Source organism: Magnolia sinica, chromosome 12 (genome assembly GCF_029962835.1).
Source record: "Magnolia sinica isolate HGM2019 chromosome 12, MsV1, whole genome shotgun sequence".
Lineage (NCBI taxonomy): Eukaryota > Viridiplantae > Streptophyta > Magnoliopsida > Magnoliales > Magnoliaceae > Magnolia > Magnolia sinica.
In genome coordinates, this window is record NC_080584.1 from 2,772,708 (window position 1) to 2,844,796 (window position 72,089).

The following is a 72,089-nucleotide window of genomic DNA, read 5'->3' on the forward strand; positions in this document are numbered from 1 at the left end:
GGTCCACTCGGCCTTGGGATTTGCTTCATTTTTAGATTTATACCTCAAAATTTGCCGTTAAAATGGTTGGATGGTGCGGATAAGTCACGTACATCACGATGAGACCCACAAGTTTAAATTGATAACAACTTTATTTTTGTAGACCCGGATATAATTCATAGCTGATTTGAAGCACTTGAAGTTAGTCATAATTACTTATTTATACTTATTTACTAGGAAATTGAAAAATCAAACGGCCATTTTAAGTCAAGTCCTCTTTTGATGCTAAAGTTGATGAGAAAAATAATAAAAACCTATTTATTTTACCACTTATGATGGTAAAATGATGATGAATAGGTAATAACTATTTATCATTGTAATTTCATGCAAGCGGCCTTAGCCTTATATCGTTGACAAGTGCACTAAATTTGGACAGAAGAAAAACGAGACCCGTGAAAATAAGTGGGGCCCACCTTAATGTATGTTTTTAATTCATAAATGTCTTTTTGACCACATGAACAGGTTGGAAGGTAGATATACATCATTGTGGGCCCCACATAATATTTTAGCTCTTAGAGGTGAAGGTCATTATCCCTGTGTTTCCTGTGACGTGATCGACCTGAGCATTCTATCTGCCTCATTTTTGAGTTCAAGCCTTAAAATGAGTTAGTGAAACGGATGAACCGTGTGGATCAGAAACATACATCACGTTGGAGCCCACATAAGTAATCCATCATTATTTTCCCTCCAATCAAAACACGTATGAAAGCACGTGTTTCATAAAATCCAAGCAAACTTCCCAATCTGCGAGGTTCCCCTTGTATTAGAACAAGGAATATCCACTCATTGGTTGGGGTGGGCCACACCAGTGCACCGAGCATTATCATCATCTGTCCATTGATTTCAACACCGTGTCCAGTTTGATTGATTGGACTGGTCTGATTTCCATAAACGGGCGATCACCATGGTGTGACTCACCTTTCCAACTCATCTGGTCGTTTCACTTCTTTTCTAACCGTTGTTTTTTTCCTGATTGGCACGTCTGTCCGATCATTGGAATAATGTACGCCCATGGCTGGATCCGCCCAATGAGCGGTCCGGATCTTGCACACGTATGCTAATGCTACACAAACGCGAATTGCCATCTCAAAATCTCCACGCTCGAATATCCATGGGAGTTTCTTGGCTGTGCGACATACCGGGTTGATTCGCGCGAGTGAGTTTGAGAGGAATGATAGGCGTTCTCCATCCCAGAGAGTGGGGTCCACTTTTTGGCAACAAAGACCATTACTGTGGAGGGATGCATCCAGAAACTATTCTGGATTGGTCGTTACCGACCCTTCGATCTGTGGCCCAGATATGGGCGGTTACTAATCAATGTATGACGTTTTTCGTTCTGGAAATTGGGGCTCACTTTCTGTAATCCACACCGTTGAAAAGATTTTCTGTGCCTGGATCCTTATCACCCAGAAATTGTTTTGGTAGCACGTTGCGAAATTTCGATCGGTATCCTAGAGTAGATATGGACAGTTAATAATAATAATACCACAACGGTCCACATTCAACTCCCAAAGGTCTCAAAAATGGTATGTAGAATCTTCTAATCTAAAATATTTTTTAGGGAATGGTAAATCCACAGCGGTAAACAACAGATCTACGGTCTAGATAACGTATCATGGTCCCCAGTCATGGAAGTTAATAACTCATGTACACTGGACAAATACGCGGGCAGATTTTTCTGCCCCTAATGGTGTGTGCTCAGTCACCATTTTTGCATATAGTGTGGTCCACCTGAGAACTGTATCTGCTTCTTTTTTTGGACTTACCTACTAAAATGAGTTGGTAAAATGGATGGACGGTTTGGATATAAAGCACATACATCACAGTGGGTCCCATAGTAACGGATCTACTGAACTGGGTGGTCCTGGATCCACCGAATCCAGGGGTTTGATGAAAGATACCAAATTACCATGTTGTCCCTACACATGGATGGTAGGCATCCCATCTCGATAATTCCATATTGTGTGGCCCATATGAGCAGCCAATCTAACTGATTTTCGACATGATGTCCTAAAATCTAAGATAGAACCTAATAGACGGATTTGATTTACATATACAATATTTTGGGCCCCACAGATGGGTGCTTTTTTGCTCTGTGTAAATCAAGCGTTGCAGAGGATTCCAATCTTCAGAAATTGTACACGTGGCATATATTAACTCAAGTAAGCCGACTATATTGTGCAGTGTGCTGTCTCCAAGTCGCAATACCAAGATCAGATTGTTTGAACGGTTCTAACCTCTGATTAGTGGACACTTGCCGTGGAAATTGGACCGTTGGATATTTTTCATTTTAACCGTCAAATGAATGCCCAGCGATCTGATAGAAAAATAATCAGAGGAGCTTAATTTTTGTTTCACCATACATCTATAAGGGTTACCGTAATCTGGACGGTTTAATTTAACTAATTACGTTTCTTATTAATTTCTAAAGTACCTGCGTATCATCCATCATATTCCGCCTGAGTATCAAAGTTTTTCTCAGAGAATCAGATCTCTTCATTCTCCTTCTAAAACCCTCATTTCTCCCATCCCTTTCCTCCTTCTCCCTCCCCCGCCTCTTTCTCTTTATTTCCCTCCAAATTTCAAAAATCCCCTCCGAATCTCACCATTACTTCCCGCCAAAAAAAAAAAAAATTTAAAAAAAAATCCCAAACAAACCAAGAAGGCAAAACCCGAACAGGAAGAAGAAATCAAGAAAGCAAAAGAAAATAACAGAGGAGAAGAAATAGAATTCCAATGGCGAAAGATGATGAGGAGTTCCGGGGCGAGATCGAGGAGCGGCTGATCAACGAGGAGTATAAGATCTGGAAGAAGAACACGCCGTTTCTCTATGATCTTGTCATTACCCACGCCCTCGAGTGGCCGTCACTGACTGTGCAGTGGCTGCCCGACCGCGATGAGCCTCCTGGGAAGGACTACTCAGTGCAGAAGATGATTTTGGGGACCCACACGTCGGAGAATGAGCCTAACTACCTGATGCTGGCCCAGGTGCAGCTGCCGCTGGAGGATGCGGAGAATGATGCCCGGCAGTACGATGAAGAGAGAGGAGAGATTGGTGGGTTTGGGTGTGCCAGTGGGAAGGTACGGCGCTAGATCTGTGAGATTTAGGGAGTTGGGTTTGGTAGGTGGGGCCTGTTTCTGGGCAATTGAAGCGTGTTTGTCTGGCAGGCCTCACTGTGGATGCGCGATGATTGAATGAACTATCCTTATCGGCAATCCTAGCAATCCGTTCTTTGGCATGTAATCGGACGGTCTTGGATAGAGATAGTCAATGGTCCACATGCAGAGGGAAATTTCTACTGATCGGATGGTTGGTATTGTTTGAAGGAGGATATTTCATCTATTGCAAATCCACCATGGTAAAAAAGACCAATTATCTGGATTACTGAAATATGGGCCTCACCTGTGTGGAGTTCTGGGTACAGCATAGGCACAGCTATGCATGGATGGGTATGCTAGCTTTTTTATATGGGTTTTCATTTTTTAACTGGATATTTAGATCTTAGCTTGAATGGACGAGTTTGGTTCTACAATCTACTGGGGATGGCACGTGTAGCTGATAGGCCCTAAAAGTTCTATTCTTATGATAATCTAAAGATGTTTGGTTGCCACTTAAAAAATGATTTTATCTCATTCTAGTTAATAGTCATTATGTGCTGGAGATCATAGTTTATATAAATAATGGGTTATCACGATTAATCTGCACCCAAATCTATAAGACATAATTACTGTTAGGGCCTGTTTGGTTTTCCGATTTCCTATGAAATGCAAAGTAAATGAGCCATCATTATCATTTCCAAGTGTTTGTTTAAACAGGAATTATGGCTCATAAATCGAGAGTCAAATACACTTGTAAAAGAAGTAGGTAAAGTGAATAGTAATCAACACATTTTCATGTTATAAAGCTACCAATTTTACGGTGATTTGTGGGTTAAACAAACAATGAAGCAAAATCATCATTCTAGGCAAATGTAAGTGATCTCACCACACAATTACAAGAGCAAATAATCATTACTCATTTACAACCATGTACCATTGTAATTGGAAAACCAAACAAGCCCTTAACAAAAATAAGATGGACACATTTCTAAGTGGCAACCAAACAGGGCTGAAGTATTCAATAAGCCCCTAAATATCTCACTTGAGATGGATCGTAATTGAATGAACCCGTTGCTAATGAGATAATGTATTTTGGAGAATTGTTTCACCATTGGATACTATTGCTAGTTCAAGACATTGGGGACTCCTCGATAAAAAGGAAATAGTAAAATCCGCAGCTTGCAAACTAATGAAGATTAAGATGGCTTAATCATACTAGTATCTTGTACATCATTGCATCCTTGCAGATTGTCAGCTCTTCTTCCTCTATACTCAATGATTTGCTTCCATATAGGATTGTTACTGGTGTAGCTAAAAGATATAATAGAACCCTTTTAGATATGACTAGGTTAATGAGCATGTTAACAGAATAGCAACCGTGGTTTGTAAGAGAATTGGTCACCTACATGCACGGTACTGTAACTTGTGGCAACCATCTTTTTTGCCAATATGCTACTTGTGTAGGACATCAGTACATTAAAACGGTAGGCCATAAAGATCTCTTGGCAAAAAAAATTAGACAGATATGCTCATCAGGTGGGCTACATCTTGTGATCAGTGGACAATCTATGATCTGACTCAATAATCTAACGGGCAGCTAGTGAGCGGGTCAACTTAACTTTCAATATGGGGATCTTCTCGGTAGGGTCTCTCATTTTCATGGTACGGATTTCCTACACAAGTGGAATGTTGGCAGGAAAGACGGTACGGTACCGCAAACTGTGGGACCATAGTTTGTAAACTAGGACTTGGCTTTTGACCTTGTCAATTGCCAGGTCTGGACGACATAGGATTTGGTAGGTTGACTAGGTGGGTCAAAGCTTCAGACCATAGGGATAGTTTGTTGTTTGATTTTTTACTACCTCACCACAAGTCCTTGAGAGCACCAACTAAAACTTTCCCTTCATCATTCCTTACCATCCCTCAATTTCCTAAACCCCAATTTAAACCTAAATTCAAAAAACCAACTGATGGTGGGTTCCTTCAAGCTTTCATTTGGGCTTCTTCGATTGACCGGATGATTCATGATTTGAAAGAATCTGATTATTCTGAATTTCTGTCTGCAGGTGCAAATAATTCAGCAGATAAATCATGATGGGGAGGTTAATCGTGCTCGCTATATGCCTCAAAATCCTTTTATTATTGCGACAAAGACAGTGAGCGCTGAGGTTTATGTTTTTGACTATAGCAAGCATCCCTCTAAGCCTCCTCTAGATGGTGCATGCAATCCTGATTTGAGGTTGAGGGGCCACAATACTGAAGGATACGGTTTATCTTGGAGTCTTTTCAAAAAGGGCCACCTACTGAGTGGCTCTGATGATGCTCAGATATGCTTGTGGGACATTAACGCAACTCCTAAGAACAAGGCTCTTGAGGCTCAACAGATTTTTAAAGTAAGCAATCCTATACTTCTCTTTAAATTAAAAAGATATCACTGTCTCCATCTTCCTCTCTACTTTGATGAATGGGCAAGCCCACTGTGATGGTTTGTCACATTTTTGAAATGGTGGCGACTCATCTGTTGTACGGGGTGCCATGAAAGGGGAAAATCCATACCTTCTGAATTGTGGGCTTGATTGCAGATGGTGCATAGCCCAAAAATCACACTAATAGGTCCAACATAACCATCTGCCTTCTTGGAATTGTCCAACTGAACATATTATGTTAATCATCCCTTTGATGGACATTCAACATCTCTTGAACGGTGTGGTTTCAGCACATTGCTCCATTCTGTCATAATTTGGAAGGCCTGGATTACCTTACAGTGGCTTTGTACGTACGCATGGATGATCATGCTCAGCCAGATTAGCAGTGACGTCTTCTTTTAGTTTTGAGAAATGCTGAAGGGATTTGCACCATGAGATATTGAAGAGTTGAATGGCATACACTTGCCAACTTGGCACACTTGTTCATGATTTGAGCCATGTATCAGGGCAAGCCCAACATTGACACACCTTCAGATAAAGCTAGGCTAGTTCACCTATCAGGTGAACAAAATGTGTATGTTGAATGTAGCTGTTTACAATTTGCTTTCCAACTATCCAGTTTCCTCACAGGACTGTGGCCCAGTTGACGAGTGGATGGACTGTGAGAGTGTTCACAGTCACCATCTAATGATGGACCACGATTCTGCACATACATACCATGCTAGCCTAATTTCTGTCAGGATTCCTCTCTTCAATCTTTCCTTGCATGAATCCGTCCAGCATTTCTGGCGAGTCTTTGCTTTTGTGTCTACCTGGTGCCTGGTTTTCGGAAAGACCAAGTAACTGAGCCAAGAACTGACTTTGAGCACTGGATTTTTACTGGACCGCTATGTGCGAGTATTCACTGTGATATGAAATTCCTGTAAAAATAGGCCCATGAAGGTGTTGTAGAAGACGTTGCATGGCATTTGAGGCATGAATATCTATTTGGTTCTGTTGGTGATGATCATGGATTGTTTATATGGGACCTGCGCACGCCATCAGCCAACAGACCAGTCCAAACAGTAGTTGCTCATCAACGTGAGGTAATTGTCAAGATTTCCTGTTCTATTTTTACAGAGTTTTTCCACTGCGTTGCATAATTTTCTGATGATGTCAAAGGCATGTGCTAGCTGCTAACCATATTTGCTCTAAAATTTCCCATTTCACATGGTTTTTGATCCACACCCATAAGGGCCCGTTTGGATGCACCCTCAAAAGGGATTTTGAGGTCTAAATCCCATTTTGAACCTGTTAAAGTCCCTTGATATGCATTGATACACCATCCTCTAATTAATGAGGGCATCACTTCACGTACGCCCTTGCATATGTATCAGAGGAGGAGGTGGGCCACACCGATTTCCCTATGGCTAGGCAAGTATCCGTGGTCGTGCTGAAGACTCCATGTGCATGTGTGAGCATCTGGAAGACCCTATATTGGGAAGATGCACATGGTTTGCTTTATGGAGTGATTCAGATCGTTGGATTGGATGGACGTGACGATCAGGCTGTTGGATCACATGATCGGGCCATTGATCGTGAATCGTCCGCATTAGTTTTTCTTAAATTTTATCAGCTTATAGGATTTATTTTTGTTTATATTATGTTTGGACACCATTATGAGTGTTTTTAGTTAGACTAGGGATATTTTCATCAAAATTCACAAAACAGGGTGTTTATTGTAATTTTTGAACTTTTTTGAAGCTATAAAAGAAGGTGGGCGTGTGAACCTCTCCCTCATTGGATTTTGTGATTAAAAAAGAAAAGAAAAAACTCTTGCTTTTTTCTTCTTCCATCTTCATGTGATTTGAAGATACTTTCGTGTGATTTGGAAGAGAGATTAGTGTGAGGCTAATTTTCATCAACGGAGGTGCGATGTCTCCATCTATCCCCACACCATCATCTCCTTTTCCATTCATCAAGGTATTTTCTTTAAGTTCTTCGATTCTCCCAGCCTAAGCCTTCATCTTCCCGTAAACCCATTTTTCCTTTACCTTTCTTCCATTCCCAAAACCCTAACCCTAATCCTAAAATCAATAACTTTCCTACTTTCCTAAATTGCCCAAACTCTAATTTTTACCCTAGGCTGTATTAGGCATTCTATTTTGAAATAGACTATACCCTACGCTAATTGGATGTCCCTACATCTATTAGATCTTTTTTTTTTTTTTTTAAATTTTTATTATTTAATGATCTTGTGTTATGATGTTGGTAACTTAGGCTAGGAGTATGTATGATGTTCTTTTGGTTTTCATGAGATTCATGATGATTATGACAATGTTTGTGTTTCTTTGTTAATTGTCTTAATTCTACTATTTGATCTCATATATTATTTGGTTCATGCATCGGTCCTACATCATTGACGGCTTGAGCTTTTAGAGCAATTGTTTATTAGACATGATATCAGAGCAGAATGTCAAATGTTTGAATTCCGGGTGCAACGAATATGGCTCTATAATATATTCTCTCACGGGGAGCCAGGAAACCAAGCCTGGCCCGGGGGTTGGGAAACCAAGCCTGGCTTGTTTATGGTGTGAGTGTCCGTCCACCCTTGCCCAGTATGTTCCCGTGTAGAGTTCCACCTTGCACGTGCGGGGGAGTGCTAAAGTCCCTTGATATACATCGATACACCATCCTCTTATGTCTTGAGCTTTTAGAGCAATTGGTTATCTGATAGAACCAAATAGCAGTTGCTGTGGTGAATGTGGATGCACTTTGCCGTATGATCCCCCACTCAACAAAATAGGCGTTAGAAAGCCTACTTGCCGTAAACCAACCATATTTGGTTTTTGGCAAGTTAACCAAAAAAGTGGGCTTGAAAACTCCCTTTGCGTACGTGCATCAAAATAGGCCATAAGGCCAGCTACACTTTTGTTGGAAAGCACCTCAACTTATTTTTCACTCAATTAGCAGCAGTTTTTACAGAACAAGCCGAAAAAAGTAGCAGCCTTTGTTTCCTGAAGGGCAGCTTTAGAGGAGGGCGTGGCAATCTTCAAGTTGCAAAGAAAGCTTTGGGACTTCTTATTGGGGCTCTCATCGGGCTGGGCCTTGCTTGAGGGCCTGTCATGGCTGGGCTTGAGCTGCAGCCAGACCCATTGGGCTTGGCCGGATTTCAGGGTCTGATAAATAAATGGGCTGGCTTGGCCTTTTGGGTTAAATGCTTTCCATTGAGGTCCAGCCCGGTCATGGTTTGGTCGGGCTTGGATCAAATATATAGATGAGCTGGCTTGTAATTGGTTTTGCCATTCATCAACAAGAATGATGATGATGCCCCCTTAAAAAAAGATTAAAAAGAAGAAGAATGATGATGATGATCTAATTGTCTCTTTGTTTGGGGTCTGGGGGATGTCTGTGTGTTCTCATCTTCTTTAGTTTGTTTGGGCGGTAGTTGTAGAATCCTTCTAACTAGGTGCTGCTCCAATCCCCGCTTCAGACTCTTGGTCTTGCTCCTGCTTCCTATCTATTTATACTTGTTTGCATTTTGAAAGAGATGCTTAACTACTGCCCAAATTTGTAGCCACTTTGCTTTATGCTTCGTGCAACTATAGTTTGGGTATCGTTGTAATTGTGATGTTCCTGTCTTTGTTCTCAGCTTCTTTCATTTGTTTGGGTTTTGTAATGCTCTTTCTCATGATAGCTTTGCAGGAATTTAGAGTGCTGGCTATGGAAGATTCATCAGGGAATTGGGAATCTCTGAAATTGTAATTTTGGTTGCAGTCTCGGGAATGTTGCTGCCTGTGTTCTCGCTTCTTTCATTTACTTGGGTTTTGTCCCATTCTTTGTTTTGGTTTAGTGACGAGAGGGCAGTTGGCCTGATATCTTGTAGTGTCTGGTTTCTTGCTTCATCAATAAAACTGCAAGCTTTCAAAGCAAAAAAGAAAAGTCAAACAATCCTTAGCATGTCTTAGGACACCTGAGTTGTAAGTCCATGTCCTTGGTTTGAAAACCTTGGGTTTTATTTGCCTATCAGTAGAAAATGTGTTGTATGTGATGTCTAGGGGAATGATGCTATGCAACTTGTTTGCACCATAGTATGGCGCTAATGTACAGTGATCAATTGAGACTGTCCATCTAAACGGCCCCATCTTTGAACACCCACAGCTTAAAAAAATCACTCTAATCAGACAATGCCGACCATTTCTCTAGAAATGAATTCTGCAGCAAAAATGGCATATTTCTGACTTTTGCCTTGTATTTCTGGACAGTTTAGGCGTGTGGGTTGTTTCGACAAGCATGATTTTTACATATGCTGTCACGCCCCAAACCTGGAAATCGGATTCACGGGAATCCCGATCACCGAATCCAGTACCGACAGCCTCCGTAGTACCCTGTTCTCGGCTCCTAGCATTCATATGTTAGATTCCGATCCTGGGATCCTACAAGGAAGATTTTTTTTTTTTTTTTTTTTAAATATACATTTAACTCGTAATAAGCATAACCACAAGATTACTCAATTCACAAAGGCAATATCATCAGTACATATCCATTAATATAATTATTTGAGTACAATACTGAAAGAGAAATACATAAATCGAAAATCATGCTCCAGAAGACCGCTGCATGCTCCAAGCTCAACACTGCTGCAACCTAACATCACCTGCACGCATCTATCGTGCATAAGCTTATAGAAAGCTTAGAGGATGGTGTAAGTGTGTGCACAAGGTAAGTGCGAAGTATTCAATACAATGTCGTCATCATACAATACTGGAAGTACTGGTAATCCATAAATCGTACAATATCAGAATAAGCAGAAATACTGACAAGATCATGAATTATTAGGGTAAACAGAAATACTAACAAGATCATAAATCATACGATAACAGAGTAAGTAGAAATACGGACAACTCCATCAATCAATCAATATTAGAATATGCAATATAGAACAACTATGCAAATGAGGAGTCATAAAGAGTCAGATATCAGGTACCGAGGATGCGATGCAATATGCAATTCCTAATGAGTCCACGAATAGCATCAACCGTATCTAAACCATATAATGCAGAAACACAATAACTCAAAATGTCATATGCCTCTGATGTAATGCAATATGCGGTGCGAATGGAGTAACCATGCTGGAGCGTGAAGTCGAGATGATAGTACGTAGTATCGCAGGCTATGGGGTCCACCACAAGGGACTTCTATCCAAACCAGTTCCATACCTAAATTTGGATAGTCAGACTCAATGTGGTAAACTCCTGATCTCAGGTTAGTCGCGCGCCCAACCGAAATCCTTGCCATTACGAAAGTACACAACAATCAGTTGCGCACCACCAACCCAAGTGGATAGTGAATGAATGAATGAATGGGTATGTAACACCTATTCGATAAGTCCACATATCAGTACAGTTCCTTTCTGGGATCATCACCGGGGTTTAATACACTCCAAATGGCATTGTCACTCTCCTAGCCGCACAATCTAAGTGAGCGTAAGAAGCCTCACTATCCGCCTGACCAATAGTCTGCCAATACCTATCTGGCACGTCGATAGCGGACCCATTCACGAGCTGGTCAAACTCAGCCTAGTATTGTCCCCTACCCTCGGGCGAGTAAGGCCACACTCCCTCCCAACCGACCACGACACAGTGGGAGACGGGGCCTCCTGGTATTCGGCACTCGGGCGCTCATGTATCCACTCGGTCTCGACGTTGGGGCGTCTCCTGGCCACGGAGGTTTAGGGATTTTCACCCAGGGACATTTATGGCGCCCGTATGCTAGAACCAAATATTTCTGGTGTCCCATTGGCCATCCACGATATACCTGTGGAGGCTACGAACCTGGTGTCGCTAGGGCGTACAATAATCATAATGCGAGATGCACGAGTCATACAATCCAGTCATGCATCAATCCTGCGCATACCGCATGCTCATGTGAGATAACCTCCGCCTATCAGGGAGTCTCATAACAACATGCTCAATGACATATGCAATGCTCAACCACATCTCATAACAAACATGCAGATGATGCGTATGAGCATGTATCATGATGCTAAATTGTCACATACTCATGATCGGTATCGACAACCGGCATCGACAATCGACCTGGGCAATGTGGACATTTAACCAACATTGCTCCCAAGGAATGACCCACATAGAACCAAACATATAATGGGCCCATGACCTCACATAAAAGCCTGATATACAACACATTGGGCCTTACTCAAGGGCCACATATACACAGCAGACGGGCCCTACTCATGGGCCTAACACACATCATAGTGGGCCTTTCTCATGGGCCTAACATACATCATAATGGACTCCATTGCCTGACCCTCCAATGCATCACAATGGGCCTTAACTATGGATCACATATCATTATATAGGTCTCGACAATCGGCCTCGGCAATCAAAATCGGCCTCGACAATCGGAATCGGTAATCGGCCTCGATTAATAATCAGCTTCGATCGATATTCGGCAATCGGCCAAGATAGATCAGAATCGGTAATCGGCCTCGATCGATAATCAGTCTCGATCAATATCAACAATTGATCAAGACAAATCAAAATCGGTAATCGACCTCGGTCGATAATCACCCTCGATCGATATTCGGTAATCGACCACGACAGTTGGAATCGGTCAATAATCGGAATCGGCAAATCGGTCACGACAATGGCACCGATAACCAGCAGATAAACAAAGCGGGGTCTATAAATGATCAGTCGATCAACCATAGTATAAAGATTGGTACTCGGCCGTGGTTATGTCAACTCCGAGAGCACGGAGTCATCTGTCTACGGCAAATGGGCCCCACTTATTTGGGTTAACCCATGAAGAGAATGAGCCTAACAAGGCCTAAGGGAAGGTCGCAATGTGGACATCTAACCGACATTGCCCAACAATGTGGACATCTAACCAACATTGCTCCGAACGAGTGACCCACATAAGGCCAAACATATAATGGGCCCATGGCCTCACACAATGATCTCATAAATCAAGCGGGTCGCATCACATGGGCCTAATGCACATCGCCATGGGTCGCCTCACATGGGTTGGAAATACATCTCAATGGTCCTCATCATATGAGCAGGAATATATCACAATGGCCTCACTAAATGGGTCGGAAACACATCACAATGGGCCACAATGTATGGGCCGAGTATACATCTCAATGGGCCATGACTCATGGGCCCCATTACATCATAATGGGTCGCAACCTGTTGGCCTCAAATACAGTAAGTGAACCCCATCAATGGGCCTCATACACATTAAGTGGGTTGCATCATATGTGCTGCACTAATGGGCCTCGCCCATTGGCCTCGGATATATCACACTGGGCACGTCTCATGGACCTAACAAGACAAACAGATGGCCCGCACATGAGCCAAACACATCATAATGGGCTACATACTTCACAATGGGCCGCACTAATACATCAAGGTGGGCCTCATTTATGGGCCGCACCAAAAATCATTTCAATAGTTATAGGTATAACATGTGTATTATTACACCCATGGCCCACGTATGATGATTAGCACTGTCCAACATATCCATGTAAATCGGCGCCAACCAAACATTATCCAGCATTATCCCAACATTATGGACGGTGTGGATACAAAATACGTACATCTAGGCGGGCCGCACAAGTGGACGGTATGGGTGAAGTACACACAACATGATGGGCCTGTACAGTGTAGGTAGGCTCAACACATGCAGCAAGCGGGCCCTGCGCCATGAAGACGGGTAGACAGTGCGGATATAAAATACATACATCGGGGGGGGGGAAGTCCCACCATCCAGCGGGCTAAATGGTGCGGATATACAATACATTTATCATGGCGGAATCACACATTGAAATGGGCCTTATATACATCATATTTGGCCTTGACCCATGGGCCCCAAATACATCTAATGGGCCACATCACAGGGACCTCATATATAACAGGGTGGGCCTTAATAATGGGCCATAAACATGGTAAGTGGGCCACACCACATGGGCCACATGTATATCAAATGAGTCACACTCAAATATAAGTGGTGATAATGATCTCCACTACTAAAATTCCCAAGGCCCGCCATAACATTTATTTTCCATCCAATCTAATCATAAGATCTCAAGGATTTCAAAGGTAGCCGTTCAATCCTCGCCGTGCACTATGGTCCACTTGATAAATACATTTGTCTTATTTTCGTCCCAAACCTTAAAATCATTTTCCAAAAATGGTTGGATGAAACACATGCATCATGGTGGGATTACACTACAATGGGCCTTATGTACGTCCCATCGGGCCTTAACCCATGGGCCTCCAGTACATCAAATAGGCCTCATACATGGGTCTCGTATATATATATCAAGGTGGGCCTCAACGACGGGCCACAAACGCATCAAGATGGGCCTAGTCACATGGGCCTTGCATACATCACAATGGGCCTCATAATATGGGCCCTATACAAATCAAAGTGGGCCTCAACAAGGACCACTAATACATCAAGGTGGGCCTCAACAATGGGCCTTAAATAATCTCCAAAATGGTTGGACGGTTTGGATGAAATACAAGCATCATGATGGAGCCCACACTAATGGAGAATGTGGATTACAATACATACATAAGTGGATCCCATGTGGGGCCTATCATAATGTTTATTTTCCATCCAACCCATTGATAAGGTCATTCAGACTGGGGCCCATAGTAATGTTTATTTGCCACACAACCTGGGCCCACTTTAATATTTATTTTCCACCCAACTGTTCATAAGGCCACGTGGACCAAAGTAGGGCCCACTGTGATGTTTGTTTTCCATCCAGACTGTTCACGGATCGGGTCACGTGGACCATGGGCCCACGGTGATGTTTATTGCCGTCCGACCTGTTGCAATAGGGTCTCACGGTCAGGGAGGGGGGCCCACTGTAATGTTTGTTTATTATTATTATTTATTATTATTATTATTATTATTAATATATATATATATATATATATATATATATATATTTTCACCCAACCTGTTGATTGGGTCATGTGGACAGGGAGCCCACTGGAATGTGGTCCCCAAATCCAGTCCACCCATTATGTGTGTCCCACTGGACTGACGGTCCAGACCAAGTTTCAGCAACATCCAAAACTCAGGTAGGCCCCACCGAGTGATTTCTATATGTTTTAGGCATGTCTTCATGATTTTAGATGGTATGGCCCACCTGAGTTCCGTATACGGCTGATTTTTGACAAGGGGGCTATTGCCCCAAGGGCCCACCCAATGCACGGCGTTGATGTTCGAAACGCGTCACGGTGGGGCCCACAGCTGGGCCGTGAGGACGCTGGTGCGTGCGTCCTTGGGCGGTGTCAGTGGCGGCAGCAGTAGCTGCTGCCTAATTTTTTTTTTTTTTTTTAAATAAAGAATTTTATAGATTTTCTGGGGTAGGGCCCACTTTAGATCGATCCAACGCATCCATTGTATTCTACGGCTCATGATCAACCAAATGACACCAATATGCAATGTGTTTTTGGCGAATAGGAGGGTCAAAGTGAGTTTCAATGGTAATACTGCCATTTCCTATGATATGGCCCGCTTGATTGTCAGATCAGCCTCATCTTTTGGCTCAACGCCTAAAATGGGCTGAGAAGTGAAATGAGCGGCGTGGATTTTATACATACATCAAGGTGGGGCCTGCATGAGCGGCCCACCTCAAATCACTATTCTTCTTCCTCTCTTTTGCTTGTTAGTACACCACCATGTCAGTACACGCACACCACGTTAGCCACTCCCTGTCCAGCGTCCCTTAGACGTTGGACATCATGGATATAACACAATCATCATGGTGGGTCCCACGCGTAGGTGGCCCACGTGTCACCAGGGTGGGTCCCACATGAACGTGGCCCACCATATTTAAATCAACTTGATATTTGTGTGTTTCCACCACTATAAGGTAGGGTCCACATGACTTGTACGGTTTGGATAAAACATACCTCAAGGTGGGGTTCATCCAAGTGGGCCACACATCATAAAAAAATGAGAAGGAGAAAGAAAGGAGCACCCACCTTGATCTTGATCTCCCCCTTCCGCCAACATGATCTAAAGCTCCAAGGAGATGATTTCAACGGTCGAGATGTTCTTAGGATGGTGGAGAAAGGGGGGGTGGGAAGTGGGCCACACATGGCTTCTCATGGGGAGGCTTGGACGATTCTTGCTTAGAGAATGAGAAAGAGAGAGAGAGGGAATGAGAGAGAAGTAATGGGAGGGGGATGGGTGAAAGGTGATGGGTGTACTTGTGGTAAGGGAAAGTTGACTTTTTTTTTGAGAGGTGGTTGTACTTGGGAATGGTTGCTTGTACTTGACTTAATTTGATTGATTGATGTGACGTTTCATAGAGATTCTCTCGAAATTGCAACGCGCGGTATTTTTCTCGAACTGAATGCAGGCCCACGTCTCCTGGCTCGGGATTCGCCTCGGCGCGCGAGACACGGCATCGGAATCGCGGCGACAGCGCGGTCGCACTGCTATAGGCCTTGGGTCGAGCCGACTCAGGAATACGGGATACGACTCAGAGTCGCGCGCAACTGCCGATTATAGGTCGTGAGCTGCCGGAATTCGACCGAGAGGACCGCGGAAGCCTACAGAACGGTACGAGTTAGGATACGGGTCTTACATGTGCCTTGTCAATAGTTGGGCCCAATGTGACAAATATTGCTGAGATTTTGAAGATCTCATGAAAATATCACAAAAGATGCACTAAATGATATTATCGTGATATTTTAAAAATATCAGCTGAATTTAAAATATCTCGTTTTTATTGTGACATTAACTCAAAAATAGTAAAAACCTTACAGAGCTTGTACTATAAATATATTTTTATATTTTAAAATTATTTATTAATTTGCAATAGATATTGTTAAATATTTTTATTTTTGATGAGGTTTTCCTCATAATAACCGGAGAAAACCCTTGAAAATTGAATGTCTCCTGGGAAATTGCTCAGAATGAGATTTGGCACTATGGTTGGGCCCAGCTAATGGATGCTCATACAATTGGACTGCGCATGTCCAGTATACGTCATTTGCCATTACCTAATATTCCATTGTACAGTTAGTGGATGGACGAAGCACATGTACATTTATAATCCCTTTTAGTGATTTTTCCTTTGACAGTCCTTGTTTCTCTTCAGTGGCTGTTAGCTTCATATGTTCTGTTTCTCTCTAGCGTCGATGTTCTATGGTTAATCTTTTGTATACTGTTCTAAATCTGTTCTGTTATCCAAATGATTTGATGTATACCCATCAATTGCAATTTGCTGACAACACCTTTCCTTTCGTTCTTTTATGACAGGTTAACTGCTTGGCATTCAATCCCTTCAATGAGTGGGTCGTCGCAACGGGTTCAACTGATAAAACTGTTAAGCTATTTGACCTACGCAAGATCGATACTGCTCTTCACACCTTTGATTCCCACAAGTATGAGCTCTAATCAATATACAATATTTGTTATTGTTTCCGTGCCTTTACTAGGTTTTTTTTTGTATGTTTATGATATGAGGAATGGTTTGTTGCTTTTAAGATCTGTCTCCTTAGTGGGGCACACATGTATGAGATTTGGACCAATGATTCGGCCTGCTTGTGGATTCGGTTTACCACAAAATCACTCTGGTCAGGTGATCCGAGCCATTGATTGAGGAATTTTGAGGATTGCAAATGGGTGGTTAGGGAAAAGTCCAACTCAAATGATATTCAGAAGAAAAAGTTGTCCAATCAGTGGCTAGGATCATCTTCTTGGTGTAATTTTTGGCATATGGTCCTTCTACAATTGTGCCCAAAAGATGAATGGTTTGGGTCCTGCACATGTGTGCCTTGCATCGTTTCGGTTATTGTTCGATACCAGGTCAACATGGTATTGGTTGCTTTGCCATGCAAGATATCTATGGCTCCATCATTATGATAGTACCATTTTGCAAATGCAGGGAGGAGGTTTTCCAAGTAGGATGGAGTCCAAAGAACGAGACAATATTAGCATCTTGCTGTCTTGGTAGGAGATTGATGGTGTGGGATCTTGGCAGGTATTTCCCTAAACAACTACATTTTTTATTACTTGTCAACTTCATCAAATTAATGTGAAAAAGTGTTTTTTCTTTGTGTGTGTGTGTGTGTGTGGAAGTGTTGTGTGCCTAGTCAATAGAATTATAGTAGAGGGAGGGAGTCCCCAATTAATAGAGATTGGAGTAGGAGCCCACGCTTCTCGCCAAACTCATCTCCTTCGTTTGCCAAGTTTGCCAATCTCCATGGATAGCCCACCGCAGAAGACTGTTTTGTCATGCTGGAAGAATATCCCTCAATTATTTTGTGTGGTGCATGCAACCATTTTAGTTCCTTCAGTCCGATCCAAGGGGCCCTCACCTCTGCCCATGGTTCAATATATCGTCCAACATGATTTAGATTTGCCCGACCCTTATTGGTTTTAGTCAGAACGGACAAGTCACTTGAAGGAAAAGATCAAAACCAGATTGAGAGAAGGCAAATCACATTGGTTTTGGTCTTCAGGGGAGTCACTCCAAAATCACCATTTAAAGTCATCCCTCTGCCTCATTAGAATCATCTTTCTCAATAGGGCCCACAAATTTTACAATTGCCAATCCCTGATGCACCATAGTTCTCCCTTCGATTGCTGTCAAACATCGAGCTTCCATATTCTAGGAGGTAGGGAAGTGAAAGCCGTTGGTATTAATGTAATACCTCTAAAATCTCAATTACTACCATCTAGCCTCTCTTCTCTTGATAAAGTCTCAAGATACCCTTGCAACCTCTTGTTGAACATTAAGGCCTATGAGATGATATTGCCTTGCACTCTGCCTTCCAACTGCTCGATGCGTCTTGACTTGTATCTAAAAGCCCGATTGTTAATTCCTTCCATATTGATTGCAATACAGCCAGGTGATACAATCTCCGAAGAATTCCTCCTATGGGTGACTTATATCTTAAGCAACTTGGTGCCTGAGGATTTTGGAAGGCATCATTGATTTTTTTTTTTTTGGGTTGGCCCCAATCCTAGTATCTAGATTAATGATATATTGTCAAAGTCCTTTGAACTAATGGAAAATGAATATGGAAGTAATTAGCAAATTTCACTTCTCTTAGGCATTAAAAAACACCCCTTGTCGATGATTTTTTGGTTTCTATGAAGGTGATCCATGGTTAAAGTTTTATCCATACCTGCAAGCTAGGATAAAGTGACTGACACCTTGGAAATTCAGATGGTTTTTGTAGGAGCTTTCATATTGCCATTGCATATGAGCTTCATGTAGAATTAATGAACAAAAAATACACCACTTGACCCACCACCACCACCACCACCACTACCACCACCACCACCACCATCATCTAAGCCTTATCCAACTAGTTATGGTTGGTTGCATGAATCCTTTTTCGCCATTCCACAATACCAAGAGCCATAACTTCAATTAGACCATAATTCATCAACTCTTTTCTTACTACCTCTAGAGGTGGGCATTGAGTCGAGTTGAGTCGGACTGGATTAGGTCCAACTTGACTCGATCCGGTTTTTGCAAGTACCTTACTTGAACTCGATCTGATTCGGGACCGAGTCCAGCAGGGTTGACTCGATCTGAATTGATTCCTTGCCGGCTTGACCCGAACCAAGTCTGACTTGGTCAGGAAAACCGAGTTGGATCAAGTTGAGTCTGTCCGGTCGATTCGGACTGGGCTGAGTCAAGCCGAGCCGGAGACTCTGGTGCTAGGAAGGAAACATTAGGGAAATCGGGAGAGAGAGGGAGAGAAAGGAGGAGAGAAAGAAAGAGAGAAGGGAAATTGAGAGAGAAAGAGGGAGAGAAAGGAGGAGAGAAAGAAGGAGAGGATGGAAATCGGGAGAGAAAGAGGGAGGGAAAGGAGGAGAGAAAGGAGGGAAGGAGAGGAAGTCGGCTCGGGTTGTGGGTAGGGTTAGGATTCGGGTAGAAGAAGGGTAAATGTAAAAAAGAAAAGAAAAGAGAGTAAAATATGACTTTATACTACCCGATTCTGGTCCGGATCTGACCAGATCGGATTGGATCGAGTTGCTACATGACCTGAACTCGACTCGATTTGGCGTCGGATCCGAGTGGGTCTACTTGACCCAACCCGACCCTGGCTTTCGGTTCGGGTCGGATTGGATCCGACCGGTTTGGTCGAGTTGGATCTGACGAGTCGGGTCGGATCCTACCCACCTCTAACTACCTCCACCCATGTTGCCTTCAACCTGTATCAACTCACTCCCAACCAGTGCAATTCTTGGTCTCTGTTGCACATGACCAAACCATCCAAGTCTACTTACCCTCGTCTTATTACCTATTCGTGCTACTTCTAAATTCCCTTGAATGCATTCATTTCTAATTCAATCCTTTCTTGTCTTGGCACTCATCCATCTCAACATCCTCATTTCAACTACACTCATCATATGAACACGTTGTTCCTTTATTGCCCAACATTTTGTCCATAAAGCATGGCTGATCTTATAGCCATCCTATAAAAATTTCCTTTCAGTTTGAGTGGTACATGATGATCACATGATACTCTAGAGGTGCATCTCCATTTATTGCACCCTGCTTGAATGCTATGGGCAACATCCTTCTCAATCTCTCCACTCTCATGAATTATTGACCCAAGGTATCAAAAGTGGTCATTGCCAACCCCTGGTGCAATTGTAGAGTTATTGGGAACTCGCTTCTCTCTCCATTAGTGGTTCCTACATTTGTTACTACTTCCTTATACATATCCTTGATCATGTCAATATATTCTCTTAAAACTCATTTCTTTCCCAACACCAACTAGATTAACTATCTAGGGACTCTATCATAAACTTTCTCTAGATTAAAAAAAGACCATGTGGTAATCCTTCATTCTCTCCCTATATTTCTCCATCAATTGTCTAATTAGGGAAATAGCTTCAGTGGTAGACCTCCCTACCATGAAACCAAGCCGATTTTCTAATATACTCCTCGCTTGCCTCAGTCTATGATCAATCACTCTTTCCTCAAGTTTCATAAGTATAGCTCATAAGTTTAATCCCACGATAGTTAGTACAACTTTGTATGTCTCCTTTGTTCTTATAAATAGGTATTGCTATGCTTTTCCACTATTCATCTGGCATTTTTTTTCGATCTTACAATCTTGTTGAACAACTTTATCTACCAAATTCATAAACATATATTCTATAAAGTATCGAGGAGCTGGGTGAACAAATCAATCTCTTTATATTTGAGGTTTCTTCTAATAGGAGGATCCACACTTGTCGACCAGTGTGTGTGAAGCAATGCTTGACTCCACTTTCTTTTAACAACAAACAGCCTATACAGATTCCCTACAAGAAGGTGAAGAGGGAGGTCAGAGCACTAGTTTTGCTCCCAGTATTTTATCTAGTTTCATTCCTAATGTCGTCTTTTGTTCCCTTGCTGAAAATGCCTGCTTCTTTGGATTTCCCCTAGTGTCCTTTGGTTGGGAGCAAGGCACTGGGCTGACCCTCCCTAACCCTAGGTGCTAATCAACTTCTTCCAGAGGCTGTCATCATCTTAAAAAAAAACACCAAAGCCGTTTGCCTAGCAACATCGTCTGTATTCATAAGATTCAACCTTCTAATGCCCATCCTTGTTTACACATCTCTTTCCACTCCACTAGGTGATGCTTCCCATTGCCCTCCATTCCTGCCAAAGAAACTCCTTTGGAAGCTCTTCAAACTTAATGGGCAATGAAACAATGGCATAAACTGCATAGGCGTGTTGGAGAGGGCTACTTTAATAGTAATCCTGTTCTAAAGGTAAAAAAGGTACTTGCTTTTCCAAGCATACAGTCTTTTATCAGCTCATTCCACCACTGGATCATAAAGGCCCTTAGGAAGCTTCCCTGTACAAAGCAAACCCAAATATGTCGACGGTAACAAGTGGGTCCTACAGTCCCAAGCCAGTGGCAAGACACATGGTCTCACCCTTGCCAGCCTTAACCCCAAGTAGGTCAGTTTTGGACAAATTCACCATTTGACCTTGGTTCGCCTTATAGTGACATAGGATGTTTTCTGATAAAGCATCTGCTCATAGTATAACAAAACAATGGGGCTGTTAGCAGGTCAGGTCTTATGGTACCCATACCTGAGCTAACTGGGTTTGGGTCTTGCCGGATCCGGGTCTCATTCTTGAAGACCTTGACTTGGATCCAATCAGGTCTAGGTACACATTTGGTCTTTATATCTAGTTTTCTAGTTGGTTTAGGTCAAATAAGAGCATTTACATGGTTGGGCCCACTTGATGTATGGTTTTTTATCACTCACATGCATCATGCATGTGCCACTTTGACACATGAATGGTGTTGTGTAAATGGCTCCCTTATGGCTTGGGAAACCTCATTCCATTGCTAGAATAAACATCATATATTTAAGATATCATATAACCATTGAAATTAAGTGGATCTGAGATGACCTGATTTTAACTGGTTCTAGGCAGAGTGTTTGAAGTATCGGTATCGCTATAAGTTTTGTTGTCCAGGGATACGGAAACAATATCAATGTCGCCGATAATATTGCTGATAACCGGAAATGCGAGGAAATATGGGAAAAACGGTAGAATTTTCAGCGAAACGTCAGGAGATGTTAAAATGTACATACTTGCATATTTAGAAATAAAAAAATTGCAAAAAGGGCCTTAAAAGCATATGTTGTTGTAAGAAATCAGTCTAACCATCCCATCCGGCTGATTTAACCATCCAACCTTCCATTCAAACATCCATTGATATTGCAAAATATTAACAACACATGATATTTCACCAATTAATCATCAACAATTGGAAACGAAAGATTGCGGTCTCGTCTCAATATCGCGCATATTGCAATATCGAGATACTACTAATATTATCAATGGTAAATTGAACACTACATACAACCATGTGCCCATGGAAAAAAATTGAAATAAAATTTTTTCTTCTCTCTCTCTCTCTCTCTCTCTTTTTGATGATATCAATATGTTGACGATATTATTGAAATATCGTTAATACACTTTTGATACAAGCATTACCTGGAATTTACATAGTCGAAAATATTGGCGATACATTGGTGATATTGATGCATTGGCATTCAAGTGACACTTAGAATTTACATAGTTGAAAATATTGGCGATTACATTAACGATATTGATATGTTGGCGATGCATTGCTAGTACCTGGAATTCCTGATACTACTAGTGTTATCGGTATCGCTACTAGTGTTATCGGTATCGTTGAGCTGGAGATTAAGATAATATTGGAGATATTTCGATAATATCGGAGATAGTTCGAACCATCTAGGTGGTTGGGCCTTACCAAGCATTGTCTTCGATGCATTGAGATTTATAGATAAAAAGAAAATGCAAAAATGTATATCTCTAAGAAATGAGACCAAGTTGGAACCATGGCTGCTTCATGCTTCAGTGAGCTAAAGCTGTCAGCCAAAGAGTTCAGACTCCATAAACGTTTCATCTATCATCTATGCTATGATTTCTCTTCTTTCGAGCCCATGGTCTGGCAATCCAGACCTTTGGTTTGTTTTGTCCTACTGCAGAATGTGGATGGACCATTCCCCAAAAATTTCTCAATGGGATGACCATAGCCTTCTATTTGTGATGTACAATTAGACGGGTTAGAAGAGAAATATAGCAACTGGCCACATTCAACTGAAAAGAATCCACCAGATTAGCAGTGAGGATTTTTGAATCTGAATGATCTTTGGGACATGGTCCATCCATGGTGGGACACCATAGATTAATGGTGTGGGTTACTGCAACATGGGCCCCACTCATCGGAACTGAAGACCCAAGTCTACTGGGGATGGACCTTGGATCAAGGATCCTATAATTCCTCACCGCCCATTACTTCGTGTCTGGTACATGTATCTAGACCCTTGTGAAAGATTTAGTTTTGGTGTGTATCTGGACTTGTCTGCAAACAGGCCTGCAAAACCAGTTAAACAACAATGCATGAGCCCCGAGAGCGCCAGATCTCACCATTCTGAGATTATCCTGATTGGAACCGTCAGAATTTGGTTATCAAGGCCATTGAGTTTATCTTTATTCAGGGAAGAAAAAAGTACAAATAATAAAATAAAATCTTTCATCTTGTGTAACTCTGTGCTATGCAGCAAGGACACCCCATTTTCTAAAGAAATTGCCCTTTTGTGTCCCTGCCCTTGCATGTGTCGGACGTACATTGGCACCTCTATAAGGGAAAATGGCATGCTCCAGCTGCACTGGTATGACCATAAGCTATGGTTGTACCATGCAGATGTGGGACCCTGTTACGATCGCAATGGTTTAAAGAGCCTAGCTTGACACATTCGATCAGTCCTGAGACTTTTGGTGTATTGGTTAGGTTCTTGACAATTGGTATCAGAGCCAACACCATGTCCTGTGTTCGAGTCACGAAAGGGGCGACCTATGGAAAGGGCAACTTGGACTAGAGTGAAAGCCACCACAGCGTGAAAAGGGCTACTTGGACAACCATAGTGCACGTCACTCCTTTTGTGACTCGAACACTTGATGTGGTATTGGCTTTGATACCAATTGTTACAAACCTAACCAGTACTCCGAAAACCCCAAGACTAATGGAACGCGTCAAGCTAGGCTCTTTAAACCGTTGGGATCGTTACAGACTCACATGATGGATTCAGAAAGTCCAACCCATCCATCTTATGCGGCAGCACATGTTACTCCCAGTGACCTAAAAATCAGGCTGGTAAGTTGGGAGTGAATGTCCACCCTTGATTTAATTTGTGTGGAGGGCCCATGCGTTGTATTTATGAAATCTGGGCCATTCTGACCCTGCCTCTGATCTGGATGAAGGGTCATCCCAAAAATCAGGCTGATTTTATTTTCAGGTGGCCCCCTGTGTAAATCAAGGGTGGGCATCCCCTCTCACAGTTCCCTCTGCTCTGTGGCCCATATGAGTGTTGGATCAGAGTTCAGACTGATGTTTGACACCTGTGGCTACCATGAAGGGATTCATCTGATAGTCAGGTTGGATGGCCTTCACACATCATGTAGGACCCACATCCACCCGGTACCACCGTACGCTTACTATGGTACAGTTACCATCCGAGCGCCCGCCCCAAAGGGAAAAAAAACTTCTTTTCTGCTTGTATTCTAGTAGGATTTATAAACTCTTTTATATAGTTCTTAGAATAACACAGATTCATTATCTTCTATGTTATCCATATACGAAGTAGACGCAAAATAATATAAGGCTTGTGTCTTTATGTCGTTGTACAGACGTGTCAGTGTGTCTGGTTTTCTGGGGTTTCTGTGTCTGAAACCTTGTGTCTGTTTTCGACGCAGACACGTGTCCGTCTCCAAGTTTTGTAGGTTCTGTGCTGTTTGTTCTTCTCTTCTATACTGGGCCAAAGCAGTGTTGGCTTTGGTGATGTGCAATTGCAAACAGCTCTAGTACTGATTGCTCCAAACTCCAAAGACAATGCAAAAACGGATGGAATTCAACTGTCTGTGTTACCCTTTTTGTTTCTGCGGATTGATGAAAGTATCCTTGGCATGGATTGATGAGTTGTCCAAGTCATCTCGGGCCTGGTCTAGTCCAAACCTGTTTGGCACCATGAGTTGGCATTGAAAATATGCTCGACTTGGATGAGTCATGACTCGACTCAGGATTAAATGAGTTGGACCGAGTCACCAACTCTTCAATCCATGATCCGCAGTCACATGATGATCAGAGCACCTGTGCAAAATTATGTTTTTTAATCTCTCCTGGAGATATCAAATGTTTGGATAGATCATATTAGTTTGTCTCTCTTTCTAGCAATTTGATGTAGGGAGATTCTATGATTCTTTATCCGAGGATACATAGAGTATCCTTAGGCCTCGTGCTTGTACATGGTTCACTGGTCTACAGGGCTCATCTGATGGGTCCCACCGTACCAAAAATCTCCCATATTGGAGCTTCAGTCTGTTTCTGCAAATCGAATGGCTAGGTGTTTCCGATCTGGAGTTCATTGGGGCGTAGTCAATCCATGGCGAGGCTGATAGATTCAATGGTCTAGATCACTGAAATGGTGGACCCACTTTTACAGTCCAGAGGGTACTGTACACATACTCTGGCCAATGAATTGGCCAGTTTGAAAACTAAATTTATATGCAGTAAAGGACAGAATCTTTCCATTTTTTCAATGGATTGTTGAAGACAGATTTCTTCCCTTTCTCTCTCTTTTGGTCAATACCGTTCACTGATTTCTAAGGATCTGCTTCTTGTAGAAACTGGCATTTTTTAGCACTGGTTTTCTCCACTTGTTCCAGTTGGCCCATGTCATAGCTGTTGTGACTCGACTCAAGACCAAATGAGTTGGACTGAGTGGCCAGCTCTTAAATCCACGATCCTTGGTCACATGATGATTGGACCACTTGTGCAAAACTATTTCTTTTAGCTCTCCTCAGATGTTTGGACAGATCGCATTAGTTTCTCTCTGTTTCTAGCAATTTAATGCAGAGGGATTATATGATTCTTGATCCGAGGGTATGTAAGTGTATCCTTGGACCTTGGGCCTGTACACATTGTTCTCTGATCTACAGCGCTGATCTGATGTGCCCCAATGTGCCCAAAAATCTCCCATATTGGAGCTTTGGTCAGTTTCTGCAAATCGAATGGCTAGGCATTTCCAATCTGGAGTTCATTGGAGTGTAGTCAATCCGTGGTGAGGCTGCTAAGTTAAACAGTATGGATCACCAAATGGTGGGCCCCACTTTTACAGTCCGCGGGTGACGCACACATCCTCTGGCGGATGAGTTGGCCAGTTTGAAAAGCTTTCTTTATATGCAGTAAAGGACAGAATCTTTCAAATTTTTCAATGGATTGTTGAAGACATATTTCAGCATCTTCTCTCTTTTGGTCAATACCTTTCTTCTACACCCTTCTTACATCACCACCGTTCACTGGTTTTTGAGGATCTGCTTCTTGTAGAAACTGGGATTTTCTAGCACTGGTTTTCTCCACTTGTTTCAGTTGTCCCATGTCATGGTCATTGTGACTTGACTCGGGACCAAATGAGTCGGACTGAGTGGCTTAAATCCATGATCCTTGGTCATATGATGATCAGATCACTTGTGCAAAACTGGGATAGATCGTATTAGTTTGTCTCCATTTCTAGCAATTTGATGCAGAGGGATTATATGATTCTTGATCAGAGGATTTGTAAGTGTATCCTTGGGCATTGTGCTTGTACACATTGTTCTCTGATCTACGACGCTGATCTGATGGGCTCCTTTGTGCCCAAAAATCTTCCATATTGTAGCTTCGGTCGGTTTCTTCAAATCTGATAGCTAGGCGTTTCGAATGTGGAGTTCATTGGAGTGTAGTCAATCTGCGGGGAGGCTGATAGGTTAAACGGTCTGGATCACCGAATGGTGGGCCCCACTTTTACAGTCCGAGGGTGATGTACAGGTCCTCTGACCGATGAATTGGCCAGTTTGAAAATCTATTTTTATATGAAGTACAGAATCTTTCCATTTTTTTCAATGGATCATCGGAGACAGATTTCAGTATCTCTCTCTTTTGGTCAATTCCTTTCTCTATACTGTTCTTACATCACCATTCAGCATCTTCTCTCTCTTTGGTCAATGTCTTTCTTCTATACTCTTCTTACATCACCGTTTGTTGAATTTTAAGGATCTGCTCCTGGTAGAAACTTGCATTTTCTAGCACCGGTTTTCTCCACTTGTATCAGTTGTCCCATGTCATGGTTGTTGTGACTTTGACAAAAAGATGTTGACAGATAGCTGAAAAAAAAAAAAAAATAATAATAATATGGGTTTTTCCAAATTTGAGTAGAAAATGTGTACGTTGAAGAAAAGAACCCAAAAACATTAGGTGGCAAATGGTTCGGGCCTGGGTTGGTGTGGAACCAGGATTTGAACCTTTTGAGGCAGGTTTCTCTGGTGGGCCTCTTCAATAGTTTGATTTCAATCAGCCGTTCAGCCCCAGCCTGGCCCAAATCCTCTGATCAAAATGAGTTGATATGTTCAAAGAGGCAAAATGACCCGCATCATCTGATCAATGCTTTTTAAGATTGTTTAATCAAGATAATGTTTTTATCACTTAATCTAAGTTTGGAATGTTGGGGATATAAATAACTGAAAAAAACACAAGAAAATTGGAAAAAAAAAAGAGGTTTTTGTTCTCTCATTTAAGCTAGATAGCCCAGTAGAAATTAACAATATCCTTGATTATCATGGGTCCTTCATGAGGACGGTGTTGATCGCTCCAACCTTCTCATCTTTGAAATTTTCACCCTGTTCTGAAAATCCATTTGAGTAGTGGCTGCTACATGAACCATCTGAATCTTAGGCCCCATTGTAGATGGGTCATTACCCAAAGACCAAATTGCATGGATGATCCCATCTGATTCACGGCCGTCAAACGGGCGGTTATAATGAGAAATGAGGACTCTTGCATGTTGGCGCATAGTCATGTGGGGGTGTAACTATTCAAGGACGTGGATGGAGGACTCATGTGGCTGAGATCCAGCCCGTCCATCAGGTGCCCCACCTTGTGTTTGGATCAGGGCCCAAAAGTCAGGCTGATTCCTTATCCGAGGGAACAGTTGATATGGGAAGTCCCATTCCCACCATTAAAATCGTCAAATTGTCTGCAAGGTCCGCCGTGGTGCATATATTCCATCCAATTCACTCATCTGGCATGCCACACGAGGATGAACAGATTCCCCGGAATCAGGACACTCCAAGATTCATGTGGTTCACACAACATGAATTGAGAGTTTTCAGGTATGGTTTTAGACTGTCCCCTATGGTGTGGCCCACCTAAGTCTTGGCTTGGATTGATTTTTAAGATCTATGGTGAAAATGTAGCAGCGCACCTGATGGATGAGGTGGATCTGATCAACATTCTCCCCCACGTGGTACTCGGTCAGTTGTATGAATGTCCTCTATATGACTACATGTAGTAAGGCAGTGTGGTCCAATGAAAAATAATCAACAGTGCAAATTCAACTAACAAATGTCCATTCATCAGAGGTCACTGAGGCTATGCCACCATCCACTTGCATGGATCATTAATCTTTCAGCATATCAAATTACTGAAAGCATCTTTGACAGGATCGAGGAGGAACAGACGCCGGAGGATGCGGAAGAAGGCCCGCCGGAGCTTCTCTTCATACATGGGGGCCACACCAGCAAGATCTCTGATTTCTCGTGGAATCCCTGTGAAGATTGGGTTATTGCAAGTGTGGCTGAAGACAACATCCTTCAAATCTGGCAGATGGCCGAGAACATATACCACGACGAAGATGATCTGACCCGTGATGAGCCCTCAAAGGCCCTGTAATCTCAGATTCTCACTGTGAGTTTTTCTTAGGCCGACATGTACATCTAAATGTGCTGCATATATCTGAGCCATCAATGAGGTGGGCCCCACTGTAGTTGACCCGGCCGAAAAGTGGGGCACCTCAGTTCATCGGGCAGACGACACATACAGAAGTGGTGGGCTGTTTATGAAAGAGTTTGCCATGATCCATGCCCATGGTATAAATGTGGCCCACTTTATGAGTTGACCGACCTGATTTGTGGGGAAGGCCATCGATGCAGTGGGGTCCACGTGATGCATGGTGTGGATGGCCGCTGGGGCTTCTGGAGATGTCTGATTGTGTGGGAAAAGTGAAAATGGGGGAAGATGAAAATGAGAAATGGATTGTCTTCCATTTTTCTACTGATCTTTTTGTTGTTGTTGTTGTTGCAATTAAAGGACTGATTTTAGTTATCTTTTTGCTAACTGTTATGCATTCTCCTTCTCTTTGATGTGTTTGACTGTTCATGTTTTGGCCAACAATCACATGTTTTCGAGCTGCGTAGGGCCCACCTGTGATGTTAATGTGCAATCCAAGCCGTCCATCTGGTGACCCTCTTCATGTTTGCCAAACATCCCAAGAATCATCCCGATCCAAAACTTGGGTGGGACACCACACCGAGCAACGTATAATTGTGCGTAAACCTATATAATCATTCGTATGGCCCACCCAAGTTTTTGAATAGTGTGAGTTATGCTTCACCCCTTCATCCTGGTAGGGCATACCTGATGACTGGTTTGGATGTCATATACAATAGTAACAATACAACATGGTGGACCCTAGATTCCATCTAGAAGTTTCTATGGTGGGACCTTTCACCTAAATGTCTCCAGTTCTTCCTTCTGGTGGGGCCCACCTGGGTTTTGGATCAAGCTGGATTTTCAGATCGAGGCGTGTAACATGCCACATCTAATGGACGGGTTGGATGCCACTCACATATCACGGTGAGCCGTACATAGCCAGCACGTGCAGCCAGTCTCTGATTGTTCCTTTCGGTGTGGCCCACCTGAGGAGTAGATCAGGCTCTATTTTGGGACCCAGCCCTTAGCATGGGGGGGGCATCTAATGGATGGGTTGGATCGTACTCACTCATCACAGTGGGCCCCACACAGCTCGAAGATGTGGCGATGCTTGGTTTACAATTTGGACGGTATAAAAAAATATTGACAATGAGCATGGGCCCCACCATATATGCCCATTTCCATGCGTTGATTGCTCAGGTTCCCTCAATGCTCAGCTCGGATAAGGAAAAATGGTTTTTACTCGGGCTAGCGTTCATTAAGAGATGTCCTCATGGTGTGGCCCACCACTTTGATACATGTGCTGTATATCCACGCCGTCCATCTGTTTTGCCAGCTCATTTTATGGCATGTGCCAACCTGTTGATTTGTTCACATAGGTCTGGATGAAGGGAAAACACAAATATCAGCTACATCCAAGACTTTTATGGCCCACAAGAAGTTTTAATGGTGGGAGTTAAATGACCACTGTTTCCTGTGGTGTGGTCCACTTGAGATTTGGACTTTCCATGCACTAAATTGAGCTGGAAAAAATGGATGGAGGGAGTGGATATACAACACATCCGTTAAGGTGGGCCCCATGTCCATCAGTTGGTACGAGTGTGCCCACCTGATGATTGACCCAAGCTGGTTTTTTCACTATGAAATCTACATGATGAACGGCTAAGATCTTGCTCACGTGTGCCATGTCAGCACGCATGTACTTGACAGGGACAGTACTTCTTAGTCAATGCTTTGATTAGGTTTCATAAAGCCATGTCTTGGTTGTTGCTGCGTACAATCAAGGGACGCGGATTGGGTACTAACCTGTCCTTGGGTAGGGGGGACAAGGGCTCTGTGGAGCCACGGTGATGTATTGGTTTTATCCACACCGTCCATCCATTTTGCCATATCATTTGAGTGTGTCAGCCTAAAAATGAGGCTGATCCAATGCTCAAGTGGCCCACACCACAGGAAGCAGCGGTGATAGTGACGACAACCGTTGAAACCATCTTAGGGCCCAACATGATGGTTAATTGCCATCCAAGCTGTTCATAAGGTCACATAGACCTGGATGAAGGGTGGATACAAATATCAGCTTGATCGAAAACTTGTGGCCCCTAAATAGTTTTCAACGGTAGGTGTCTAATCCCCTCTTTGTGGTCCACTTAAGCCTTGGAACTGCCACGTTTTTGGGCGTGTGACCTAAAATGATATGGTAAAATGGATGGACGGTGTGGATAAAACCCATACATTACAGTGGGCCCTCAGAGCCCCAATGCTTTCCTAGTTAGGGACCGGCGGGGTAGTTCCCGATCCGCGTCCGCCATCAAGGCCGCATGCCATTATTTTCTATCAATGTTTGGGTGCTAGAGGGAGAACGCTTTTTCAATGCTCCTCACGCGTGGAAGCAGGGCACACGTGTGTTTGACCCAATCCGCCCGTTGGGTGGATCTTAAACTGGTAGACAATGCCTTCTTTCAGAAATTCAGGCTTAATCCGATCATTGGATGGGCCATGCTCGAATGTTGATTTGGACCGTTGGCTGGTGATTCTAATATGTGACTGGCCTGAGTTTTTCAGAGTTGGCATTACCCAATTAGGTCTGTCTGATGCACGGCTTGGATCTCACACGCGTTTGTCAGATTTCAACACATGGGCGTCTTATGCCATGCAGGAAACGGCCAGGCGATCCTGTCAGCATTACTACTGGACAGCATCATATGACTGGGGCCCACTTCCTTGCACCAATGCAACAAGAGTCGGTGCTTCCCTAGCGACACCGACCACCGTCCACAGAATATATCCTCAAAAATCCCCCATGTGGAATGCAAGAGTCATCTATGGTGTGGTCCATTTGAGCGTTGGATCTGCCTCATTTTTGTGCACATACCCTAAAATGATCTGAGAGAAGGGATGGACGGCGTGGATAAACAGATACATCACGGTGGGTGGGCCACCATAAGCCTGATTAAAGACTTACCTTGCATGAGCATTTATATCAGCCACCAATCAGTGGATCACATGGACCCGATTTGGATTCTAACTAGGCCCGCCATGATATGGGCTGTGTTTTTGGTTTGCCCGCACAAAAGCCCATTTATGAAATCATGATCTGTGGCCTTGATTTTCTTGCCTATTTCAGGCATGAACAGTAACTGGTCCGGGACCAGACGGATCGAGCTCGGCCCATTAACGGTCCGATAAAATTAAGGTACTCCTCGGGACTACTGAAGTGAATATTGATGCACCAGATGGGCCATATGGATCAGTGTAGGCCCACTTCAGAAGGTAGGTCCCACGATGGATAGGCCATTGATGGTCACTTCTCTGGTAAAGATGATCCAAACGATTGGTAAAATTGACTTGGATCTGAACCGTTAATGATGCCATGATTTTATCTGTGAATATATGCAACGGATTGGATCTTTTGGTAATTCATAACTTTTCCCATGGCCTATTGATGGTTGGAGACCTTTTGAACGGTTCTGATCATCGTCTTGTTCCCAAATGAACCTTTAAAATGCCCCTAATAATGAAATGACGAAAATGCCCCCAATGTGAATCTGCTGGATTTCCTCTATTTTCCTCCCTGAGACCAGGTTGGATTTCTGTCGTATTGCCCAGAAATCAGGAGCGTCCTAGCATCTGGTGGGCCATGGAGCAGCACATGGGAATGGACAAAAGGGTGGGCAAGTTTGTCATTTACCTCATTTCAAAACGCTGCAGCTTGAGCTCGCACGTTCTTAGACGCGTAATAGACCAACGGATCTCTTCAAAATGACCAAAACGCCCCTATGGCCATTTCTTTGCCTGAGATACCCTCTCGTATATGAAATGGGAGGGCTGTTTCGTCATTTTCGTTAATCTAAATGGAAGTAGACTGTGAAAGGGCAGTTTTGTGATTTTCTGCAATCTAAGATCCTTACAGCTTGCGAGGCCTTCTAACTCCATGTCGTAGACCAACTGCTGCTCGTGAAAATGACCGAAAACGCCCTGGATGCTGATTGTTGTTACAGAGATGCAATGGGTACTCGCAAAAGCTACAAATGCCACATGTGGCATCATCAGGACAGCCCATGTGTACGTTCCATGGTCATCTCATCAAGTGGGCCCCACCTGCAAGTTGAAGGTGTATCAATGACCTTTTCTAGCGCCCATTTCATGTACATGTGTGGTGATAAGACTGGCTGTGATAACAGACATACGTGATGGGCCTGAACTGATGAACGGTACAGATCTTTCACACGTATGCCATGTGTGGCTCGAGTGGTTTGTGCAAGTAGAGATGCGCAAATACCTCTGATTGGGCCGTTTTCGTATTTAACACTCGCAGTGGCAGGAGATGCAATGCACGTGGAAGTAGCAGAGATAAGGATCGGCGTCCGACCGTACGAATCTTCATTTATAATAGGTCAAGGTACGACCAAACGTGTGCTCCTCAATCTCATCGCATGCATCACAGATGATAGAGGAGGCCATAGGTGGGCCCCACCACTGGTTGGACGCATCATAGATCGTCGCAGCTAAAGAATCCAATGGTTAGGATGTTCATATCTGTCTGATTGGTGGCCAACAGATGGTTTTGAAGTTAATCTACCATTAGGAATGTAAGCCGTGATAAATTTTAGTCTAGAGCATCAGAAGGATGGGGCCCAACTGATGAACGGCGTGGATCTTGCATCCTATGCTACTTTAGTACATCTAGGCCGTTCGATTTTGGCGCGTGCAGATAAGCGGCTGTATGCTTCGAATGGCGTAGGTTATTGACTATTTATGCTACGTACGTCGATGAACTGGACCAGTACTCATTTTTGTCTCTTTAGCGTAGGGTTTAGCCCTTTGGACGTTTGATTGGCGCACATCCTGTTGAACGGTCCGGATTCCATCCAGATGAACCCAACGTACTCTTTGAATCGGAAGCGGATTAGGTGTGACCCCGGTGGGTGAGGCCCTGATCGTGGGGCCCACCTAGATGTATGTGCTATATATCCACGCCGTCCATCAGTTTTTCCAGCTCATTTTAGGGTATGGTCCCAAAAATGACGCAGACACAAATCTCATGTGGACCACACAGTAGGTATTGAATCCCACCGTTTAAAACTTAGTGGGGCCACAGAAGTTTTGGATCAAGTTGCTATTTGTGGTTTCGGTTCATCCAGGTCTGTGTGACCTTATCAACGGGTTGGATGGAAAATAAACATCACGGTTGACCCTACGAAGGTTTTTATGGTGGCCGTTCATTCACCGTTGTTTCCTGTGGTGTGGTCCACCTCGCTGGATCCGCGTTCCCTTGAGTCACAGTACATTGGGGACAAATGCATAGAAAATCTGCTGTACTTCGTTACTGGAAGTACGTGCGGACCAACTTTTTTTAAATGGTGGTGACTCATCTACCGTATAATCGTACGGCAATCCAGACCACTCAAAATCGCTGACCCACAGTGGATAGAGCATGAAGCAAAAAACCAAATTGAGAAGACGACAATACATGCTTGCCCTTGCCTCGAAAATCATTTCCAACCGTCCATTTGACAACTACAAAATCAATGGATAGGATCTATCAATAGTTATGATTTTTGAGCCATCCTCAATCCTCAATGTTTCCGTACAGTTTGGTTGGTCCAGATATCTGTATACGCGTGCCACGTGTAATGAGACAAGACACCACCATTTTGAAAATGGTGGCCGGTCAGGAGTCTTGTCCGTATCTCAGGGTTAGTTTCGGTATTTCAAGAATACAGGATTGGGTTTGATGAAAATAACAAAGAAAGACCAGGGTCATTTTAGGTATGTAAAAAATGCTTATAATAATTGCTCTGCTGATCGTCCTCCAGACAAAAGCATGTGGCCACCTCCCGGATAATGAGAAAAACTAATACTCTGGCAGACTATGCTGGATGATACGCTGGCACAATGAAATTTCCAGGAAATCGTCTAAGTAGAATAATATTAGTTGATTAAACTGTCCAAATCAAGGTTCTGAATTTAGATGCAGCATATATAAAATATTGGGATCATTTGATTTAAGAGTACCGGATTGGTGGACATTTATTGGACGGATGAAAATGAAAATATTCATTGTCTTATTTTAACAAACAAGTATCCACGAATCAGAGCTTAGGACTGTTATAGAAATTTTATTTCAGTATAGTAGCTTAGATACAGTGGTTTACACAAATTAGTCGGTTTAGATTAAGTTACTGTTTGCCACGTGTATAATTTCTAAGTGCCTGCGCATCAAGTGTCATATGCCTGAGTATCATATAATTCCCCCAAATAATGATAATTTCCATCTCTGGCACCAACAACCGCACTCGCAGCCTTCTAACAAGACTCGCGCGAGTAAGATTGTAAATGGGTCCCACACCATACGTGCTAAATTGGAATAAATGAGAAATCTGTTCCGTTCATTAGGTAGAAATTCTCTTTATAATGATATAGACGTAATATAATTCCCTTAAGATCATCATGTGACTAGCCCTTTTCTTTTGAGAAAAAAGAGCTGTTAGAGAATAGATCAACGGTCCAAATTCAGTTAGGATTTTCACCATATTATTTAATTGAAGCGTCTAGATTTTTCTATCAGATAATTTCCACAGTAAATTTCACATTTTTAATGGACCTGATATATCACACGTATGGCAGGTCGGCATTTATATGCTAGGTCTTTCTCCATCTCACTCGCGTGTAAGAAAAATAGAAAAGGAAAGGTAAATAGGAGGTTTCGACGAAGATCTCTACCATTCATTTTTCAACTTTTGTTGATTTCTACCATTATTGTGATGGGGTCCACTTTGGGTGGATCAGATTGTAAGATCCCACTTATTTGACTCCCCAACAAACTCATCTGCACCGTAGAAATGAATGGTTAAGATGATACAATTACTAGTTCAGAATCTCAGAGAGAAAAGGTCCACTAATTGAACGGTTACGATTGTTTGAGTGGATGAGGGTTGGCCACTCGGGAGAAAATCATCACTATCGATCCTACACCAAAAATTGGACGGTCGAGAAACGTTCAATATCAGTCCAAGAGAAAAGAAGAAAAATTAGTGGTTGAAATATAATCAGTCTGAGGCCCACCGTCGGATGGATGGGACAGATCAACGGATATGCCCATCTTACGTTGGCCTCACGTAAGGCTGGAGATCCTGTGGAGTAGGATTTAAGGTAGTCCGTCGATGTACTAAATTGGTCACAGACAAAAAAGAGTAAAAGAACACTGCCGTACTCTGGTAAGTGTGATGCACGATACGCAGGCGCATAAAAAAAAATATTTAGAAATTTCATATATAGGATACAATTAATTCAAATTAAACCGTGAAAAATATGGGACCCACTTTAGATGTGTCATGAACAAAAAAATTACACCTATGCAATTCTCTGCATATCTGATTGGTGGTCATCTATTGGACGGTTAAGAATAAAAATTTTCAGTGCCCTATTTTCAGCAGAGATGTTAGAGGTTAGAAGGGTTAAAAATTGAATTTTCTACCTTATATTATCCAAGGTAATGGTCACAATGTGGTCCATTTATATTTCTTAATTCAAGTAAAGGCCGCAATTTCTGAGAACATGTGTATCAAGCTTCGTACTCTACCAGAGTATCAAATAAATCCCCAATTAAAGAGTAAAGAGACGTGACATAAAACCCTTATTTATTTTGTAACGAATCATTTTTTCTAATTTTAGTCAACTAAAATAGTCTACATTTCTTTCTTTTCAATACCAAAAATTAAAAAACTGGGGTAGTTTCAAAAAGTGGGTGTAAAGATTAGTTACTGAACGTAAAAACCAGGTGTCCAGCGAGGTGGGTGGATCTGTGACTGTGGGGCCCACCTTAATGTGTGTGTGTGTGTGTGTGTGTATCCGCACCGTGCATTCGTTTTTCCAGCTCATTTTATATCATGAGCCCAAAAATAAAGTAGAGTAAAATCTCATATGGACCACGCCGTAGGAAAAAGTGGTGATTGAATGTCCACCTTTAAAAAATTCCTAGGGCCCACTGCAATGTTTATTTTTCCATCAACCTGTTGATAAGGTCACACAGATCCGGATGAAGGAAAATAACAAATATAAATTTTATCCAAAACATCAGCGGCTCTCGCCAAGTTTTTAATGGTGAGCTTTCATTCATAACTGTTTACTTTGGTGTGGTTCACCTGAGATTTAGATCTGCTAGTTCTTTTTTTCTAAAATAACTAAAATGATCTGGGAAAACGGATGGACGGTATGGATATTTTAAAAAAATACATCAAGGTGGGCCCCACAGTCACGGATCCAGCGAATCCGCGGACGCGGAGCATCCTACCCTGGCAGGACAGACTCGGTCCTAGCAGGAGCTCCGTGGGGCCCACCGTGATGTATGTGTTTTATCCACGCCGTCCATAAATTTTAAAAGAATATTTAAAACTATTCTCCCAAAAATAAGATAGATCAAACCCTCAAGTGGACCATACCACAAGAACAGTGTGGATTGAACGCCTACCGTTGAAAATTTCTCGGTGACCAGAGAAGTTTTTGATCAATATAATAATAATTTTCCACCTTAATCCAGATGTATGTGACCTTATGAACATTTTAGATGGAAAATAAACATCAATCTGGGCCCTAGGAATTTTTCAACGGTGGATTTATTACCACTACATCTTCTTGTGGTGTGGCCTAATTAGATATTTTTTGCCTAATATTTTTTATTTTGAGTCAAAATAATATTATAAAATGGATGGACGGTGTGGATATAATATTTACGCCACGGTGGGACCTACACAGCCCTTCCCAGGACCGAGTCTGTCCTGGCAGTGGTAGGACTCAATCCGCGACCCATTTCACCACCCTCAACTAACACTAGACGTTAGTTTACCACCATTTTAACAGATGGCGACGACTCATCCGGTCTACACGTCGGATGCAGGGACAGTGATTCGGACTTTCCAAAATGAGGACCCACCATGCATGGGCCAGAGGCTGAGAATGGTCATAGACTCATAATTGAACGATCCTAACCATCCAATTGGTGGCCATCAAATATCCAAATTAATTATGAAAAATCAGACGGTTAATAGTGCAATTTTAACTTTATTCTCTCCCAGAACTGAGATTTCATGATTAAGATGGTCCGGATTCCTCATGAATTGATTCCACCTGTACATTAGATGAGTTGCCACCATTTAGTAGATGTTAGTGCTAACGCCATATTGTTTAATTCGCGGTTTGCTAATCCCACACGCAATTCTACACGCAGCCATACAAACCATCTTAGCAGGATTTTATAAAATCCAATCCGTATATCAAATGGGATACAATGTATAAATTAGGAAATTATTGCTCTTAAAGAATCATCCAGACCACACATTTAGAAAACAATGGACGGTCTAGAGAGAAACTGGCAAGCTTTTCTAAACCATACCATTGGTTAACAGACACTTCACTTACAGATTTAAACAGATTGAGCCTCTAAATAAATGATCTGTCCGCACGATTGGATCCACACACGTGTCAGTTGGCACACGCGGGTGCGTGTAGTAACGCGTGTAGATGGATTATTTTCGTCCCATTGTCTCTACTTTCCAGTCGTATTTATTTTGTTTTAAGAGGTCGAAGTTATTTGATACTCTGGCAGACTACGTCACTTGATACGCAGGCATCCGAAATTGTAGCTCAAAGGAAACTGGAAATTTGTGTAACTCGATTGCATTGACACGCAACCTCAAATCAAATATCTGAAGAATCCGAACCACTGATTAGTGGACATCTACTTCTTGGAATTGGATGCTTTCACTGTCAACCGTCCAATCAATGTCCAGCAATCCGATAATCACAAGATCAAGCAATCCTATATTTTCGTTAATAACACGTCTCTACTGGGGCCCATCATTTTGAAAGTTTAATTTGAATTTTTGTAATGCCAAGTATTCAATTTTAAAGTAACTTCTAAGTGGCCGCGTATCATCCATCACACTCAGCCAGAGTATCAAAGAATTCCTCTTTATAAAAGAAAACAAAAAGAAAAAAGAAAGTCCCACTCCTTGCATTTCTATCCCTTGCTTTCCTTTCCCAGAAAATGACTCAAAAAAGCATCAGGAATTTGCAATCTTTCTCTGGATTTTCACATCGCTGGTAAGGAAAAACCGTCCAATATTTCCATCAAATATCCTTGCTTTTTTCAATTTCCCTTGCTGGGTTTTGTAGATTTTTGTAATATATCACAGTTCAGATCTTCTCAGTAATGTTTGGGTAGATTTTTGGTGGTTTTTTTTTTTTTTTTTTCCAGATTGGGATGGAATGATTGGGGGGTGTTCTTGATTTTTGGGTTTTTCTTAGTTCCTGATGTTGGGAAAATCAAAAAGAGAAAATAGCCCCATGGATTTGATGCTGTGGTTGTGCTGTTTGTAGGCTTAGTCTTGTTGTATGTTTGAAAATCAAGAGATTGATGAGTTAGAGAGAAAAAAAGTAGATTTTGTTGAAGTTTTTCGAATCATTAGAGAAAATCCCAAGTTGGTTTTCTGGGGTTTCTCAGTGTTTTAAGGATTTGTGTTTGGTTCAAAGAGGAATCCCAAGTGGGAATTTTTGAAAGGATTTTGGATATTTGGGTTGGAGTTTTGAAAATCAATAGATTTTGATGAATTAGAGTAGAAAAAAGTAGATTCTGTGAAGTTTTTTCAAATCTGCGGAGAAAAAAGTTTGTTTTCTGTGGTTTTTAGGTGTTTTAAGGATTTCTGGAGTTTTGGTTGGAATAGAAATCCCAATTGGGGTTTTCTAATCTTTCAAGGACTTTTGGAAATTTGGTTAGAATTTTTGAAGCCTCCGAGGAAATCCCTAGTGGGTTTTCTGTAATTTCTCAATACATCGTCGAGGACTTTCTACTGCTCGGAATGGAAGTTTTCTGAATGCCAGGGAAAAATCCCAAGTGGGTTTTATGTAATTTCTCAGTTTTTTGTCAATGATCGAAGATTGAGAGAACGGAGACAGGCTTTTTGCAGTTTCTCAATCTTTGAAGGGTTCTTGACGGATCAGATTGGAATTTTTCAAACGTTGGAGCAAAATCATGGAGGCTTGTAGGCTGATTTTTATTGTTTTAATGCATGTCTTTATCGGAATAGCACAAGCTCAAACCGATCCTTTTCTGATAGATTGCGGCACAAATTCTAGTATCATTGTTGATGGCCGAAGATGGGTCGGTGATTTGAATGGTAATAACACGAATGTAACCCTCAGTTCTCCAGGGATATCCGCATCGACGGCCACGGTCAGTGGAAATTCGGTCTATGGAAGTTTATATAAGACTGCCCGGATTTTCTCCAGTCCCTCAAATTACACCTTCAGAGTCCTCTCGGGGGAATACTATGTTAGGCTCCATTTCTATCCGTTCCCATTCAATAACAATCTCAATGTGAACACATCCAAATTCGATGTGTTGGCGAACAATCTGAGACTGGTCTCAGGATTCAATGTCGTTGATGAGATCTCGTGGAAGAATACGTACTTGGCAAAACTGGGAAGCAATTCGACTGTTTCAGCACTGATGAAGGAGTACTTCCTTACCATCAAAACAGCTGAGATCTTGATCAAGTTCGTCCCAGCCAGTGGGACATTTGCGTTCGTGAATGCTATTGAGATTGTTCCAGTTCTCAGCAGACTGTTCCCGGAGTCTGCAGTTAAAGTGGCCGGAAATGGTGCGAACGTTTCTTTGGTTGATAAGGGGATTGAAACTATGTATAGATTGAACGTGGCAGGACAAGAAATCGCTCCAGGCCAGGATCGAGATCTATGGAGGAGATGGGAATCAGACGATAACTACATATTCGCAGCCTCTGCTTCAGCTGTGATTAAGAACTCTTCAAACATTAGCTATGCATATCCCAGCGACGTATCTGTTGCTCCTATTCTGGTGTATGAAGATGCGAGAACGATGACGAATGCGCAAGTCATGGATAATAGATTCAACATGTCGTGGAAATTCATCGTCGACCCCAATTTCGATTACCTGGTCCGGCTACACTTCTGTGAACTGTACTACGACAAGGCCAATCAGCGGATTTTCAAAATCTACATCAATAACCAGACTGCAGCAGAGAATTTCGATGTGTTTGTGCGGGCTGGAGGGCTTAACAAGGCCTATCATGAGGATTACATCGATTTGGTGTCGCCGCAGCTGGACACTCTTTGGGTCCAGCTGGGGCCTGATCCGTCAGCTGGCGGTTCGGGCACTGAAGCGATCTTGAACGCGTTAGAGATTCTCAAGCTCAGCCGAAATGGGAACCTTGCGCATACCTTGGAGATATTTGATTCGGGTGGGAAAGGGGCAGCGGGTAAGAATTCGAAGCGGATTCTGCTTGTGGTAATTGGCGCTGGAGTGGCTGCTTTTGCTGTTCTCTCAGCTTTATGTATTGTGATTTTCTGTTTCTGCAAGAAGAAGAAGATGTCAGGTCCAATCAAAACTGAGTCTCCCAGATGGCGTCCGCTTGTCCTTCAAGGTATCCTTGGAAGTACAAATGATGTCCGGGCATCCAAGTTCCCTTCGATGGCGAATGGCTCAATGGCTACTACCAGAATCGGCAAGCGGTTCACAGTAGCAGAGATCCGGGCTGCTACGAAGAACTTCGATGAATCGTTGGTGATTGGGACAGGCGGTTTCGGTAAGGTCTACAAGGGCGTGATCGAGGACGGGAGCTTGGTTGCGATCAAGCGGGCCCACCCCCAGTCTCAACAAGGCCTGGCCGAGTTCGAGACAGAGATTGAAATGCTTTCGAAGCTCAGGCACCGGCACCTGGTTTCGATGATCGGGTACTGTGAGGAACATAACGAGATGATCTTGGTCTATGAGTACATGGCGAATGGGACCCTTAGGAGCCATCTGTTCGGGAGTGATCTCCCTCCTCTACCATGGAAGCAACGGCTGGAGGCATGTATTGGCGCAGCCCGCGGGCTCCATTACCTCCACACGGGGTTGGATGGAGGTATAATCCACAGAGATGTTAAGACCACCAACATCCTGTTGGATGAGAACTTCGTCGCGAAGGTGGCGGATTTTGGGTTGTCGAAGACAGGCCCTTCGTTGGATCGGACCCATGTCAGCACCGCAGTCAAGGGAAGCTTCGGATACCTCGATCCGGAATACTTCCGGCGGCAACAGCTAACCGACAAGTCGGATGTGTACTCTTTTGGCGTTGTGCTGTTTGAGGTTGTTTGTGCCCGACCTGTTATCAACCCCACCTTGCCGAGGGACCAGATCAACCTCGCTGAGTGGGCGGTCCAATGGCAACGGAAGGGATCGCTCGAGACCATTGTGGACCCCAAGCTCGAAGGGAAGTACTCATTGGAGTCGTTGAAGAAGTTTGGGGAGATTGCAGAGAAATGCCTGGCCGACGAGGGGAAGAACCGGCCCACCATGGGTGAAGTGCTGTGGCACTTGGAGTATGTGTTGCAGTTGCATGAAGCTTATACCCGGAGTGACACCACCGGAGAGTCTCTTTCGAGGAGTGAGGTGAGATTCACCAATCCTCTCAGTCTTCCGGCAATTGGCGAGGGGGAGTACCAATCATCATCATTGAATCCATTGGCTGTAGACATGGGGCCCACATACGAGGGAGAATCCTCAGCTGGGACCACTTCGGAAGACGCCATCGGAGTCGTCGACTTCTCACAGTTGGTCCATCCTCAAGGCCGGTGAGTGCCATTACTGCTGAAATATCTTTCATATCTGTTGTCCATGGCTATGCTACTATGCGCGTCTTCCCGCTTTTTCTTACATGGAGATAGTGAGTCATCCACCGTAGATATATAGGTTCCACAGAATTTCAGGCATAGCCCAAAAATCACATCGATCGGCTGATCCTAATCGTCTGATGCCGGCTATCAAGTCCGGATTGCTTGCCGATCTTTTAACCCTCCTTTCAATGGACACCCAATGTTTAAATTCTCCAATGTGGATCCACTCCATCCACAGCGGACCGTGAATTGGATGGTCTTGATTGGCTTGTCCGGCAGATGATCGCCGCCATTTAAGAAACGGTCGAAAGGTTCGCATAGTAGTCTAGCCCTTCTTTGTAATATCCATTACAGAGAATTCGGAGGTCCTGTTTTCTGAGTACTGATTATCGCTTTCAATATTCTTTGAAATCTTGCTCGACTTAATCTATAGAAGCATAGATTATTGTAGAATCTGAGTGATCAGATGCTATACATTGGTTTTCTGTAATCCTATTTGTTTTGGGTCTTCTGGAAATGGACGGTTTGGATGCTAGAATTCCTGTCCAGGTCCATAGCAATAAGAGTTTCTTGTATTGGAGATTTGGGTTTTGTAGCTATGACTGTGAAGTGTGAAATTTTCATGAATGATCATCACACATATTTGAATTTATGTTGAGTTCCTATATGGTCGAGCTTCTGTGGGGCCCACCGTGATGTGTCTGCAGCATCCAGGCCGTGCATCTGGTGTGCCGTATCAGGTTTGCTCTACAGATTATAAATCAGGCCGATGCGAAACTCAGGTGGGCCACACCACAGCGAAAAATGCGAGATCACGCCTAAAACGTATGAAGGCACTTGCTGGGGCCCACCTGAGTTATGGAATTGCCGGATCTGTGGGCTGTCCGTTCATCCTGGCGGGAGGTGGTTGATGATCGGATTGGATGGCATATACAGGGCACTTTGGGCCCCATGTACTATCTTGAAGTTTCTATGGTGGGTGTCTCTCTAACCATAGCTACCTGTATTGTGGCCCACCTGAATTTTGGATGAATGGGTTGGATGTAACAGACACATGGGTCCACACAGATCGAACGAATGAGAACTCAAATGCCTCTAAAAGCTTTTTATATAACCCTCCATGGATTGACCAAGCACCATGAATTTCCTTGATATGAAAATCTTTAGCCGTTTGATTTGTGGACGTAAGATGGACGGTTAAGAAGGGAAAGACAGCAACGTTGCACTTTCAGTTGAAAATGAAAAGGTCATAACATTGGTTACTGGCTTCTTGCCATTTGGAAATTCTTCGGTTGGTTGCTCCATCAAGGTGGACCCCAACGAATCAATGGTCTGGATCACTGACCCGTTTGCCTCATTTGTTGGAATTGGAAACGCGTGTATGCTCTGCAAAGACGCCGGCCGCGTATGGGATTATTCATCTCGTTGTTTTGCAGCATACGAAGTCCTGTGGACACGGATTCGGTGAGGCCGTGACTGTGGGGCCCGCCTTGGTATATGTGTTGTATATCTACGCCGTCCATCCGTTTTTTTTAGCTCAATTTAGGGTATGATCCTATGGAATGAAGCAGATCCAAATCTCAGGTGGACCACACCACAGGAAACAGTGGTGATTGAACGCCTATCATACAAACTTTCTAGGGCCCACCGTAATGTTTATTTGTTATCCAAGCCGTTGATAGTGTGACAGAGACATGGAAGAAGGGAAAACACATATATCAGCTGGATCCAAAACATTTATGGCCCACGAGAAGGTTTTAATGTTGGGCATTCGGTCACCACTGTTTCCTGTTGTGTGGTCCACCTGAGATTTGGATCTGCTTCATTTTGGCCTCATGCCCTAAAATGAGCTGGCAAAACGGATGGACGGTGCGGATATACGACACATACATCAAAGTGGGCCCCACGGTTACTTTCAAGTCTTGCTACGTCCGCTTGCATGACATCCTATCAGGCATCCTGTGGGCCCTACCGGGTAGATTACCAGCCGTTGCCCGTGCTTGCATGAAAACAATGGACGGTTTACGAATTGTGCAACATTCCACATCCGCCGTACACGTGTTCTGTTATCGGATGAGTGGATTGGATTGATTTTTTTGTGAACGGGTCGTGCGTTTGGTGGAGCCCACCTTACGAATGGCTTCAATGTCTCACACGTGCTTGGTTCACACGTTTGGCTGTCGGCAGAGGTGAGTGTGGGCTTAGAAAATCTCTGTACTGTGTTCGGCAAGCTTGGTTGAGTTGCTTGATTTTGGAACCATTGAATAAAACCAACGGCTGCGATTTAGCCATTCAACAGTCCTGTTTTTGCATCAACGGCTAGATTGAGTGGGGAATTGTAGGATCCTCAGCAATGGTTCGGTAATCCGGACCATCTATCTGTTGCTTCCGATGTGGATGAATCAGATGCTAGAAATTCACAGGCTGGAAGATCCTAGCCGCTATACAATTTGACTCACTTGAATGCCACGTATACAATTTCTAAACGTCTACGTATATCATCCATGATAGGCTGCCAGAGTATATAAGTTTTTCTCTTCCACTGCTTTCACCAGGGAATCACATATGCGTGTCTCATGCTCAACACAACTGGGCCTCAGGCTCTCAAGTGTCCATGATACACGTGGCCCGTCTTTGAGTGGTCCAGGTTGCTCATTTTGTGGGCCCCAGGTAAATCTCATCCTCGTAATAATTCCACCCATCAATTTCTCTTCACGTTGCATATGGACAATTTGTCTATATTTTCTAAACCATTCATCTGTAGACCAACAATCAGATGGCTACGATGATCCATCAGGGGACTTTCTTTCGGCAAGTTTGAAATCTCAATGTAATGCCCATCACTGAACGGTCCGGATCATGGAATGGACGGTGCCGAGCATCACATATAGGGGTGGCAATGGGTGGGCCTTGGCAGGGATCCAAGCCCAAAAAGCCCAAAAGATAACCTGGCCCAAGCAATCCTAATCCAACCGTTGAACAAGTGGGTCACATGTTTACAAGGAAATCGACGTTTAGAGGAATGAAATGAACGGTCTACATGAAAAAATGCCTGTGTTGCCTAACTAACAATAGGAGAGCTGGGATAAAATGATATGAACCCAAGCCCAGGGCCAAAATTAGTTGTGGACCATACATGCCAGAGCCAATCCCAGCCGCTCGGCCAAACGAATGGGTCCGAGCCTGGTCCATTGCCTGGCTAGGCTCGCTGGGCCGGCGATCGGTTGCCACCCCTAGTTACATTAGTGGATTATGGAGTAATCCACATGGATGTTCAGCTCATCCAGCTCGACTTGGGCTCGGGTGGGACCGGTAGAGGTTAGTGCCATGAGTCACCCCTGATTTATCCTTGACTCTACTGAGTCGCGACTCAATTTGAACCCGAACGAGTCACCACACCAAGCCGGAAAAAAAATAAAATAAAATCCACATAATAGTTTCAAGATATTATAAAGATTATAGAGAGTATCAGAAAGAGAGATTCTTGAATTTGGAGAAAACCCAAAAGAGCTTTAGACAGTATTCCAAAGCAATAGATGATAAGAATTACATTTTTTGTCCTTTAAAAAAAAAACTTTTCTACTGAGACAAAGCACTGGTGTTGTAGACAAGGAGTGCACCTCCTAGTAGAAGAGCTCCAAGGGTTACAGCCCATATCAGCAGCCCTGTGGTCCCTGCATTTCCCCCAATTAACAATTAGAAAAAAAAATACAATGGGCCATAGGTTAACAAGTATGGTGATCGTCACCGTTGATTTGGTGGGTTTTGAAGTGGATGGGTGGTAGGCCAAAGTTTTTTATATTGGATTTGATATGGTTAGCTCCAGGGCTTGTTTAGATATTGATTTGATGTTTATTGATATTTAGATTGCAAAGGAAACTACAAATTCCATGAAGTAGTTATTGCACTTATCAAAATGGCCAACATATGAGGTTGCTGGTCTAATGAATATGAGATTTCTACTTGCTGGTCTAACGATGCACTTGGTGAGCTATAATGGCCGTTATGTAGAGGTAAAGATGGCAATTATTACATGTTATCGGGTTGTAACAGCCGTTATGGAAAAATTTTTTTACCCGTAACAGCCGTTGCAGCCCTCGTAATGGTCCATAACACCCCCGTTAAGATTGCAACAGCCCCATAACGGTCTATTATGGAGCTGATACAAGTTTTTCCCTTCTTTTTTATTTTTATTTTTGTTTTATAAAAAGAGAGAGATGGTAACGGCCATTGTGGGGGCTATAGCAGCCATTACAACCCATATCGTAAAGGTAATTGTGGTGGCCATTACGACCACTGTTACTGTTATAGAATACCAGTACGGGTAAAGTTAATCATTATAGTTATACATGTCCATACTGTGGACTCCTATCCACATATTATTATATGATTAGTAGTTCTGAATTTGAATAAGATAGTTTCCTAATCTAGATTAGGTGTTGGATTATAAATAGTAAAGTGAATGTTAAGCGGGAAAAAAAAAAGGAACGACAAAAAACAAAAGCACTGAAGCATTGTGTGGAGGTTTTTGCCATCAAAGTGGCAATTTAATAATATTTATCTCTATTTTATTTTTATCATTTTGGGTGTCAATGTCACCGGCCGACGTTGCATGATTCCAGAATATTGAAAACAAGATTAAGAAACTCAAGGAAGGTTTGGAACGCCAATCCAGTTCTTGGACGAGAGATTTCAAGGCAACTTTTACAGATTTGAGTCATGGTAGGAGGAGCTACTAAAAGCAATGAATCAACAACAAGGCAAGGAGTAACCATTCACCCCCTATTAGATCAGGTATGGGAGTCCCGAACAACCAAATCCTCTGTTTAAACATGGATTGAGTTTCCACATTTAAATAAGGAAAGGATTGATGAGTTAGATATATTGGGTCGACCAGCATTTTGATTTCAATCACACATCTTAGTAGAAGAAGGTTCTGTTGGTATCATTTCATTTGGAGGAAAAAGTGACTCAACATTATCAATGCAAGGATTACGCTTGATCCAATCAAGTTAGAAGATTTTGAGGAGCCCTTGCAGAATTCCAACAAAGCTCCATACTCAAATAATACTAAATGGGTTTAAGAGACGGCCAAATCAGACGATTGGGCTAACAGAGTCGCTCTTGATGAGCTGCTTTGTGTGCGGGTTAGAAGATGATGTCTGCCCAGACATTTGATCTCTTAGGCAGTCAGCCAGTCACTAACCATGACTATGAGATTAGCTAGGCTACAGGATGAGAAGCATACTTTGCAGAACTGTCAGACAAGGACTAATATAATGGTGATTACTCCAAATACCATAGGGTAAAAGAAGCAGACCCCTCTTTCTATTAGGAGACTTGCACCATGTTGCAATTGTGATGAAAAACTCTCCTTGATCACCATTGCAGAACTCAACAACATTTTCTACTCATGGGTGGTTCACCCTACAACAAACGAGACATTGCCACCAATATTGGCATAGGTTTTGGGTGATGATAGGGGGAGACAAGCAGACTCTTCCGATCAGGAGACTCTTCATGGGCAGTTCGCTCTACAACAAACAAGCCACTGGTACCAAATAATGCATTGGATCTGGGTAAGGATAGGGGAGACAAGCATACTCCTCTTCCTATTAGGAGACTCACACCATCTCACAATTGTGATGAAAATTCACCTTGGTCATTGTTGCAAAACTCGAAAACATTTTCTCCTCATGGGCAGTTCGCTCTACAACAAACATGACGCTAGTACTAATATTGGCATTGATTTGGGTGATGATAGGGGGAGACGAGCAGACTCCTCATCCTATTATGAGACTCACCGCTCTACAACAACGAAGACGTTGGTACTAAAATTGGCATTGGATTCGAGTGATGATAGGGGGAGACAAGTAGACTCTTCTTATTAGGAGATTCACACCATGTTGCAATTGTGATGAAAAGTTCACCTTGGTCATTTTGCAAACTCAACAACATATTCTCCTCACATGTGATTCATTCTGCAACAAACAAGATGCTGGTACTAATATCGGCATTGGATTTGAGTGATGATAGGGGGAGACAAGTAGACTCTTCTTCATAGTAGGAGACACACATCAGGTTGCAATTGTGATGAAAAAAATCGCCTTGGTCATTGTTGCAAAACTCAACAACATTTTCTCCTTCAGGGCAGTTCACTCTACAATAAACAAGATGCTGGTACTAATATTGGCATTGGATTTGGATGATGATAGGGGGAGACAAGTAGCCTCCTCTTCCTATTAGGAGACGCACCATGTCGCAACTGAGATGAAAAACTTGCCCTGGCCATTGTTGCAAAACTCAACAACATTTTCTTCTCACGGATGGTTCGCTCTACTACAAACAAGACACTGGTAATAATATTGGCATTGGATTTGGGTGGTGATAGGGGGAGACAAGCAGACTCCTCTTCCTATTAGGCGACGCCACATCGCAATCGTGATGAAAATTTTGCCTTGGTCACTGTTGCAAAACTCAACAACATTTTCTCCTCACGGGTGGTTCAATCTACAACAAATAAGACATCGAGGCTAATATTAGCCATTGGATTTGGGTGATAATAGGGGGAGACAAGCAGACTCCTCTTCCTATTAGGAGACTCAAACCATATAGTAATTGCAAAAAAAAATAAAAAATCACCTTGGTCACTGTTGCAAAACTCAACAACATTTTCTCCTCACAGGCGGTTTGCTTTAAAATAAAGACGACGCTGATACTGATATTGGCATTGGATTTGGGCGATGAGTAGAAATAACCTTGAGGACAAGATTGATTTAAACTGGCGCCCTTTTAAAGGCAAGATTGGGATATTACAAGGAGTTTTGAATTTGAATAAAATAGGTTTCTTAATCCACATTAGGTGTTGGATTCTAAATACGATAGCAAGATTATTATTATGCATTGCATTTGCTCCCTCCAAAGTGGCACTTTATCAATAAATATCTCCGGTTTGAATCATAGTGAAAAATCTCATTCTTGGAAATTTCTCGGTTCAGGAATTTCTTGGGAGATTTTTTAAAATTTCAGGTTTTTCTCAGGATATTGTAGGGAAATTCTTGCGAAAATAAAAAATTTAAATAGTTTATTATAAATTAATAAATAAATGTAAAATGTTAATATACAATTATATAACGAGTTAGTTAAAAATTTTAATATATATATTTTTTTGTTAATATCGGGATAATTTCAAAGAACAAATTGAAACTACAAACATTGTGAAAATCTTATGATGATATCGTTTAGTTAATGAAAATTTGAAATTATCGATGTTATCAAAATTTTGGCAAGATTTGTCACACCGGTCTAACTTCTATTATTTTTGTTCCATGTCATCTCTGCTTTTTTTTTTTTAAATAAATTTTTTTATTATCCTTATATATATATATATATATATATATATATATATATATATATATATATATATAAACTTGGCAATCTATTTTTCAGGCCATCCTATGGAGGGGTAATAGAGTGTAAAAGTCTTTCTTTTGGCTATGGCCAATCAATGTAATGGACTACCAAATAAATGTTTTTTTTTTTTTGTTTTTTTTTTTTTCAGATTGCCAACTTGGATTGTCATTGAAAGCAGGTCATATCATCATCGCTGGATAAATAAACAGATGGAAATGGAGAGAGAGAGAGAGAGAGGGAGAGAGAGAAACTCCTTTGGGAGATCTTACCTCCAACATAGACATCACCAGTTGGCGACCATTCATCAGGACTGTAAATCGGACTGCATAAAAAAAAAAAACCAAAAAAACACGTGATTTAGAATCATCTTATTATGAGATTTCCATTGTGTAGAGCTCATCATACTACCCAAAAAACAAATAAATTTTATCACAATCTGACGGTTGGATGCAAAGTTACGAACTTTGGAAAATTTTCAGTACGTCAAATGTGCTCATTCATCCTAGCCGTCCATCAAAACGGCCACCTCTTGAAAGGCCACTGCTCCCATCCTAGTGTACACTCAATGCAAATAGCCCACCTCACACGATGAATTGTAATTACCATATGTTCAAGCGAGGTAGTGCGCACTGTGATGTGTGAGTGTCATCCAACCCGTCCATTAGACCTAGATCCCAAAATCCAGGTTGATCCATAACTTAGGTGGGCCACACCAAAGCGAACAATGGGAGAAAATAGGGAGGATGTGTGCAGTCCACCATGTTGTCTATATGTCATCCAACCTGTATATCAAGCAGGCCCTACTGGGATGAAGGGGCACTGAAACTGAAGCCATTCCAAGACTTAGGAGGGCCACAACAACTGAACATATAGGTTCTAGGCAATGATTGTGCATTGCTACCTGTGGTGAGTCCCACCTGAGTTTTTGATAGGGATGATCCTTGGGGGGTATTGTGCCATCATAGGTTGGCCCCACACAGCCTACTACCATATATTTGAACGCATTCGATCATTCGCCCACTGTCCATTAAGTCCTGGACAGTGGACTTAATGGACATTGTGGGCTACTTCTTGCATGGTTTAGATCACCCAATTACCGAGGAGTTTTGTGTGGCCATCCGAGAGGTGGCTCTGCCAATGGCCCAGTGGCAGCAATGGTCGGGATTTGCTTATCAGGTTTTCATTCCAGGGTTGTTCTCAGGCCTGTAACTCATTCAGTCCTGAGTTGAGTTGTTGAGTCGGGATCGAATCACCTTTGTTGCAAGCACAACTCAGTTATAAACTTATAATGATCGGGACCGTGACCCGGCCTGCCTCCACTACTAAATTGATGGCCTAGATTAATGACCACATTCACTGATGACAATCACAAAATCCGATAAACAGATACTCTATATATATATATATATATATATATATAGAGAGAGAGAGAGAGAGAGAGAGAGAGAGAGAGAGAGAGAGAGAGTTCTAACCTGTATCCATCCACATTGGCACCGTATTTATCGGTGAATTGGTATACACCCTTTCCCTACATCCAAATGAAAATAAAAATAAAAATGTCAATGTATGAACATGTGTATGTACATGTGTGTATGTATGTATGTATGTGAAAATGTAGAAGAATCTAACCTTAGGCTTCCTTCCTGATGCATCCAAACCGTTCCTGAGGCTCATACCGCCGCCGGTTCCTACGAATATTTCATAGTTTTCCAAAATAATCAGAAATAAAATTGAAAAAGAAAAAAAGAAAAAGAGTGATAAGAATGTCAGTGCATGCTCTAGTTGGATCTGGACCGTTAATTCTAGAATGTCAAGTAACACGCAGATGCGTGTAGGGATACAAATGGGCCAGGTGGGCGGGCACGTACGGCTATGATTGGACCCAGTTCCTTCAACTAGTGGGATGGACCATGGACAAGAATGGGCCATCAATTTCATTCCAGGTGGGAAAATTAACAGTAATTGGGAAATGTAGATCCGACCGTTCAGATCGCTCTGAACCTCCATTACCCACCATACGTGCCAACATGGAGTACGTGTGAGATCCAGCCCGTTGATGTGGGAGCACCATGAACGTGCTCTGGCCATAAAAAGGCAGGCCCACTAATCAGGTGGGCCACACTTTCTACAAATATGGGATGGTTGGAAAGGAAACGACGACGTTCCATGTTTGATGCACTCATGTAGGGACTACGTGATGAGTGGGCCAGGCAGACGTTTTGGGCCAGGGCATTTTAAGGTGGGCCCCACCGGGTGAACGGTTCAGATCTTCTATGTGGCCATGTAGAGTATGGATGTTAGAGATACTAACCATAAGGTCTGTCGGTCTTGATCTTCTTGACCCCACTGGCCTGGACTTTGAAGGAAGAGGTGGGCCTCGCAAGAGAAGGGATGCCTTTAACGGCTGAGGATTTCTCAAGGAAAGGAGAAGGCTTCAAAGACAAAGATGACATAACTGAGGCTGCCATTTCTCAGCTCTGTCTCTCTCTCTCTCTCCACTCTCAGCTGATAGAAGTAGCAAATGGAGGAAATAATAAGATGGGAAGAGTGACTGCGTGTTTGACACGTGGCACTTTCTGTGTGGCCGGATCTTGATATGGTAAAGCACCATTATCCCCCTCCCACCATCCAATAGGACTAAAGGTTCTCCTTGAGTGAAAAAGAAAAAATCAGAGCTACATATCTTGGAGATATCCCTAGAGAGAATGTCTCCCTGCTCCTTAAATGTGGGACAAAATCTGGACCATTCGTTTGCCAGCAATTGGAGGATCCTAGATGCAGACATTCAGCAGGATAAAGCCTTGTGATTGGACGGTTAGGATCGATAGATTATTGTGTTTTCACAGTTGTGGACCCTCAGTGAAAGCACACAGTCAATGAACAACCCAGATCATGAGATTTGGCCCCAGCGAGTGTTCAGTGTACACGCTATCTACCATTCGCCCAACCCCCTTTCAAATCTCAGCTGGTGCTTTGCAGGTGGGCCACATTCATGCATGGAAGTTTTGCGAAGTGTAGCCCCCGATCAGGACCACTAACTGGTGGGCCCAGCACATGGATGGGCCATGGCCTAAAATTCACAGTGATTGTACAATCCTACTCATGTAATCATTGCCATTTGCCAGCAAAGTTGGTCATTTTATGCTCATCTTTTGGTTGATTTTTCATGGGGGGGAAATGGCACGTGATAAGATGATCCTAGCCGTTTGATCATTTCCGAGTCCTGCTTGCTAAACGTGAGAGTTGCTACTCTTTTTTTTTTCTTCTTCTTATTTATTTATTTATTTATTTAAATTTTTTCTGCTCATCTTTTGAGTTCATTGTCCAAGCTCTTAGCTCGGTCTAGCAATCAGAACTGGTGGGACCGACCTTTCAGTGATCCAAACCATCCATCCAGAGTAGTGCCAACTGGATGAACGGTGTAGATAACTCCAAAGTGGCTGTACTTGTAAAAGATGCTGGGCCAAAATAAAATTCACTGGCTTTAAAATGAAAATTATTTACCAAGGAATTATACAATCCAATGCATTCCTATAAGTTGGATCTGCAGTTTGGCAATCCAGACCATTGATCCGATGGGTCTACTAGAGGTGGACCATGCCCTAAAAAGCCTCCCATATTGGAAGATCTCAGCCAACCAATCTTCAGCCTTTTCTCCAGTCTAGAGTTGTACACTTTCAACCAGACAAATAAACGATCAATCGGGTGCAGATCTTCCCATTTGGGAGCTAGTTAGAGCACCCCAGATTCAGTGACTTTATAATAATAATAATAATAAATAAAATAAAATAAAATAAAATCAGAGACAAGTGCAATCGGACGGACCAGATTGTACAACTGGCCAAAAAAAGGGGGACCCGCCTCACTGAAATAGCATCTACTGTTTACTTGATAAAATGAACTTTATATATATATATAGATTACAACACATACACCCTCGCACCTCGTGCTGAAACTCCTCAAAGTTTAACACTGAGGTAAGGACTCGAACCCACTCGATAAAAAAATGAACTTGAATCTAATTAATATTCAACCTTAAAAAATTTCAGATGCTGTGGCCTGTGGATTCTTGGCGAGATGAGTTTTTTGAGTTGTACCGAGTCAAGTTAGAGTCGAATCATATGGAGCCGAGTCAACTGAGTCTTGACCAAGTAATAATCAAATTGAATTTTTTTGGGAGTGCTGATGAAAATATGAACTGAGTCGAGTCCTGAATCGGACAATTCAACTAAATTATTTTCAAGTTTTTGAACATGGGTTTATTTGGTGACACTTCAAGCAAATGCAATGGGTCACAACATGCGGGACCCACGGTTGGACCAAACAGCCCGCAGAAACGGGTCTAGGTCTGGTCCAGGTTTTAGACACTGAAACAGTGAAACATCACAGTTGCAAATCATTTCCGGGCGGAAACATATTAACCGCGGCGGTTGAAGTAGTAAAATGTAAGTAGGAATTTGATTCCTTGTAGTTTTGGTTTCTGGGGAGGACTGCCTATGGTGGTGACCTCTCGTCCTTGCCGGAGTAGTAGTGGCGGAAAGCACATGAGAAGTCCTCGTATTCATGACCTTCTTCACATAGCTTTGCATATCTGCACCCGCACATCCAACACTAGAGCTTTAGGATTGATTCCATGCGCATGGACCGCCTTTTAGCAAAGACATGGTATTGCACAATTCGATGAGAGACTGTACAGTACCATTCGGGTTTTCAGTTTGAACCATGGTATTTTGACTCTGCCCAACACGTTTGGTCCTGAGTCAAGTCGAGACTCATCCGAGTCAAGATCCATTGTCAATCCTTGCAATGCTGAACCAGATAGGACTCAACCAAGTCCGGTTCAACACGGCGAGTTGCATCTAACTCGGATGAGTTGTCAATCCCTGATATGTACAAAGTGGGGTGCTGTTCGGTGATCCAACATGGGCCCACTGTTAATAGCTCGTGCACCAAAATCTCTCAATGGAAAAATCCTAAACCTTATCTAGGATTTTCTGACCTGGGGATGTTGGTGTGTGAGCCATCTAAGGTGGCCCATCATATTAACATTTTGGACCACTGAACCATGGGCCCCGTCTGTACAAACCAAAACACTGAAACTGTACATTTTCTGCCCAGGCACTGTATATTAACTCTTCGGTAAGTGCTACTAGCCTGCAAAACTGTTGATTCGTACACTTGGTGGTTGATCTGAGGCGTTTGGTTAGTGGACCACCTGTTGGATGAGCCATAGCCAAGCAATGTGCCAATTCAACTAATAGATAGCCATTTTTGGACCATCATGAAATGTTTAAAGCAATGATCTAGAAACAATTACTGTGATTTTTTACATTGCTGTCGGTGGATCAGTCTGAATTGATAAGATGCATTCAACCAATCTTCTGATTTGCGGTTTGATATCCCTTTTTTTTTCCTTGTTTTTTAAGGCAGTATGATATCATTTTACCAAATGAAGAATTATATGGTCCTGCCATCAGAAAACGTATGCACAGGATTTCATGTGTGTGGTCATGTTTCTTAGATCCAAACTATTGATCTGATGGGCATGCATTGAAAATCTTCCAAACTTGAAGATCCCCACCCTTTAATTATGATGGATGGTAAGGAGAAAATAGAGAAATTGTCCACATTCAACAAAAAATAGTGCAATGAACATGGTTCGGATCTTTCTACTGGGGAGACTTTCAAGGCATCCCCCACCTCCAGTGGGTCCCATCATATCAACGGTTTAGATCACAATGTTCCACATGTAATCCTGTGCAACAATAAAACCGTACATTTACTGATGAATAAAGGATTCCTATAAACTGGATCCAGCCTCTTGAGAAAGGCTAGTGGCAATCTCAGAGTGGGACTCACCTGGGGACTGAGACCAGTACAACTAGGTCTCACCCGGCACTGTTTTGGTCCCATATCCATGTGGTGAGCAGAAACTTGGACGATAGGAAGCTGCATCGGATGATTTTTCAAAACATATTGGCATGTGAAGAAGAAGACTTACATTTCTCTTGCTTGAGAAGAGAACGGGCACTTCAGACCAACTTCTTCAGCTGATACTGCAGCTAGTTCCAAGTCTTTAGCCTGAATCATACGAAAATAATGGTGAAAAGAAGCCACAATATCTGATAGTTGAAATTCTAGGAATATTGATATGATAGCATATCTACGGGCAAGTTTCGGATCAAGGTTTGAAGTATCTTCCGGAACCGTTACTTGTCACCCGATACAAACCAGTTTTGTTCATAAACCGCACCCTTGTATTGGCCCTATACAGACCCAAAATGGCCTGATATGGGATTGATAAGGCTGGTACAAACTGGTTTTGGCGGTGATTGATATGGCGAACTGAAACCAATTTTCAATCCTTGGCAGAATTGCAATTGACTCAAATCATAGAGGAAATGACCAATATGGGGGTGGCACCATTTTCGCTCATGATGAGAATCAAAACCTCTGTTTAAGGGCCATCCAAAACCCTAATTGTCATTCCTTGTGCTTCGAGTTGGAATTGTAATCTGGGGGCTCATTCCTCATAATGAATGGAGTGGGGCTCGACCCGCTTTACCCATTTGCTTTTACTGAATTGAATGATTGCAATTCAATTGGATTTGTTAGAGTTTAGAATCTGTATGTACAGTTATGCATACTATAGATAGCTATATGGTTGGATACATTTATATCAGTTAAAATCTCTCTACATATCTCCCACCTCTTCTATATATTCATTTCATCTCAATGAAATAAAACATAACAATTCTCTGCAATTAGTCTCTAAATCTGAACATGGGATCATAGCCCCAATTTGGGGCCTTTAATCCCCACCGCCCTGTGTACCCAGACCTTCTGCCTCTATTCGATAGCGGCCAGTCTAATTGGGCAACACCCAAATCTGCTCGATGCTGCACAGAACTCTGAATCACCAGATCTAAGTCCCCAACTGCCTCTTCTCCAGCAAACTGCCGTTCCCAGTTCTCCTAGCGCCACTGTCCTGCCATCCCCAAAACCCGTCTAGCACGACCCGAACACATCAGACTTTGCACCCAAAACTCATCTGTCCCATCCACATTAAACTAGATGCAAGTACTTCTGATTGCATCTTCCCTACAAAACACCCTACGTTTGTGCACCCCATACCACCATTGATTCACATCGGCACCACTGACTACTCTTGTTGCCGCAATCGAAGCCAATCCCTGCTTCGCCCTGCTCAGGCCACCATCATTAGATCCACAAATTTGGGCCATCCTCTTCTTCGTCTGATCTCCATCATCTACCACTACTGAACACACCATTCTTGCCATACCGCAGCCCTTTTGCCGCTCACTACTGAAATACTGTTGCAACCCATCATCCGCAAGCTGCAAAGCCCCGTCATCCCCAATAGACAATAGATTTGGAACCTTGCATCACCCAAGTAACGTTGGCTCCAATCACCATCAGATCTGGAACATGACTACATATAATCAGCGCCAGCTCCACTTCCTGTACCACCACCATCATCCCAACCATCTCCGTCCAATCAGCACCCACCGCCACCATCTTCATCTTCTCCGGCATCTTCCAAAATCTCATAAACCTGTTAAGTGCTAACAACCACCAACAACAACCCTATTCTCCATTGTTGCTTCCTCTCTTCTGATGTTCTTCTTTCCCCAAGTCATAAAAAATAATAAAAATAAAAGAAGGAAAGGGAAGAGAAAGGTTTGTCTTTTTTTTTTTTAGGTGCCCTGTGGCCCGTGGATGTAACAACTTCTATGACCCTTGACATTAAACCCTAGCCTTTCAAACCATAATCGGGCAATTTCCAATTCCAGTCCAAAGCTCCTAAAATCAGCCCCATTCATATTGTGAACCATCCCTCAGTCCCAAACATTATACATGATTTAAAATAATAATAAAATAATAATAAAAATCCAATTGTCCAATTTTAGCCTATCTCAACCGTTCACACAAGCCATTCGATTGCCAGCCCACCTTCACTTGATTTCCAACCATTAGACAAACAGAACAGCCTATTTGAATATCAGCCCGTTAACTCCCAAATATCCTTATATTTCCTGTGTACCATGTGTAAGAGGACATGAAAAGGGTGAGAAAAGTGCTAGGAGCATTGATCAAGGGGCTGGAGCTGTTTCCTGTATTTTTCATGAATATTCCTAGAGCTCCATTGAGCACCATCTCTACTGCTGCTGCCTCCATTTTACAGTGTTCCTGAAACCACTCGAGATTTCCTTTTCCTTTTGCATTTTCTTTATCGTCAGGCCACGGTTACCCGTTTGGGTGTAGTTCGCTCACATTTGTGCAATGTTGCACGTATGTCTTTGCATGTGAATGTTCATTTGCCGGCTCGATGGTTGTTATGTTTGGATGGCTTACCATTTGAAGAGAAGATGCACCAAATGACAAAAGCTCCATCTACCAACAAGCAGCACTTGAAGAGCTAGCATCCAAACATAGTGTGTGAGTGGTGGCCCATGCTAATCATCATCGTTTTCTTCATATGTGTTCCATGTTAGGCATGTGAACAGCTGTGCATGTACAGTTGTACATACTATAGATATCAATATGGTTGGATACATGTATCAGTTAAGATCTCCTATAAATCTCTACATATCTCCCACCTCTTTTATATATTCATGTAATTCTCAATGAAATAAAGCATAACAATTCTCTGCAATGTAGTCTCTAATTCTCAACAGGATTGAACATCCAAATGCAGCCAAAGAACGCTGAATGGGGCTGAAACTTAGGTTCAGGTGAACCCAAACCCGACAGACCCAACCCAAGTTTAGTTTTGGTAAAGGCCGGGTTGACGGGATCCTCGAGTCAAGTTATGGTTGTAAAATTCCAATTGACTTGAGATCGGGTTGGGTATGAGTTGAGCTTCGGTTTGGGTTGGGAATAATCACAAACATTTGGTTTGGATTGGGTGGGGTCAGTTGCATTAAGTATAGAGGGATCTGGGTTGGATTCGGGTTAGGCACCTCAGGTTGGAATCCAGGTGGGGTCAGGTTGTAGGTTGGGTCCTCTTGAAGTTGGGTCAGATCAGGCTTGGTTGACCCTCAACCCAACTTGACTCCGCCCAAGTTCAAATCCTAGTGCTGAATCAGCTAACTATCCTATAGAAATATTGCAAAAATGTACGTATGCACATGTTGTAGATTTTTGTTTACAAATGCATGCCATATTACCATGTATATTTTATCCTAAGAACACAATATCCTCTGCTCTACTTGCCTTTCTGTCGACTGGTACATTACAAGGTAAGCAATTAAGGGTGCATTTGGATGCTCAGTTGAAATGGATTACAATTCATCTCAATTAATTATATAGGAAATAATCAATGTGGGGCCTGCACCACTGCAATTCATAACAACAACTGAACCGCTGATTGCAACTGCTATTCATTTCAAGTTGCAATAGAAAGTTATTGCTCATGAATGCAGATTGGCTAAACCATCTTGGGTCATTTACTCTTGATGAAATTGAATTCTAGCAATTCAGTTTCCATGTAAAATTATACCAATTCAATTCAATAGAACATCCAAACACAACCTAAGAAACGAGCCAAGCCGAATCACATACCATCAGCTTAGATGAAAACCCGCCAACATAATTCCTTGAAGAAGGCACACCATCCATCACTCCTGGAACCGGATTGTAAGTGTCACTGCAATGTTTAGAAAATCAATTCAAACAGCATAATCAATGAGAATGGTGACTCTTGATGATGCTTCATGAGTTAAAAAGAAGAAAGAAAAGAAGAAAAAAAAATCTCTTTGGCAACTCCTACACATTTACGACAACACTAAGTAATTGACCAGGACTGAGTACCTTCATCATTTCTAAGATTAAAGGGGATGCTCATTCTTCTCAAAATGGCATGTCTACTCCAAACATCCCTCAAAAGGCAGGAGCTTAGTTTCCCTTGCAATTTGAGCATGGTTTTTATACTTGGTGACTCAGTCTCGAGTCAAGTTGTGATACGTCCAAGTCGGAGATGACTCGTGGTATCAAACCAGATCAGGTAATATCAAATGCAAGTGGACTTAGACGAATCGTATCCGACTTGCCCGAGTCCATACTAGTTTTGATCTGCTTTAGAAGAGAAGGATGTGATACCTACTCCAACAGCAGGCACTTGAAGAGTTGAATATATTTGTCAGTGTGCTCGCTGTAATTCCCAGAGATTGACCTAGAGCAAAAGCTTCTGAAACCCCGAGCATGCTTACAGCCATTGCTATATTATTGCAAATTTTTGCTGCCTAAATAACATAACAATGCCAAAGGCATACGATGGTTAGTATATATTATTGCATTTCACATCTGCTACATTACCACAAAAAAGGAGAAAAACACTTGAGACTAAGGATGAGCGGTGATTCTTACACTTGGTCTATGGGAAACATTTGGACTATGACGTTGTATAAGAGAGACGACAGCACCAGAAAAGTTAGATTGTGCAGTCATTTGCATGAGTCTGGTGACAGGGCGAAGATGAGAGATATCATATGAATAGAATTTCTTAAATTTTTAATGGATAACTACTCCAGACATGGGGGGAATACTCAGGGCAAGAACAACATGGGTTTTGAGACGGGCTGTGATTTTGTGATCGTATTTGTAAGAGAAGGAAGAGAAGCATAATCAATTTGAACAAGGCAACATTCTGATGTCAATTCAAAACATGCCAAGTTGGATTCAAAGAAAGGAAAGGAAACTTCATTTCCCATGAAACTAAACTTTTTCACCGTTTGTGAAGCCTTTCTTTGCTGGAAACACCACCACTTAAGTTCCACTGTGAAAAGAATCCCACATGCCATCGTCCATCTTCAATCGCTCCATATGTGCCACATGTGCCATCTTCTAACACCAGGCGCACCACATGTGCCATGTGTTAATTTGGCATATGCCAGTAACTACCAAGAAAATTTTCTCAAGGAAATTTTATTATTATTTTTTTTTAAAGAAGATTTTTTTGCCACACGACATATTTGGAAACAAGCCCCAAAGTTTCCAAGAAAATCCCTTTGAAAAACAAACAAGGGGAAACATTGTTTCCTTTCCCACAATTTCCTAAAAAGATCAGGATTCCCAAGAAACACGATTTCCTTTACCGTGCTTCCCATGAATCCAAACAGTGTTATGTCACGCCTTTTTTTTTCCATGACAACAAAATATAAAGGGAACTGACCTGAGGACTTTCTAGTTTCTCCATAGTGCAAAAAAAAAGAAGCAAAGACTTCCTTTCAAATATAGGCTCAATCAGATATGCAAGTTCCATTGAGATAGTTTGATCATTTGGGAGAATGACCAGGAGATTTCAGCATTTGTAACACGCTTTTGAAACCAAGTTATAGGCTAGAGTGCTTATGGTCAGATATGGAAAGCTAACAAGACTTGTCTAGAGAGCCTTGTCCAGACAGGGCACATGTTCATGGTTTGTCGAGAACCATTATTTGGACAAGGGCACTAATTCCAATAAACTAAAGACAAGGATGTTATAAAAAAACTAGCTGCTAGTGTGGATTGTGTGATCCAGATACAAAGTTGGTTTTTGTCCATTTTCGATACAATATATGTAGTAGTAATCTTTGGTACGCATGCATGGCACATCTACCACATGAGCCACACGTGTGAATGTGCCACAAGTGAGATCGTTCATTTTCAACCACCCCTACATGTGCCACGTTCAACCTTCAAGCACCCCACATGTGCTACATGCACCAATACACGTGTACATACACCACATTTATCACATCTGCAATTGCGCATGCTCAAGAGATCGGCATGTGCTACCATGTATATTCCAGTGAATCACATGTGCCACATATGCTAGTATTAATCTACAAGTGCCCCACATGTCCAAACATGCCAAGCCTAATGTGCACATGCTTGTCCGGACAGAGTGTTTGACAAACACCAGGCAGTACAACAAAATAGTCCATCCATACACACCTGTTCAGACAACCTTCACTGAACAGATGTGTTCAAAATGTTCTATCTGAATAGAACTTTGATGGTAACCAAACAGGCACTTAGGCTCTCTGGTAGACTACTTCGAGAATTTTAAGAAGTTTGCCCGTGTGTGAGCTTTAGATGGAAAGCACCATAAAAACATCTGCAAATAGAATAATTACTTTAACAAGTAGAAAACATTGAAAGATTATGCTACATAAACTAGGTACAATATATAAGTATGGATGGAGTCATCATCATATCCACAAGCCCAAGAATCTGGAAACAAATCAAGGACTTTGGAAAGGATGCTTACAGCGCCATTGCCAGTTCCACCACAATAGATGGCGCGTTTTCCCATTGATAGAAATAAGGGTCTCGCAGCAAGATAAGCCTCCTCTAAGCCACCAACCTAAATAACATGTCTAGTATTTAGAAGTCCAGTGGTGCCAAAATACAACAAATGAAAGCACAGAAGCTACTGCTCAAATTTGAATTGAATACTTATTTATATGAAGCTTGGAAAAGCCCACATGCGCCTTTATACCAACCTGGCATGCATGTGGGACATCTGCGCCATGTATCAAGTGAATGGAACAGGGCCTTCAATCAGAACTGTCAGATATGCCCACGGACATGGATGTAAACCAATGAAAGCAATCGAATTACTCTTGGCCAGATCTCACAGTTCAACGTTTTGAAATCTCCAAGTTTTATTTCACTTGTGGTATATTCCTACATTTACCTGGTTCACAGAACCAGATTATATAGGCAACGATGGGTTCCTTGCAACAGTGAGGAGATTCACATTTGAACCTTTCTAGCATCAGATCCAGCCAAGGGATCGATGCTCTATCCCTTTTGAGCAATGAGATTCAATGTCAGCCCTCCATTCAGTCCGTTATAGATTGAGAGTCTTGCAAACAGAAATCACCATGAATAGCTTTTTAATGCCATAATCCTAACATCAAGTGGGGCCACCAATTAAATGACCCGACCAAACTACAGGCCTGACAGCTCAGCAGGTTGCCATTCATGCACAAAAAATGATGCCACTGCCAAGGTTCAGCATTTTACATACATGTGTGAAGCATGTGATGAGTGTACCGGTTTGTTCAAGTCATCTACATGGTGGGTTCCACCTGACAAATGGAGAGGTACATGTCAGTTTAGCAAAACTCTATTTCTATGATCTTGCTTGTAATGTTGAAATGGAAGTACGAAGCACTTAGTACCCATATCTAATAGAACACTGGCAGAGATCTCCAACAACTAAAAAGATTCATGATTCTTCTATCCAAAGGAGAGCAGCTACACTATAAAAACTACTTCCAGTCAGCTTGAAGAAGGCAAGACCATACCATGAATGTAAGAGTCCCAGCCTCTGCACCAAGAACACCTCCAGACACAGGAGCATCCAACATAACCGGGATGCCTGCATAACCCATATAGAATATCATTAGTAAATGATTGGAGCTGGACATTTTGAGAACTACACACGACTTGAGATTAGGCAAAATTGAAAGAACAACCAGATACTGTGATTCACCACCACCACCACCATCATTGTCATCATCTAAGCCTTATCCCAATTAATTGGGGTCGGCCACATAAATCCTGTTCCGCCATTCCACTCTATCAAGGGTCATAGCTTCAGTTAGACCATATGTCATCAAGTCTTTTCTTATTACCCCCATCTATGTCCTTTCGGGCCTCCCCTTGTCCTTTTAAATCCTTCAACCTGTACCAACTCACTCAGAACCGGAGTGGTTCTTGGTTCTCTGTTGCACGACCAAACCATCTAACTCTACTTTTCCCCATCTTATTACCTATTGGTGCTACTCATAAGTTCACTTGAACATATTCATTTCTAATTCTATTATTCCCTATCTTGCCAATCATCCATCTCAACATCCTTATTTCAGCTACACTCTTTTCCCATGAACACGTTGTTTCTTAACTCATTGATTGTAATCAACATATGTAATAGACTATTGGATAGCGCTTGATTGTAATCAACATATGTAATAGCCTATCAAATTGCACCTGTCGGAGTTTCGCACTATCATTGCTGATCCCTAGCCCAGAAAAAGGAGGGTAGCATCAAGTTGGTGGCCAGCGTCAAACTTACGCCACAACATTCATCAAGATATTATGATTGTATGGAAAAAATAATCAACTAAATTGAACCATATGCTCACTTCAGCTATCTTATTTCTGAGATTGATTTTTTCTTCTTCTTTTTATTTTTTAATTTATGAGAATGATGAATGGCATCAGCCATTTATATGCCCACTTCAGCTATCTTATTCCTGAGGTTCTTTTTTTCTTTTTTTTTTCTCTCCTTCTTTCTGAGATTGAAAAAATGGTATCAACTCCAGAATAATGAAGCAACAATAACCATTGACAGGAGAACATTCGTAATTCTCACCACATCGTATAAAGAAACGAACTAAAGAAGACTATCACATACTAGTTTCCTACTTCTATCCTTCCATGCTCAACATAAGCTCAGTTTCATTACCATGGCCAGATGAGTAACTAGTGTCTAGGGGAGGCAATGGGCTGGGTTTGGGTCGGGCCTAGCCCAACACTTAGGAACCAAGGGCCCGAGCCTGAGTCAGAAAAAAATAGTTGGGCCAGCCTGACCCAAAATTTGATAAAAGTTCCTAATTCCCGCTTCTATGTTCCTAATCTATCCATTGATCAAGTGGGTCACACATGCACAAAGAAATAGACATTTTAGAGGGGAATGAAACCAACGACATTCAAGATGGATGGATTTCTTGAGGATTGGAATGGCATTTTTTGTTGGATATAACACATGAACATATAAAATCAGGTCGAGCTAAAAGGACTTGAGCCCGAGCCCGAGATCGGGCCATGCATGATGCATGTGAGGTCCAAGCCCAGCCCACGGGCCAAGCTAGTAGGTCCAAGGCAGGCCCAAAGCTGGGTCACGCAGGCTACCCGGCCCATTGCTGCCCTTACTTTTATCACATACCCACATGATGAAATATCATGAATTACTCACATAAAAAGCACAAATCCATTTGCATGATATGGTAATCATGTTCTCACCCGCTACCTTTTCCCTTTGTTTGCCTGTGACTTGCATGATAGTCCAGGATGTAGTTTAGGAGACCAATCAAGCATTTGTAGATACGAAACTACAAGAAAACAGTTTTCATCCTTCTTAGTTCAATAATAACTCAATATGACATTGATTCATATGAAGCTTTTACTAGTCTCCAACCTCACAAATCAACCGCCTGTACAACAGGGCAGTGGTTATCAACATTGCATCAAACATTTAATGGCCATAGCTTGAAGTTTTTGCTTATGGCAACTGGTATAATGATGATTGCACAAAGAGGTCTTCACAGTTTCCATGTTTCCGACCCTTCAAAGTAACAGCTATCATTTCTTGGAATCACATCCTGCTGTTTTCCAACCATTCAAAGCAACAGCTACCAACTCATTGAGGCTGTGTTTGGAAATGCATCATAAACCAAACTTGAAATGTAGATCCAAAGACCTGGTGGATACCCGAACCTAATTGGATCTGGGTCCAGGTCTTCAAGAACTAGACCCAGATCCCGCAAGACCCAAACCTTGTTAGCCCCAGTACGGTTTCTATAGGACCCAACCCAAACCCAACCAGCTGATGGCCCTGAGCACAAAACGATCTCAATGAAAACGGAACAAAAAGCCATTGAAAGCAGATTGTTTTTTAAATTCCCAAAAAAACTTTAAAATAAAAGAGGAGAGCTCTAGAGCACCACGGAATTTGTAGAATAAACCAAGATTGAATCTTATTGGTATAACCAGTATGATGATATGCCCGATTGACATTTTTACTGGGGAAAAAAAAAACAGTAGAACAAAAAGAATGTTAAATAAGAACTTTGCTTTGCTAAACAAAACCTTTCTTTTCTTTCAGGACACATTTAGAGATACTCTCGGAAAGCCTTCTTGAAGTATGGGGATCGACTGTAGATGAATCTATCAATAACCATGGCCTCAGAAGATTCTCACCATGAAGCAATCCATTTGCTCCAGTATACACATCCAACACCTGCAGGAATAGTTTCAATATACATGCAGGTACTTTCTACGGACAAATAGAAAGAGCATCATGTTATAAAACTATTTTATTGGATAAGATAAAAGGAATTTCATAGATAAAATGCAGAGTCGCAGACGCTGGGTTCATATGTTTAAACAGTAATAGTACTAGGGGTTTGGCACGTGCTACACATGTGAGGGGAGAGTAGGGGAGAGAGAAAGGAGAGAGGCATGGGGGGAAAGATTGTGGCTACATACTACGCAAGGAGAGATAAAGTAATGTTGTCAATAGTTAGCGACCCGTTCCCACTTCTTCCAATGTTGTGGCCCACCCGAGTTTTTAGATCTACCTTGTTTTTCAGGCTAACGTCCGAACATAGGTGATGTAATAGATATGTAGTGTGAATTTCATACAATCATCATGGTGGGCTCCGCACAGGCTTTGTTACACGGCTCCCTAGTGGTTTCATTATGTCAGACTACACAAAACAAAGAGGAGAGCAACTATAATAATTTACTTAAGCCATCTAAAGGCTTATTGTAGGTGAAATCTGAACCATCTATCAAATAGCAGCCACATTTTCTAGTTCCCTAAATTTCCCCAACTTCATTCAAAATGTTTTCCAATGCCTTTTCAATGTTCAAAGTTCTCTACTCTAGGAAAACTATTTGCGATGGCAAAAATGTCCACAAGTTAGTTGCATAAGCATCATACTAGAAATAGCTCAGCTCTGGGGGTTATTTGTAAAGTTCATCAGTTTATAAGGAAGTGGATATCTTAATTGGCTTAGTTGTGTTTTCCTTTTCTTCTTTTCTTTTGGGTTTTTTTATTCTTTTGTTTTTTTCTTTCCTCTTCTTGTTAATCTTTTCTTTTTTGCCATTTCAGCCTAATAAATTCAGTATCTTTCAACAAAAAAAGAAAAAAAGAAAAAAAGAGCATCATATACAGATTATGTGGTGCAACCCGCTCAACCTTATTCAACACTAAGTGGAATCAACTAATAAAAAACCTATTCGAAGTCATTATGCAAACATAAGCATCATATATTACGAGGATCACTATTTTTTTAAAATAATTAGCTACCATTTGTATAGAAGTCCATTCCAAGGAAAGAATAATCAAAGAGGTATTTGATTCAATAATGATGAGTAATGACCACCTAAAACCCAATGCATGTGACTTTCTCATGCAATGGGTTGTTGCATGCCAATGTATGGCATATATGGGATGTTTGATCCATGCATGAATTAGGCCCCACCATGAAGATCGCCTGATGCAAAAACCAGCCCGTCCACTCATCAAGTGGGCCACACATACACACTGAATCAACCGTTGACAGGTTTCAACCATTCATTGTTTTCATATAGTGTATGGTAGAGTGCTAAAAGAGTGTACACTGTACAGTCTGACTTTTGTACCAAATGTGCACAGCTCAAATGTCCCACAACATGACACATTGGCAGGAAACAACCCACACATGCAATGGATTATAAGGGATCATTCCTCCAGCAATGAAAAGGTTTTAAACTTGGAAGAAGAAATATCCTTAAGGGCGAGAAGGTCCAAATGGAGTAATATGTTTTAGGGTTAAAAAACAGGAAGAAACAAAGCTAAGCGCAACAATTAGCGGTAGGAACAATTACAATACGGACCGACTGAAGGCCACATTGATAACCACAGAAAAGAAAACTTCCAAATGAATCAAAGAATGGAGAGAGAGAACCAAATAAAACCATAGAACACTCACATGGGAGGATGAAGGCAGCATGGTAATTATCACGTCACTTGATTCTGCAACTTCAAGAGGCGTTTCTTTTGTGGGAACTCCCTTGTCTGAGAACTTCTTCGTGGCATTACGGTTTCTAAGAACCATGCAAAATATCAAATTCTGGTTCATTTGATCAATAGTTATATACTAATGCAGAAATGGAAACTAAGATGTGATTCTTTCTCTTGTACAGAAGGATACGGTTAATTTATTTATATATTGGCCCGAAAATGCATATGATTGGGTCTTTCCAAACCCCCAAAAGAATCACCTAAACACTATTACTGAGAACAAGATCATAAGCAACAAGCAGCTCACATGTCATGGACGACAACTTTGAATCCTGCATTAACCAGATTATTCGCCATGTGGAAGCCCATGTTACCAAGGCCTATGAATCCAACCCTCTGCAATGCATCCACAAAATAATAATAATATCCCTAATTATTTCATTAAAAACAAATAAATTTATAAGAAATTTGAATATATATCTCTCTATATATATATATATATATATATATATATATATATATATATATATATATATATATATATATATATATATATATATATATATATCTTATCAAAGAAGTTTGCTTGCAAGGCTCGTGACCCTAGAGGTGGTTGCTCTTCTATCTCTAGCAACTTCAGCATGCACATGGCATACATGAGGTGATCTACACCATTGATCCAGTCAACTTCCACATGCAAGGACAATGGCCCAAAATAGCAGAATAAATGAACAAATAAAATTTTGAGGGAAAAACTGAACAAGGGTCAAAATTCAACAAGCAAATACACAATAGTTGGAAAACTAGAATTGTCCAAGAAAATATTATAAAAATCCTCCAAAAGTGCTTTCTAGAGAGGTTAACAACCATGTAAATGGTTTGGATCACTTAACCATGAGACCCACATGCTAAACATACCATTTTTTTAATAGATATGCTGAACATACCATACATGTATAATACATCAATTTGATAAACGTACCCAACTGTCTACTTTCGGCAATACGCTAGTAACCATCCAGAGTGAAGCCAATCATATCAACAGTTAGGATCTCTTAACCATAGGATCCGCATGTCCAAATTAAAACATAAGAGAAAAACTTTCATACTCTGGTAGAGTGTGGCAGATGATACATGGGCACTGAGAAACTGCATACATGGAATATGAGCGAGTGATATTAAAGTATCCAAATTATGGGTCCTAGTTTAGATGCATCATGAACCGACACTTACTTGATTATGTCACCGTGAGATTAGTGGGAATTTATCAGACAGTTAAAAACATTTTTAAAAAAATCCAATGTACTATTTCAACAAACAAGCGTCCAAGAATCAATGGTTACAAATGTTCAACTAATCTGATTTTGGGACTGAGCTTAGCGACAGTGGGTTCCGCAATTTAGTCAGTTTAATCTGAGATAATGCACTCCATGTATACAATTTCTGAGTGTGAAGCTTCACACTCGGCAAGAGTATCAAATAACTTCCCAAAACATAACATACTGTACATGTATAATACCTCAGCTTGATAAATACACCCCCCACTTTTCTAAGGAAATTATCAAGTGCAAATGTTTTCACCGCATTGTGGAGCAAAAGACTGTTGTGGGCCCCACCATGATGTGTTGATGACATCCACTCCGTCCATCTTGCATGCCCTCCCTTGTTTAACCGTTGACCCACATTCAGGCCGATCCATAACTCTAGTGGAACACACAAGCAGGATCCGTTGTGTAGAGGGAACGCCCATCCTGGAATTGTGTAGAGGGCCCGCCCTGTTGTGTCTATGCTATTGTATCCATCCACATCAAACATCTGCCCCAGATGACGGCACACATAAAAAATACACCATTCTGATACTTGGGTGGAGCCCAGCGCAAATCAATGATGGGCATCCCCCTCCCAACTATTCCTGCTCGTGTGGCCCACCTGAGTCATAGATTAGCCTGATTTTTGGGCCAAAGGCTAAACAAGGGAAGGCATGCAGAATGGTCGGAGTGGATGTCATCAAAAAATCACGGCGGGGCCCGTAGCAACCATTTGCACTACAATTACAGTGGAAAATCGCTTGCACTAGAAATTATCTCACTTCTCTACTAAAACAACAAAGACTCTTAAAACGTGATTAAGCAGCTGCTGATCCAAATTAAGCTTAATTAATCCAGTTTAAGTAGTAGATAAGAGCTAGGGTTTGTAATTTCGAATTCCTACCGATTTCAATCCCCAAAAAAATGGAAAAATGGGGAAAGGGGACAGAAGGAATGGAAATTCACCTCTAACTGCGATTGAATGGGGATCGAAGAGCACCGACGGTTCTGATTCATTGAAATTTGAGAAAATGAGAGATTGGATTTCAGTTCGGAGAGTGCTTTGAAAGCTCTCGCTCTGAAAATCGCCATCCGATTGGGTTTTTTTTTTTCTTTGCAGGAGAGCAGCAAATGCTCCTATCTTTCGTTTTTGTAGAGTTTTATTTGATACTCTGGCAGCTAATGATATTTGATACGCAGGCACTTATAAATTTACACGTGTCCGAATAGTAGAAACCTCTAACAAAAAGTGATAATCACAAAAATGGAATGTTAGAACTAATCCATTATCTATTTCGGTACACCTTTTTATGATTAGGTCCTTTTAATTTCAACCGTCCAATATGTGTTCAACAATCGGATAGTTATATCAATAAAGAAGGGTAATTTTTGGTTTGAGATAAATCTAAACTTCGAAACGTAATCTGGACGGTTTAATTTGAATAATATTTTTCTAAGTATAACATTTCTCAGTGACAGTGTATCATCCTTCATCATCTGCCAGAGTGCCGAAGTTTTCCTCTTCATTCTTATCTCGTTCTACTCGCGTGAAAATAAATTAGTGTCCTGATGCATCAGGAGTGGCTAGTGTCCTGACGCGTCTAGTTTGGACAAGTGGGGTCCTCTTTCCGTGATCCGAACCGTTAAAATGGTGGGATCCAAAACGGATTGTGTGACATGTAAAATATTCAATATTTAAAGTATTATTAATTCAAGAAATATATCATTTATTTACGTCTTATTAACCGTCTATTTTTTGGACGCTTATCAAATAAGTAAATAATCTAGAAGATTTTTCGGATTCTCCAACCAACGATAGGGATTAACGGTTCTGATCACTCAAATATGAGCCCACTTGCACTAATTTCTCCCACCCAAAAAGGCGAGAAATTTGGGACTGTGTACCCCACCTTTTACCCAGCAGGTTTTATGAAGCAATACAAACTTCGTCTGGGAACTTAGACCTGCTCGTACGGACAGCGAATTTGAGGACGAAAATACCCCCTCCTTTCACGGAAACGGATTGGGTACTCCCCCTGCTACCAGCCGATGTCTGACGGTCGGTGGTCTGTGGGCCCCACCATGATGTATGATCCTCATCCAGGCCGTCCATATATTTTTCCATATCATTTTATGGTATGAGACCAAAAATGAGGTATATTCAAATCTCAAGTGTACCACATTACAGGAAACAATGTTGAATGAGCGTTGACCATTAAAAACTTTTTGGGGGCCATAAAACTTTTTGGGGGCCCACTGTGATGTTTGAGAGAAACTCTCCCCATCTAAGTTCATTCATAGGGTCACAAAGACCTGGATGAAGAGGAAAAACAAATTTCATAATGATCCAAAACTTCTATAACCCCTAAAAGGGTTTCAATGGTAGACGTTCAATTCCCCGTTGCCTTTTACAGTGTGGTCTACTTGATAGTTAGATCTATCTTTATTTTTGTCTCAAGCATTAGTATGAGCTCGCCAAATAGATGGACGGTTTGGATATAACATGGACCTCATGATAGGACCTACAAAAGAAATATGATTTTGGAAAACTGGCTTCCCTATTGGTACGAATTATAATCGTAGCCCTGCTTTTTCGATATGTTCTTCAATATATATCGAAGGTATTTCAATATGTGTTTCGATATTATCGAAAAAGGTTCAGAATTGTACAGCAAGTTTGCCTCAAAAATCTTATAATTTTCGATACGTATCGAAGAGTATTCGATATGTATCGAAGGTGATTTTACCTATGGCGACGGATTATAACCGTAGCCATAACTAGTCTATGAAAAAAAAAAAAAAAAAAATTTAATTTTTATTTTTTTACATGGAGAACTTTATCCTACCTACAATTTTCTCTAATACATATTTATAAAAATATGTATATATAAGCATATAAATTTATTTATTTTTCATTTCTTTCTTTATTCATTTAACAGGAATATCTTCTAAACCAAAATTAGTT

General features: G+C 42.0%; 4 protein-coding genes across 8 annotated transcripts; 2 read left to right on the forward strand and 2 right to left on the reverse strand.

Annotated features, from left to right (window-relative positions):
- The first annotated feature begins 2,559 nt into the window (after nt 1-2,559).
- Nucleotides 2,560-29,337, forward strand: LOC131220786 (histone-binding protein MSI1). Its single transcript, XM_058215627.1, has 6 exons — nt 2,560-3,120; nt 5,205-5,531; nt 6,497-6,649; nt 16,857-16,981; nt 17,485-17,580; nt 28,639-29,337. The coding sequence occupies exons 1-6, from the start codon at nt 2,776-2,778 to the stop codon at nt 28,865-28,867; spliced, it is 1,275 nt and encodes a 424-aa protein (XP_058071610.1). The 5' UTR covers nt 2,560-2,775; the 3' UTR covers nt 28,868-29,337.
- Nucleotides 29,338-38,903: 9,566 nt separating this feature from the next.
- On the forward strand, nt 38,904-43,180 carry LOC131220785 (probable receptor-like protein kinase At1g30570). The gene has a single exon (XM_058215626.1). The coding sequence runs from the start codon at nt 39,936-39,938 to the stop codon at nt 42,558-42,560; it is 2,625 nt and encodes an 874-aa protein (XP_058071609.1). The 5' UTR covers nt 38,904-39,935; the 3' UTR covers nt 42,561-43,180.
- Nucleotides 43,181-46,022: 2,842 nt separating this feature from the next.
- Nucleotides 46,023-52,532, reverse strand: LOC131220788 (photosystem II 10 kDa polypeptide, chloroplastic-like). Its single transcript, XM_058215634.1, has 5 exons — nt 52,323-52,532; nt 51,641-51,699; nt 51,484-51,539; nt 50,281-50,333; nt 46,023-46,272 (listed from the first exon to the last, which is right to left on the reverse strand). Exons 1-5 carry the CDS (start codon nt 52,477-52,479, stop codon nt 46,178-46,180), a joined length of 420 nt encoding a protein of 139 aa, XP_058071617.1. The 5' UTR covers nt 52,480-52,532; the 3' UTR covers nt 46,023-46,177.
- A 1,944-nt stretch (nt 52,533-54,476) lies between these two features.
- LOC131220787 (probable 3-hydroxyisobutyrate dehydrogenase, mitochondrial) lies at nt 54,477-70,259 on the reverse strand. Of its 5 annotated transcripts, XM_058215632.1 has the most exons (13): nt 70,091-70,230; nt 68,474-68,504; nt 68,125-68,213; nt 67,786-67,900; nt 65,897-66,047; nt 65,058-65,139; nt 63,331-63,404; nt 63,077-63,111; nt 62,286-62,381; nt 60,134-60,276; nt 59,597-59,681; nt 56,013-56,092; nt 54,477-54,602 (listed from the first exon to the last, which is right to left on the reverse strand). In XM_058215632.1, exons 3-13 carry the CDS (start codon nt 68,184-68,186, stop codon nt 54,506-54,508), a joined length of 1,020 nt encoding a protein of 339 aa, XP_058071615.1. In that variant the 5' UTR covers nt 68,187-68,213; nt 68,474-68,504; nt 70,091-70,230; the 3' UTR covers nt 54,477-54,505. The 5 variants fall into 5 exon arrangements, with proteins under 5 accessions (XP_058071615.1, XP_058071612.1, XP_058071614.1 ...); XM_058215629.1 differs by lacking the exon at nt 68,474-68,504 and having other exon boundaries at nt 70,091-70,259; XM_058215631.1 differs by lacking the exons at nt 63,077-63,111; nt 65,058-65,139; nt 68,474-68,504 and having other exon boundaries at nt 68,125-68,246; nt 70,091-70,259.
- Between the last annotated feature and the right edge of the window lie 1,830 nt (nt 70,260-72,089).

Coding starts and splice junctions, on each gene's coding strand:
- LOC131220786 (XM_058215627.1), top strand. CDS start 2,776: ATGGCGAAAGATGATGAGGAGTTCCGGGGCGAGATCGAGGAGCGGCTG. Junction 3,121..5,204: donor TTGGGTGTGCCAGTGGGAAG/GTACGGCGCTAG, acceptor TTCTGTCTGCAG/GTGCAAATAATTCAGCAGAT. Junction 16,982..17,484: donor CACACCTTTGATTCCCACAA/GTATGAGCTCTA, acceptor TTGCAAATGCAG/GGAGGAGGTTTTCCAAGTAG.
- LOC131220785 (XM_058215626.1), top strand. CDS start 39,936: ATGGAGGCTTGTAGGCTGATTTTTATTGTTTTAATGCATGTCTTTATC.
- LOC131220788 (XM_058215634.1), bottom strand. CDS start 52,479: ATGGCAGCCTCAGTTATGTCATCTTTGTCTTTGAAGCCTTCTCCTTTC. Junction 51,700..52,322: donor CAAGACCGACAGACCTTATG/GTTAGTATCTCT, acceptor AAATATTCGTAG/GAACCGGCGGCGGTATGAGC. Junction 51,540..51,640: donor CATCAGGAAGGAAGCCTAAG/GTTAGATTCTTC, acceptor ATTTGGATGTAG/GGAAAGGGTGTATACCAATT.
- LOC131220787 (XM_058215629.1), bottom strand. CDS start 70,216: ATGGCGATTTTCAGAGCGAGAGCTTTCAAAGCACTCTCCGAACTGAAA. Junction 68,214..70,090: donor CCATTCAATCGCAGTTAGAG/GTGAATTTCCAT, acceptor GATGCATTGCAG/AGGGTTGGATTCATAGGCCT. Junction 66,048..67,785: donor TGCTGCCTTCATCCTCCCAT/GTGAGTGTTCTA, acceptor CTATTCCTGCAG/GTGTTGGATGTGTATACTGG.